General features: G+C 39.6%; 1 long non-coding RNA gene across 1 annotated transcript; it reads left to right on the forward strand.

Moving 5' to 3' along the window:
• Window positions 1–24,360: 24,360 nt before the first annotated feature.
• Window positions 24,361–43,197, forward strand: LOC113613490 (uncharacterized). Its single transcript, XR_003430275.1, has 3 exons — window positions 24,361–24,486; window positions 25,354–25,356; window positions 43,185–43,197. It is a non-coding gene; the product is annotated as an uncharacterized LOC113613490 (long non-coding RNA).
• Window positions 43,198–66,622: the final 23,425 nt, after the last annotated feature.

Below are 66,622 nucleotides of genomic sequence, written 5' to 3' on the forward strand. Positions count from 1 at the left end.
TAACAATGATTGATTTGCCTATACTGAAAATTCCTTGTATTCCTGGGATAAACTCCACTTGATCATGGTGTTTGATCCTTTTAATGTGTTGTTGGATTCTGTTTGCTAGTATTTTGTTGAGGATTTTTGCATCTGTGTTCAGCAGTGATATTGGCCTGTAGTTTTCTTTCTTTGTGACACATTTTCCTGGTTTTGGTATCAGGGTGATTGTGGTCTTGTAGAAAGAGTTTGGGAGTGTTCCTCCCTCTGCTATATTTTGGAAGAATTTGAGAAGGATAGATGTTATCTCTTCTCTAAATGTTTGATAGAATTCACCTGTGAAGCCATCTGGTCCTGGGATTTTGTTTGTTGGAAGATTTTTAATCACAGTTTGAATTTCAGTGCTTGTGATTGGTCTGTTCATATTTTCTATTTCTTTCTGGTTCAGTCTCAGAATGTTGTGCTTTTCTAAGAATTTGTCCATTTCTTCCAGGTTGTCCATTTTTTTGGCATACCGCTGCTTTTAGTAATCTCTTATGATCTTTTGAATTTCTGTAGTGTCAGATGTTAATTCTCGTTTTTCATTTCTAATTCTATTGATTTGAGTCTTCTCCCTTTTTTTTCTTGATGAGTCTGGCTAATGCTTTATCAATTTTGTTTATCTTCTCAAAGAACCAGGTTTAGTTTTATTGATATTTGCTATCGTTTCCTTCATTTCTTTTTCATTTATTTCTGATCTAATCTTTATGATTTCTTTCCTTCTGCTAACTTTGGGGTTTTTTTGTCTTTCTTTCTCTAACGGCTTTAGGTGTAAGATTAGGTTGTTTATTTGAGATGTTTCTTGAAGTAGGATTGTATTGCTATAAACTTCCCTCTTAGAACTGCTTTTGCTGCATCCCATATTTTTTGGGTCTTGGTGTTTTCATTGTCTTATTTTTCTAGTTATTTTTTGATTTCTTCAGTGACCTCTTGGTTATTTAGTAGTGTATTGTTTAGCCTCCATGTGTTTGTAGTTTTTTCGGATTTTTTTCCTGTAACTGATATCTAGTCTCATAGCTTTGTGGTTGGTAAAAAATACTCGATACGATTTCAATTTTCTTAAATTTATCACGGCTTGATTTGTGACCCAGGATATGATCTATCTTGGAGAATGTTCCATGAGCACTTGAGAAGAAAGTGTATTCTTTTGTTTTTTGATGGAATGCCCTATAAATATCAATTAAGTCCAATTTTTAAAATGTATCACTTAAAGCTTGTGTTTCCTGATTTATTTTCATTATGGACGATCTGTCCATTGGTGAAAGTGGGGTGTTAAAGTCTCCTACTATGACTGTGTTACTGTCTTTTTCCCCTTTTATGGCTGTTTGCATTTTCCTTTTGTATTAAAGTGCTCCTATGTTGGGTGCATAAATATTTATAATTGTTATTTCTTGTTCTTTGATTGATCCCTTGATCATTATGTAGTATCCTTCTTTGTCTCTTGTAATGGTCTTTATTTTAAAGACTATTTTGTCTCATATGAGAATTGCTACTCCATTTTGATTTCCATTTGCATGGAATATCTTTTTCCATCCCCTCACTGTCATTCTGTATGTGTCCCTAGGTCTGAAGTGCGTGTCTTGTAGACAGCATATATACGGGTCGTGTTTTTGTATCCATTCAGCCAGTCTATGTCTTTTGGTTGTAGCATTTAATCCATTTACATTTAAGGTAGTTATTGATATGTATGTTCCTATTACCATTTTCTTAATTGTTTGGGTTTGGTATTGTAGGTCTTTCCCTTCTCTTGTGTTTCCTGCCTAGAGAAGTTCCTTTACTATTTGTTGTAAAGCTAGTTTGGTGTTGCTGAATTCTCTTAGCTTTTGCTTGTCTGTAAAGATTTTAATTTCTCCATTGATTCTGAATAAGATCCTTGCCAGGTAGAGTAATCTTGGTTGTAGGTTTTTCCCTTTCATCACTTTTAATACGTCCTGCCACTGCCTTCTGGCTTGCAGAGTTTCTACTGAATGATCAGCTGTTAACCTTATGGGGATTCTCTTGTGTGCTATTTGTTGTTTTTCCCTTGCTGCTTTTAATACTTTTTCTTTGTATTTAACTTTTGATAGTTTGATTAATATGTGTCTTGGTGTGTTTTTCATTGGATTTATCCTGTATGGGTCTCTCTGCGCTACCTGGACTTTATTAACTATTTCCTTTCCCATATTAGGGAAGTTTTCAACTATAATCTCTTCAAATATTTTCCCAGTCTCTTTGTCTTTCTCTTCTTCTTCTGGGAACACTATAATTCAAATGTTGCTACATTTAATGTTGTCCCAGAGGTCTGTGAGACTGTCCTCAATTCTTTTCATTCTTTTTTCTTTATTCTGCTCTGCAGTAGTTATTTCCACATTTTATCTTTCATGTCACTTATCTGTTCTTCTGCCTCAATTATTCTGCTCTTGATTCCTTCTAGAGAATGTTTAATTTCATTTAATGTGTTGTTCATCATTGTTCATTTGCTCTTTAGTTCTTCTAGGTCCTTGTTAAACTTTTATTGTGTTTTCTCCATTCTATTTCCAAGATTTTGGATCATGTTTACTATCATTACCCTGAATTTTTCTTCAGGTAGACTGTCTATTTCTTCTTCATTTGTTTGGTCTGGTGGGTTTTTACCTTTCTCCTTCATCTGTTATGTGTCTCTCTGTCTTCTCATTTTGCCTAAGTTACTGTCTTTGGGGTCTCCTTTTCACAGGCTGTAGGTTGTTTTTTGTGTCTGCCCCCAGTGACTAAGTTTGTTTCAGTGGATTGTGTAGGCTTCCTGGTGGAGGGGACTAGTGCCTGTGTTCTGGTGGATGAGGCTGGATCTTGTCTTTCTGGTGGGCAGGACCATGTGCGGTGGTGTGTTTTGGGATGTCTGTGAGCTTATTATGATTTTAGGCAGCCTCTCTGCTAATGGGTGCAGTTGCATTCCTGTCTGGCTAGTTGTTTGCCATGAGGTGTCCGGTACTAGAGCTTTCTGGTCATTGAGTGGAGCTGTGTCTTAGCACTGAGATGGAGATCTCTGGGAGAGCTTTCACTCTTTGATATTACATTGTGTTGGGAGGTCTCTGGTGTACCAGTGTCCTGAACTTGGCTCTCTCATCTCAGAGGCACAGACCTGACACCTGACTGGAGCACCAAACCCTGTCAGCCACACGGCTCAGAAGAAAAGGGAGAAAAAATGAAAGAAAGAAAGAAAAAAAAAACTAAAATAAAGTTATTAAAATAAAAAGTAATTATTAAAAATAAAAAAAATTTAAAGTAATTAAAAAAGAAAAAAAAAAGAAAGAAGAGAGCAACCAAACCAAAACCAAATCCACCAATGAAAACCAGCACTAAAAAGTATACTAAAAAAAAAAAAAAAAAAAAAAAAATGGACTGACAGAACCCTAGGGCAAATAAAAGCAAAGCTATATAGACAAATTCACACTTAAAAGCATACACATACACACTCACAAAAGGATAAAAGGAAAAGAATATATATATATATTGTTGCTCCCAAAGTACACCACCTCAATTTTGGGATGATTCCTTGTCTCTTCAGGTATTCCACAGATGCAGGGTCCATCAAGTTGATTGTGGAGATTTAACCTGCTGCTCCTGAGGTTGCTGGGAGAGATTTCCCTTTCTCTTTGTTCGCACAGCTCCTGGGGTTCAGCTTTGGATTTGGCCCCGCCTCTGCGTATAGGTCGCCTGAGTGCGTCTGTTCCCGCCCAGACAGGACGGGGTTAATGTAACTTCTGATTAGGGGGCTGTGGCTCACTCAGGCCGGTGGAAGGGAGGGGCACGGATGTGAGGTGAGCCTGCGGTGCCAGAGGCCGGTGTGACGTTGCACCAGCCTGAGGCGCACTGTGTGTTCTCCCGGGGAAGTTGTCCCTGGATCACGGGACCCTGGCAGTGGCGGGCTGCACAGGCTCCCGGGAGGGGAGGTGTGGATAGTGACCTGTGCTTGCACACAGGCTTCTTGGTGGTGGCAGCAGCAGCCTTAGCGTCTCATGCCCGTCTCTGGGGTCCGCGCTGATAGCCGTGTCTCGCGCCCGTCTCTGGAGCTCGTTTAGGCAGTGCTCTGAATCCCCTCTCCTCGCACACCCTGAAACAATGGTCTCCTGACTCTTAGGCGTGTCCAGACTTTTTCCCGGACTCCCTCCCGGCCAGCTGTGGTGCACTAGCCTCCTTCAGGCAGTGTTCACGCAGCCAACCCCAGTCCTCTCCCTGCGATCTAATCTCCGAAGCCCAAGCCTCAGCTCCCAGCCCCCCCGTCCGCCCCGGCGGGTGAGCAGACAAACCTTTCGGGCTGGTGAGTGCTGGTTGGCACCGATCCTCTGTGCGAGAATCTCTCTGCTTTTCCCTCCGCACCCCTGTTGCTGCACTCTTCTCTGTGGCTCTGAAGTTTACCCCTGCCACCCCTCTTCTCCACCAGTGAAGGGGCTTCCTAGTGTGTGGAAACCTTTCCTCCTTCACAGCTCCTCCCCTAAAGTCCTGTCCTTATTCTTTTGTCTCTGTTTTTTCTTTTTTCTTTTGCCCTACCCAGGTATGTGGGGAGTTTCTTGCCTTTTGGGAAGTCTGGGGTCTTCTGCCAGCATTCAGTAGGTGTTCTGTAGGAGTTGTTCCACAGGTAGAAGTATTTCTGATGTATTTGTGGGAAGGAAGGTGATCTCCACATCTTACTCTTCCACCATCTTGAAGGTCTCTCTCTCCCAGTAAATTATTTTTCAATGCACAACCACACTAGTAATCAAAAAATGCAAGTTAAAATGAGTTTTTATTTTTCACTTATTAGATTAGAAAATATTTTAAAATTAGATGATATTATATATTGATGAGGGCATGGGGAAAGGTAACTCTTCCTTTAAAGGAAATCTCTGGTCAAGAGTCAGTGTTGTACTACCTTTTTATAAGGCACTTTGCCAAGCCATTTAAAATTGCACTTATCATTTGAACCAGCTATCCCACTTCTTGGTATTGACCCAAGAGAAACACAGCCACATGTGTGCAAGGGGGCATGTACAAGATTGTTCCTTATAGTATTTTATTAAATAGTTTTCTTTCTTTCTTTCTTTCTTTTTTTTTTTTAAAGAAAAGCAACCTTGAATTTCCACTAATGGGGTTACAATTTCATAATGCACCCTATGGAATACTATGCAACAATTTTTAAAATGCAAGAAATCCATATTTACACTTATAGAAATACTTAAAGATTTCTTGCCAGTTAAAAACATTCAGAGAAGTGAAGACTTATTCTATTTGTGTAAAAAAATACTGACTTTACACAAAAATATTTGTATAATTTCATATGTCAATAGAAAAAGCGTTGAGTGGATACACACTAAATTCATGGCAGACATTATACATAGTAAAAGAACTGGGACTGGAGGTAATGGTTTAGAGTGACTTTACTTGTATCTATATTATTTCAATTTCTTACAATCAGAAATGAATTCATATTTTACTATGTAATTAAAATATTTTTTAAAAAGAGATGACCCTATATTTGACTAGTGGCTGAAAATTTAGTATGATTTTTTAGTATGATTTGATTTTCACTGTTTAGATAGATTGGATCATATCAATAGTTTTTAATGAAATCATGAAATTCTCTAAATTTAAAAGACAGGCCAACACATAGCAAAATCTATTGGTTGATCACTGCATCAAGAAAACTTAAAAAACTTCAGCTTTTAAGGAGAAACTTTATGTCTACAGTGAAATGAACAACTGAGAGCTATGAGCCAATCTCTTTTCTTTGCCATGGGGAACATTGATACCCCTTTTAGTTAAAATCGTGAGGGATTCTCAGTAGACAGTACTGACAGACAGAAGGTGGTTGGAACTGTCTGGAACAGGTCTTGTTCCTCATTTCATTAGGTATATATTACCCTCTCAGCTTGAAGAGATCTCTTGCTTTTGAGTATCCCATGTACCTGTCTAGGTATCGCAAGCCTGGGAGGCATCGAATAAATAGTATGATCCTATAAAATGTGTCAATATCTTCAGGATTATAAAGATGGTGAGGGCCTCAAACCCTACAAACTGTGATGATTGAATCTTGCTTAAAATAATATAAGGCTTTAAAAAATTAATCTCTGAGCTGCCATGGACTGTAGTCTAATCTTTCATGTCACAAAGGGACAAACTGAGGACCAGAAGGGTTAAGTGTCTTATCAAGGTCACTCCGTGACTTTGACAGTGACTCATATTCAGGTGGCTCCAAAGAGTTTGTAAATCACCCATGCAGCCTCTCTCAGGACCCAGGCACTCCTCAGGGGCTGCTCATCGGAGGGACTTGTCTAGAGCTGCCTGCTTATCTCATGATAATTCTGGCCGATGATCAATCCTGAACAGGAGTTTTTAGATTCAGAGTCCCCAGATAAAATTATTTACTTATGGAAAACTCCAGAGGTTATTTATTGTTTCCTTTTCTCAGGCTGTCATGACCTTGTATTGTTTAAATTCTACTTTCAAGTGAGATTTTTAAGCTATCGTCCCTATGAACAAAGAAGAAATTAAGTTATCCAAGTATGGAGATGCCAAGTTTACACATGTGTAAACTGGAAATTTAGAGCAAAAGATATTCTAGTTGAATACTTATTAATAAAAATCAGTTATCATGTTGTGTTAGGTGCCCTTTTCCCACAATTCTGAAGTATCTACTTCACAGCAAAGATGAAATGAGAAGAACATATTAATCTTTCCTTTACGTTTATTGGATTTCCTGGGTTGACACGGCTTGCAGTATTATTTTGCTTTGTTTAAAATACACAACATCTTTTTGTAACTGAAACAGGATCTCCTCTTCCCTTCCCCCATTTCCTTTGTTCTCCTCCTCCCTTGTGTACACACACACACACACACACACACACACACATACACACACACAATGTGATCTTCAAAATACATAACTAAAGCAGGACCTGGAAACTCAAAACACATCGTCATCTTTCTGTTGAAACTGTGTATGACAATACAGAGTATTCTTACATTTTCCCCACCTTTCCCTTTCACTTTTCTCGGCATTGTCCAGGGAGATTGACAAAGGATGGAGACCGAGGCTAGGAGGCCCATTTATGACGCTTTGACTCCATTACAGGCTCAGCTGAGGACACATCTGGAACCCATTTCCTGCCGGGGTGGACGGTGGATGCCGGGCTGCAGTCAGCACTGAGCAGAGTCTCTCTTGTCTGGCTGTCGACTGCCACCCTGGCCAGAGCCTGAGAACGTGGCTGCTAGTGAAAGTGTTTATGTGTGTATGTGACCACAGGTATGTGCCCTCAGTGACAGAGCCCCTACTCCATGTTGTATGTCCTGGCAGGCAAGTGGGACGTGGGATGGAGCCAGAGGGAGTGTCCCCGAGGTTTGGATGTCACTATCAGGAGAAGAAGGAGTGTCCTGGGTGTGAAATAGGATTGTGGCATTTCTTCTGGATTTGGGCTGGATGAAGCCTTTTGGGAATGACACTTCCTCCACAGTTAAGTTCAGTTATGGTTTTGTCCAGTATTAGGGGCAAGGGAAAGTGTGTGTTTGGGGGGTGCTAGCCTGTCTCCCAGTGACAAGTCCTCAGTTCCCTGCACTGTGAAGGCAGTTTCTGGATGAAGCAGACACCCTTTAGCAAAGGCATAACTGTGGTCATGTGGAGATGGTCTCCTCCCTGCTGTCCAGAGAACTCTGAGCTTTGGCACATGCAACGAGATCCACAGATCGGGATGACATCTGTGCTTGGGGAAGCCCACTTGGTAAGAACACTCTTACCTCTTCCTAAATGTTCCAGGGAGAAAAGGTCTGTGGAAAATAATCTGAATGGTATTGTTAGATGTTATAGGGTCCCCTGCCCTGTGTTGGGCAATATGAAGAACACCAAAGTGATATAAGTCACAGGGTTTATGTTTCGTTGTCATTTTTTAAAAGTTTTGCTTTTTGCCTTTTATCTTGAGCAGCTTCAAGCTTAGCGGGGAGGTAAGGCTGAAAATGAAAAGTCTCTTTGTGACCTTCCTCAGACGTGCATGTCTTTTGCGGGTTTGCCCTCGGGATGTTATAGCCTTTCCCCCTCCTTATTCTGTGCATTTTCCATTTCCAAGGTCCCAGCACTCCTGGTGGTACAGTCACACCCAACTCAGGATCTCTCAGTCACTAAACCCATGTATCTGTCACTTGATGTCCCTGGGCATCTCCCTCTTTCCCATATATGCCTTGAGTGGAAATGTCCCACACTGGGGGCAGCATCCTCTTCCTATTTACGCTTTTCGGTTACCCACCTATTAGCCCAAGGTAAAAATTTCAGAGGCCTTTTTGAAGGCCCTTTCTTTCTCAATCTAAAATAAGATACACAGTCATGTCCTTTTAAGTTTTGCTTTCAGTGTATCTCCTGAATTCATTGCCTCTCCTCCACTTCCAAAGCTTTAGTTGAGGTCTTCAGCATCTCTCTGTTAGACTATCAGAGAAGCCTGGTAGTGCCCAGTACCATGAGATCAAATGCTCCTTTGCATCAGAGAGGTTCTTTAGCACCCCCTTTAATACACTGAGAAGAAATTCAGAAATGGCATAATCTACTGGAACATATATTTTGAAAATTTATATAGATCCCAAACTTTAATGAACAGAAAAATTACAATTAAAGAAGTGTGTAATAACATAATACATGCTTCAGCACAAGAAGGCATGGTGTACCCTGAAACTCAGAATTAAGTGTTCAGTTACAGCACCTGTAGGAAGAATCATCAGGGACATGACAACTACAAAGGCATCCACCGTAGATGTATCCAAGGGAAGGCTCAGATATTGAGAGTGATGTTGCTGCTGGAGACATATTTTCCAATAAGGTGAAAACTCATGGTAAAGTTCTGAACCAAACAAAATACAATCTTCCCTTAATTTACAGGTGTGAAGTTTGCATCCCTGGAAAATTTAGTGTATATTAAAATCATGCCAAAAAGTCCTTTCATTTTTATATGTAACTGTCTAGCAGGACATTTAAAATAGTGCAGGACACTGGACCATTCATCATGGGAGATGACATGTAGCCCCCAGTCATTGCAATAGCTGACAAACCCCTCCACAAATTTCCAAAATGTACCTTAGCTATTGGTAGCATTTCCATGGTGAATCACTGTACTACCTTAATTTATTTATATTAATTTTTACTTATACAGGCAATATTCAACTATCTTTCCTTGTGAAAAATGAAGGTATTACAGTTGAAAGTAAATCTCCTTTGATTTCCATACCCACCTTGTCTACCTTACCCTCATCCTAGAGGTAACTTTGTTAATTGCTTAGTATGTATCATTCCAGAAACTTTTACTATATATTAACCTACAATTTATGATCCCCTAGAACATCTATGGTACCTTTTATGAGTTGAATGGTGTCCTCTTAAAATTTACATATTGAAGTCTTAGCCCCCAGTACCTCAGCCTGTGACCTTACTTTGGAATAGGGTAGTTAGAGATATAATTATTTAGGTTAAGATGAGGTCATGCAGGTGTAGGGTGGACCTCTAACTCAATATGACTGGTGTTCTTATATAAAGGGAAATTTGGACACAGAGATAACACAGAGAGAGAATGCCACGTGAAGATGAGGCAGAGATGGAGTGATGATTTACAAGTCGGGGAATGCCAAAGGTTGCCAGCTAACCACCAGAAGCCAGGGGAAAGGCATGGAGCAGACTCTCCCTCCCAGCCTCAGAAGGAACCAACACTGCCGACATCTTGATCTCAGACCTCCAGCCTCCAGAACTGTGAGACAATACATTTCTGTTGTTTAAGCCACTCAATATGTGGTACTTCCTTATGGCAGCCCTTGCAAATTAATACAGTCCCCTTTTGTATGTTAGATAAGAGACGAGAAACTATCAGAATTAACATCGGCTGAGGAGGCTGAGGACTGGAGGCTGCTGCAGGTTGGATGAGCTGGGAGGTCCCCTCTTTGGAGACGTCAGTTGGGCTGGTCCTGGACGGATGAGCATACTGCATAGACCTGCGTACAAAGTGTGCCTTTCCCGTGAGCCCCATCTCCCAACAAAAGACTCATCTGTTAAATTAGATTTGCAATCAACTTGTTTCTGTCAAAAAGGAAAAGTGGTAATTAGCATTGAGACTTTTTCCCAAGCAGTTTGTTTTAGAAATGAAAAACACTGAATAACTCAAGCTGTACCCCAGAGCATGACAGAATTTTAACTGGCTGCATTTTATAGCCTGTGTGACAGGGAGAAATGTGATCTCCATCTCATTCTGGATCGTTCTCTACACCTTGCATATGTATGCATGATGAAATGAGTTCCAAAACACAGCTTGAGATGTAGTGCGTGACATACTACATATATAAATGAAATGAATAGTTCAAAATCACGAGCACTGAAAGAAAAAGCAGACCTTTAAATATCCAGTTTCATAAAGTAATGCATTTAGAAATAATTTGCAAACTGGAAAGGCAATTAAAAGGGTCCTTTTATTCCACTGTGCCATGTGTCACAACCTTTAAGGTTTAATGAGAGTTGCTCATTGAGTCTAGGATTTAGCCAAAGACATTTGGCTTGAGCAAAAACTAAGAAAAGCACTGCTAAAATGATTATATTCAATTTAGTGCCTTTAATACTTTCAGTGATGCCAGATTATTCTGAAAATAGGGCTTGTGAAACCTGAGTATTTTGTAGTATTTCACCTTCAAATGTCTACAGGAATATTTCTGTATACTTTAAAAAATTTATAGTTTAAATGGAAATTTCTGAATATCAAAGAATTCGATACTCCTTTGTTTCTATTTTAACACGTAGAAAACTTGTTAATTTTCTACGTGTTAAAATAGTTTAAGATAACAGGTGCCTATATTATTTTTCTCTTCATTGGAAACAAGTATTTTTGTGTAAAAGCAATACAGAAATATATATTTTACTGTAGAATTGCACAATTTTCTATGCCTGAGATAATTGAGATGGGAAATTGTTTATAATTCTACCAACATAACACTGTGAAATTGACAAATTTTTTTATTGGAGTATAGTTGATTTACAATGTTGTGTTACTTTCAAGTGTACAGCAAAGTGATTCAGTTTTATATATATATATATATATATATATTCTTTTTCAGATTCTTTTCCATTATAGGTTATAACAAGATATTGAGTATAGCTCCCTGTGCTATACAGTAGATCCTTGTTGCTTACCTATTTTATATACAGTAGTATCTATTAATCCCATACTCCTAATTTATCTCTCCACCCCACCCCTTTGGTAACCATAAATCTGTTTTCTATGTCTGTGAGTCGGTCTATTTCTGTTTTGTAACTAAGTTCTGAAATTGACAATTTTTACACTGGCTTTCTAGGCTCATCTAAAATATAAACACTTCTTTTAAAATTTTTGTTTAATAGTTTTCGGTGTCTTTTAACAATGCAGCTAGAATATTATGAAAGTACTTAGTACTTCCCTTATGCGTATTTGTCATTTACGAGATGGTTTGGAATAAGAAAGCAGTCTTGCCAATTCAGCAATCTAATCACCTAGCGCTCTAAAGGAGCATTAAATATTTTACCCACTTTAGCTGTCTGAAGGTAATGCATAGTTCTGTCATCGTGTGACACCACTGAAGTTCTCTGAGAGGCTGATGGGAACAAACAAACCTCACTCCAGCTGTAGCAGTTTTCTGTGTGCAGAGTCTGTTGCTGAGAGCACGTTGTACGCTGCTCTTCATGACCACAGTTAGCTCTGATCAAAGCCCTTGAATGCTTTCTGGGTAACGTGTTTAACAGCTCAAGATGAGCTCATCACTTCGTCTCCTTTGCCCAGACATCCCCAGATTCCCCTGGCTTTCTCTGGCTCCTCTGCCTGCAAAGCTCTTCTGCCTTTTCCATCTCGCCTTCCTTCTCATCCTTTATGCCTTTAACAGCTTCCTCTCTGCCTCAGCAAAAGCTTTCTGGGCCTTCTGAACCCTAGGGCAGAGACCCCGCCCCCACTATTACCTCTCCTTTGCACATCACAGTTGTAATGCTGCGTTGATTTATGTGACCATGTGACTAATGTCTGTCTTTACCTGGGGTCTGTAAGCTCGTAAATGCAGGGGTTTTGTTTGATTTTGCTCCCCTGATATCTGGTGGAGTGCCTGTCACATAGTAGGCAATTACTAAATACTCTTAATAAATATTGATGAAAAAATGGGTGGACCATTACTACAAAGTTACATAGTAACCATTTTCAGTTTTAAAACATTGTATTAAGAGATTACTATGATAAAAAACCAGAATGTTCTGCCAAATACCCACTTGTGCCCCCTCAAAACCAGCCATGTGCTCAGTGGACTGACCACAGACCACAGACCGCTGTCCTCCAGGGCAAAACGCATGGGATTCTTTCAACAATCTTGAGCACTTCCACATTGAAGAAGCCCGTTTTTTCAGTACATGTGAGTAAGACCTTGTAGAAAAGGGAGTTCGGATGTTGATGAGCTTCTGCATGTTCTTCATTCATTCAAACCCACGAATTGGTGCACTTGTTATGAACCAGGACACGGCAGTGACGGAGGCGGGTGTTTTCTCTACCTTTGCGGAGCTGGCAGTCTCCAGGGCTGTTCTCAATGTGCTTCTAAACCGTTTGCCTCAGAATCACCGGAGTGGTTATGAAAACGTAGCTTCTCGGCCTCCACGGCAGACAGACTAAAATCAAATATTTCAGAATAGGACTGGAGAAATCTTAAACTGGAAGAGATTCCCTCCGTCACTCTCACTGACACTCGAGTTCAAGGAGGCCCAGGAGGGGCATGTATGAATGCAATGTCCATCACATTTGCTTCTCCTGGGGTAGGTTGGAACCCTATTGCCCAAAATTCTAAGCTTCATTTAGTTCTAAGATGCCTACTGTTCCCTGAGGCAGAGTGGTGGCTCGTAATTGCTTCGTGTGTCTCGTGGTTTCTTACAATCATTGTCTGCACGAGGATTTCTTTAGGTGGTAGGCCTGGTGACAGCTGAAGCAGGGAGATCTTAGTGAACCAGAGGACGGATAGGCATTCCTTAGCCACTGGCCCAAGCTGTGTGATCCTGGGTATTTCACTCCACTGCTCTTAAAGAGGCTAATAGAATGAGGACTAACATCTTTTTGCCATAGACTGAGAAGACTGTAAAATTCCTAAAACAGGACGATTTATTTAATAAGTACTTAATGTTGATTCCCATTAACATTATTAACTGGGAAAGGGCTAATGTTTCCTGAACTACAAAAGAGAAGATTAGACTAGAAGGCTTCTAAAGTTCCTTTTTCCCAAAAAACGGAGAGCATAGAATAAAGGTAATAAAACAACCTCACCCGAAGGCGCTATGTGAGAGGACGTGCTAGGGACATTTCTACAACCACTGTCACTCCTGCTGACAGCCCCACCATAGCAGGTATGGCAACTAGAACTTCATATCTGCTACGGTCCCAGCAAGAAAGAAAAGTTCACCCTGATGGTTCAAGTAAAGAGACTTAATCTACGCTCTACTTGCAGAGAAGGAAGATGAAGGGCACCAAGAAGAGATGCTGAGAAACCTAGAGACCGCAGGATGCCGTTACCACCTCCCTTAGGACCGGACGGTCCTGGGAGAAGAAAACAGCGCTATTGGAGTATTGGAGCCCACTGAGGGCTGGAGGAAAGACGTGGCTCTTCCACCGAGAACAGTGGTCACGGAGAGATGCAGACGGTTCCAGAGATGTGGCACCACACAGAGAGGAAACGGGGGAGAAATGCTCGGACTCCTCTCTTCTCTCACCCTCCATGCTCGTGACCGTGCCCCCTGCTGGCTGAAACCAGGCAGAAGCCCGCAGGTGTTGGGAGTGGGGCAGCCGCTGGCAGCGCAGCCCAGCTGTTGAGCCTCAGGAGAAAGAGGCTGAGAACAGGTCGGGGGAAGGGGTGGGGAGTGGAGAATAACAGCGTATATCCTCGCTCAGGTGTTTATGTGGAGCATATGTCCTTTTTGAAAGACTTTTCTTAGACTTTCATAGACTAAGCACAGAATAGGATCACGGAGGACTCACTGGAGAGCACTATTTTTTGATCCATTTCACAAGCCTGAAAATAATCCAGAATTAGAAGCGCACAGGGCAAATCAAACGTGTGTAAAGGTCTTTGATAGTGCCTCTATTTTTTTTTCTTTTAAAATCTATCTTGTTTCAAACTGCGCTTGAGGCAGACGTATATTATTGCTGTATCCAATTTTCTCTTGAGAATCTTTATCTCTTGCTAGTTTTCTTCCCACTGACCATGTATTGACTCAAGAACATTTTCCCTATAGTCAGACAGGAAATGGGAGAAAATTAAAAAACAGAAGTAACACATAATCTTTTTTCAGGATATTCTGATAATCTGTGGTATTCACCTCCAATGCTGATTTGAGTACACAGTAAGTTGTTAGGTGTATACTTTCTTAGCATTTTAAAAATAACTCTTAAGAATGAAAGGAGCTATTCTCCTCTCTAAATAGTCTAGGGGGGCTTTTGTCATCTCCTGTCGATAGTACATCTATGAAGCATAGTTGGTCTTTCCTTTGACAGCTTCTAGCTAATCCTAAATTTCTCAGAATGATATGGGAATTTGATGCTAAATCACTCAGGGATGGAGAGGTTGTCACTTTTTTGGTTTTGCTTCTGTACAACATAAGCTGAGAAGCACTAAGGCCTACAGGGAGAGGGAGGGTGCAAAAAGAACATGGTCTGAAGGTAGACCACGAATGATCCAAGGGAGGGGTTGACTGTCAGTGTCCTCTTCGGGTCAGGGGTGAGGTGACTGGTGAGCTCAACGTCCAGACCCCTTGTAGAAAGAGCTTTAAGCAACCCTTTGTAGCCTAATATCTTGGGACGACTCCTTAGGGCCCATTGACTATACCGTCAGAGCGTCTGAGTGCTAACCAAGTCTGTAAACTGACCACCATGTCAAACAGACGCCAAGCTTCTCTGCTGGGTTATGAATTTCAGTGCAGGCTTTTAGCACCATGACATGGTTTTCTGGTCATGTTCTAACGCCTGAATAATCGGGACTGATCTCCGAAAGCAAGAAATCTTTTGCTAACTGCTGAGCTCCTACCAACACAAGTGTGCTTCTATTTAATCAAAGCTACCGACATCTTTTCTTTAGAGATAAGTTAGAATTAAATCTAACTTCATCTCTAAGTTATTAAATTCCATACATTAATAGTTTAGGAAATCATTAAGTTTTAAGGCAGAGAATTGAATCATGGGGACACGGGGAATCCTAAAACCTCATTGCATCTGTTGTGTGCATACGGAACAGGCTGCAAGGGCTTCCCAAGGTATCCCTTTCTCCTGTTTAATGATTTTGAAACATTTTCATAGAATTTTCATAATATTGGTGAGATATAGTAGGAGAAGCACAAAGTTTAGGGGAGGAGACAGATTTCCAGTTGCTGATGTTGACCTGTGGCAAGTCACCTCGTCTCCGTGTGTCTTACTTTCTTCACCCACAGAACAGACTTGCTGTGATGGGCCGGGAGCTCTATCAGACTCAGGCACTGGGAAGTGAGAGGGCAGTTCAAGGTAGTATTGAAGCTTCCTCAGTTCTGGTGACAAGGCCCCGTTGCCTCACAGCAAAAGAGCATGAGGTGGTCAGAATCAAGTGGTCAGTGTCAGATGAACTGTTCCCTGCTCCGGAACCTTCCCAGACGCATCGTCCTTGAAGGCATAAAGTCCAAATGCCTCAGTGTAATACTGATGACCTCCTTCCTCCAGCGACACCTGACTCTCCATTGCAGCTGGACCAGTAGTAGTAACTCCTTCAACCAATTGCCTGCCTCACTGTCTCCCCATCACCCCTCAAAAGAGCTCATGTTTTTTTTTCCTGCTGTCCAGAACACATTTCCCTCTGCCAGTCCAAATGTTACCCATTCCATTTATAGACTTGAACTAGCTCACTTTCCCAGCTGCCAGTTCCTTGAGGGGTAATGCTATAGGAAGGGAGAGACAAGGGAGCTGACATTACCAACCACCAAGGAATGGTATATTTGTCATCATTTTGTCCTCATCCCCACCCTGGTGCCATCCCCTCATTGTACTTATGAGAAGGATGAGGTTCAGAGAGGCTGAGTAACTTGGCCAAGTCACACACTACTAATCGACTGGTTTCAGATTCAAGTCCAGGTCTGTGCGGTACTTCCTGCTGCCTCCCTTGCCTGTAGGAGGGGTGCAGTTCTTCTCTAAGGATGATATACGTAAACCAGCATTTATTTACTGATACAGCTGGAGAGGCCTTCAAATCCTTTTCCACATCAAATGGTTACCAGAGGACATTAGTTCCTTTGTAAACATCTGCCGATAATAGATGCCTGAACATAATATTCAGGCAGTTTTCATTTTTTGGAAATAAGGTAAAGGATTTGTGATTATTTTTCTAAAGCTATATAATGGAGGAATAGTTAATTTTGTTCACATTGAAACCTACTAATGAGTCGTTAGGGTTTATTTCAAATGATCTGGCAGCCACAGTTCAGAGAAATAAATTCCACATAATCTTATTACCAATGTAATTTCTTGGAATGTAACTGGCAATGTCTAATTTTAGAAATATGTCTATTTGAGGGACTCTGTTGGTGCCAGTAGCTAGCACTTCTTCACGTGGAGTGAAACTGGCCCCATGGAAGCAGGTGGGTTGCAGCTGTGTCTCCCGCTGAGGTTTGGAAGGAAGGTGAGACAGCCTTACAGGCTGCATGTTGGAAACGAGGCATTTCAGAACTTCTTGTGGATAAACTAAACTCACACCAGGCCGCACCCACACCAGATAAGAAGTTACCAAATCCTGACACTCTGTGAGAAAAGCTCCCAGAGATCTGTGGCCACGGTGGTTGAGGTTTTTTTCTTTTAAGCCCCCTGAGGTGATGATGACTCATTGCAAGGTTAATGCATTTCACCTTTTACCAAAGCTACAGCCAAAATATTTCTCCACCTTTATGACTCACCTTTTTCCCAGGCCTGTTAAATTTATAGGAGTTTAGAGAAAATACACAGGGAAGGCTGTGGCAGTCCCCATGGCCTGCCTGTTGAGCATGGTTGTCCAGTGGCGACCTGGAACTCCTGTGTTTCCCAAGTTCAGGTTTCACTTGGACCTCAGGCCACCGAAGGGTTCCAATGGAAAATGCACTCCAACTTTTAGAAAGCTGCCTTTCCAGTTTCAAAGTCATAAAATTTCTCTGGTTACTATGAAACAAGGCTCGACCTGATAAAAAAGAGGATCTATTATGAATCAGCCAGGGAATATTTTTAATTGTGGGGGATCAATAAGTCTAAGTCTTGAAAGGGCCTTTCAATGTCCACTCCACTCTCGCTTGGCTGTGACTCCCTAAACTTGACTTCTACCAATATCCTACATTTATTCTTTGTTTTCGCCAACTGTCCTTCTCACATACTGGAAGCCTCACCACTGTACCTTTGGCCTTTTCATCTTTGCTTATGATCTCCTTCTCACACCTGTGATTAGATCCTCCCTTCTTCAAATCCATTTATCGAAACCTTAACCTTCTTTCCAGGCTCCAGTTAAATCCTATTTCTTTTGTGACATCTTTCTTGATAAAAATTGCTTCCTCCCTTTAGCTTCTATAAGTGTTCTCTCTTATTGCTTTTAAGAGCCTTTCTTTGCTAGCAGTTCTGTAACTTCAATATATCTAAGTGTAGGTTTCTTTTTATTTACTTAGCTTGTCACTCATGTCTTTCATCAGGTCTAGAAAATTCTTAGGCTTTGTTTCTTTGAAAACATTTTCTCCTCTCCTCTTTTTCTTTTTTTCTCTACTACTTTTTCTGGAACCCCTGTTAGATATGTATTGGGCCTTCTTATACTTCCTCTCAACTTTCGTTACCTCTTTTTCACATTTTCTATCTCTTTCTGTCCTGTATTCACTATAATTTCTTTGGATTTATATTACAACTTTGATATTGTCAAATCTGCTGTTTAACTTTCCCACTGAGGTTTTTATTTTATTTTTTTTTTTTTGCGGTACGTGGGCCTCTCACTGCTGTGGCCTCTCCCGTTGCGGAACACCGGCTCCGGATGTGCAGGCTTAGTGGCCATGGCTCACGGGCCCAGCAGCTCCACGGCATGTGGGATCTTCCCAGACCGGGGCACGAACCCGTGTCCTCTGCATCGGCAGGTGGACTCTCAACCACTGTGCCACCAGGGGAGCCCTCCCACTGAGCTTTTAAAAAAAATTTATTGAGATAAATTTTATATGAATAATTTACAAAAATGCATACGATTTATGCATATAAGCTCAACCATTTAAAATTTACAGTTCAATGTGACTTTTAGCAAATTTACCAGTTGTGCAGACACAATCATAAGCTAGTTTGAGAATGTTTCTATCTTGCCATAAAATGGCTCATGAGCATTTAGAGTTCATCGTTTTTCCCACCCCCAGCCCTAGGAAACCACTAATCTATTTCTGTCTCTATAAATTTGCTTTTTATGGACATGTCATATAAATGGAGTCAGACAATACGTGGTCTTTTGTGTTTGGTTTCTTTTACTTAGTATACTGCTTTTGAGCTTCATTTATGTTGTAGCTTGCGTCAGTATCTGGATTTTTTCATTGCTGAACAGTAGTCCACTGCATGAATGTATCACGTTTAATTTTTCCTTTCATCTGTTTCCACTGAGTTTTCAATGTCAAAGACTACATTTCTTCCAATAAGTTCTATCTGATTCTATTTCAAGCTGGATTGGACAATTGCATTCGATCTAGTTGTTTTCTCTTACATTTATTTCATTATTTAACTTTATTTTAAACATACTTTCTAGTTAGCTTCTAATATTTCCATAACCTGAAAATCATAAGGATCTGAATCAGGTGCTTTGAGATTATGTGATTCATGTCTATTTTGCCCTGTTTCCTCTTATGTTTGGATTTTGAGCTCATATTTTATGGGACTCTTGTATGTTCTGGATTGAGGTTTCCTGGTTGGCACATAGGACAGCTCTTTCGTAGGTTAATTTTTTGGTTTGGAGTTTCCTGAAACATGCTGTGGTGTAAAAATGAATACCAAACCTGTGAAAATGCAAGTCTGTGGTTAAAAATTCTCACAAAAGACTATTTTTTTCTCTCAAACTAGAGTGTAGGAGGAGACAGATGTTTTCTCATATTCTGCCTGTTTTGATTTTCTCACTGTTTTTTTTTTTTTTTTTCCCCTTCACCTTTTCTCTGAGGGTTTGGTTATTGGATTATATGCCAGTGTCTCAGCTGCAACTTTCTGACTCATGCAGGTCCAAGTCCTTGACTCCTGGTCTTGGAGACATTAAAACTAGGACCTTACACTGTCCTCTGGGACACTTGTGTTTTCATTTTACTCTTCATTTTTGGTGCCTTGTTTTATACAGGCATGTAATCACATATGCATTTAAGAAAGTATGTTTGTTCTATTTTATTTAGAATTTTTGAGTGTTCTATAGCATGAGGATTTGCAGGATATTCAATGTGCTTGGGAACACAGATAGACATAAGCAGCTGATGCTTATCAGACATCAGTATGTCCACATCTGTGAGTTCATATGTGTGCTTTTATATGTGAAATGTCAGTTGCTTTTCTAAAAATGTGAGCTAACTTACCACTAGATCCAGCGTTAGTACCTGAACAGAGTAATGTATTTCTTTATAGGGATAAAGTGTACTTTAAGATAAATTTTAAAGGTCACATTGAATGTTTCTACAGGGTCAATGGCTTTTTTGAGCTTCTTGACTTGTGGTGTACTCTACTACACGGTAAATTTCTAGGAAATAATACCATAGTGATTGATGGATTTTATGGAATGTTTTGCATCTTTCATTTAATAGTTTTAGTAATAAAAAGGTATGCATTAAAATTCACAAACACTTTTGTATCCTAAGGGTTGTATGGCCAGAAGAAATGATCTTTTCTAAAGATCTTAATAATATAGCACACTGGGGGCCATAGTCTTGTCTAAACCAGGGAACAGAGTAGCTATCTCCTGGCAGTTCATTTCATCTTGAAGTTTCTGTTTTACGAAGGACATAAAACTATCTGACCTTGGAGGGAACCAAGGAAATTATATACTTCCCCAGGTTGTCAATGCCAAATAAAAACAATCTTGCATGTTAAGTGAAGGCTTAACAATATCTTCTTGAAGCCTAATTTTAAAGCTTCGGGTATCTGTTTTTGAAAGTGTCTATCTTATTTCTCTGAATTTCTTAAGAACTTCCTCTCCAGTTTTTCCACATATTATTTTCATAGGGCTGCCGTAACGAAGTACTGCAAACCTGGGGGCTTAAAGCAATAGAAATTTGTTCTCTCATGGTTCTGGAGCCTAGAAGTCTAAAATCAAGGTGTTGGCAGGGTTAGTTCTTACTAGAAGCTCTGCAGGAGAATGTTCTATGCCTCTCCCCTAGCTTCTGGTGTTTGCCAGCAATCCTCGTCAATCCTTGGCTAGTAGACACGTCACTTCAGTCTCTGCCTTTGTTTTCACATGATGTTCTCCCTTGTGTGTCTGTGTCTTTACATGGCCTTCTGATAAAGACAATAGTCATTGGATTAAGGTCCACTCTAATCTAGTATGACCTCATCTTAGTTAATTACAACTGCAAAAATCTTATTCCCAAATAAGGTCACATTCTAAGGATCCAGGTGGACATGATTTTTGGAGGGACACTTTATATTTAACCCAGTACAGTTCAGTACTGTGGGCTGTGAGCTGGCAAGAGGAAGCATAGGCCCTGGAAAGAGGTGGTCACCATTCCAGGCACCTTATCAACACTCTATGTATTGCCTTCCAGTGGAGGTATAAAGGGCAACCTCAAAGATCCAGGGATCCCTAAGTGTGGGGTTTCAATATAGAGGCCCTCAGAGAGAAATGTCTTCTTTATTGTGAAAAGCATTGGCAATTCACAGTAGTCAGATCTTGCTGGCTCCATCCACGTGGGCTGTCTGGTAAGGATGGAGCATGCTTACAAAACATGAAAAAGGACAGAGCTTAACTGTAAAAGAAATATAGTTGGGGTTACCAGAAGGCTTTAATAAACAGAGAGACATTATTTTGCAAAGTCATCTTCCCTAAATCTTGAGGATTCCCAACATTCTCCTGGGCGGTTATGAATGTAAATGGAGCAAAACTGCCTTCAGTCACGACCCTCCACATCTTTCCCAGATTCCCCAGATCACACAGCTAAGAGCCCAGGGGTGTCTATAAATGTTTCCTTTAAAACACACACTCCCATCAAAACTAACCAGCATTATTAGAAAGGGAGAGTAAAAATATTCAGATTTTCTTAAAACCCATGAGAACTTAAACAGTTTTAATTTTTTTGGCTGGATTGCTGTGAGCAGTAATGTTTTCACCAAGGGGCATTAAATGCCGGATCTCTATTCTCCCGTCCTACATTTTTGTCCAGGCTACAAACCAGCCTCAGCTCTAGCTGCACAAACCTGTGGATTCCAATGAAGCTTCTTCACAGATCAGTATAACTCAGGTAAAAAAAAGAGTTGCAGTGTGGAAGAGAATGCTTCTTGGAATTTATAACACTTCCTTACTTTGCTAACATTTTTAAAGAAAGTAATGCCTGACTGCCTGGGGGATTTTAGAGGAATTGTTGGCTACATACAAAAACTAAAAAATATGAATTAATTTAAATTCCATAATAGGTCCCTGTGGTTGCTGCCTATCTTAAAGGAAGGATTAGAAGAAGGAAAACATTTCATTCTATTCACCAAACATTATAGTTAATACTATTTTGACATGAAATCTTTGTTGATCTAATGTATTAGATGTAATAGATTTGTCAAAGTAGTTCTTCCTACCAGAGATCTTGATTTAAACCTCCTTTAAATCAACTTCAGTTGACTCAGTATGCTTACCCACAATGATTTTAATTCTGCAGAAATAATGACTTAGCTTTCCACTCAAGCTTTACCTTTATCTGTGCCTTTAAAAAGTTATCAAAGCCACTGGTACTGCTATTACACCAGCTAGGCAGGAAAGCTCATGGAGAAAAATAGCGTGTGTTGATTGCATGGTTTCTTTTTAAGATTTGGGAATTTTCACATCAATGACCTGAAGCTATATTCCTGAGCTTGTTGGGCAGGCTTGCTGTTTCCTTTTTAAGCTCTGCAACTTCTCAATGTTAAAGCATCGGGTAAGAGGTACCACGTTACCTGAACTCATGATAGGAAGAGATGAAGCTAATGGTTACTCTCTTTTTTTTCCTAATAATCACTTCTTATTCTTAATCACTTCCTAAGGTTGAAGTCTAAGCATTTTTTAGTGAACAATATGTTTTGCTACTTTTCTCAAACTGAAAATATGTTTTGTTTATGGTTGTTAAAATAATTACAAAGTGTTAAAGAATTCCAACAATTATAGCAAAGTAATTAAGATATCCCACCCCCCAAAGAAAAAATTTTTTAAATTAAAACATCTCACAATGGGTCACTTTGAGAAAACTAGTGTTAATGTTTTATGGTACATACCCTCAGGTTTTTTTCTATGCAATACATACATTGCATAATCTATAATATGCTTGCAGATTATATTTATAAAAGTTGTATTATACTATTTATAGGATACACATAATCTTCTTTTTTCACTCTGTGCTAATTCATGCACATCTTTCAATATCTGAATACAGATCCTCATCATACTTTGAAACGGTCCCACAGAATGCTTTTATGGGTGAACTTTAACCACTTTCCCCTTGGTAGACCTGCGATTTTTCTGTTACAAGCATGACATGTATTTTGTGCATGTTATCTTCTTATCCACAGGCAGTTTACATTTTGTGCAACTTGAACCAGTTGTTTGTTGTCTTACATGTCTTCCTCCCACTATAAATACATTTAACCATCCCCAACCAGTCATTAGTGATCTACCGTTCTACAAAACTTAGTCTCAACCTTGAAGGGTCAGCAGAAGGGGAGGTGGATCTGGGTACCACTTTCCATCACTCCTTCTTACAGCTTACTGAGTTATTCTCCTTCTTACAGCTTACTGTAATATACATGTACATCAGTGGGTCCACACACATGTGCATGAATATACATATATGCATGCATATGCACACACACACACCATATACAGGCATTCATATTCATGACTGTAAACATTTTAGGAAAATGAAGTTCCCCTTCCCTATAATGCTGACAAAATACATCTGCAAATATGCTGATTTTAACATTTTATAGTTTGTTCCACATTTGAGTATTATCTTTGGAAAGTATGTTTCAAGTACTGATTCCAAATATGAAAAATATTTTGAGTATTCTGAAAAAATGGAAAATGGTAAAAGAATCGTCTTTCAAGTTCTTCATTTTAGGGCTACATGCATTTAGTGCTATTGTTAGGGGAAAGTATGGTACCATGAAATACCATAGCATTTGTGCTGCAGATCATGAAATCCGACTCCTTACACCCTTCTCATTAATAGAATAGTGCAGTGATGACTTAGGTTTGCAGAGCACCGTGTTCACTTGCGTTTTGCCTTTTGTTGTTATAATAGTCCTGTGAAAGGAGCTTGGCTGTGTTATAATCCACATTTCACAGATGAGGACCCTAATCCCCCAGAGGTAAATGACTTGTCCAAGGACACCTCTATCATGGGGCAGAAGAGTCTTGGAGTCAGACGCCAGGGTTCTTTTCATCTCATCTGCGTTTTCAGTGTAGGTGTTACTGGTTAATTTATAACTCCATAAAGTATTTCTGTTATGATGGTTTTCCCTTACTTCAGAGTTTGGGTCCATAAGCACCATTTGGAATGAGATCATGTTCCTGTAAAACTTCTGTTAATAAAACTGTTCCACGACTGATTTGTTAAGGATCCGTCAAGCGTGAGTTTGCCTACCAGGTCCTGGGCATTTAAAAATGTTTCTAGGGGCCTGTTTAGGGAGAAAAGAAAGTTGTCTCTGACATGCTTTAATTTCTAATAACGTCATCACTGGGCTGGTGTGAGTGCTAGCTGTGCATGGCCCTTGTTGCTCCATTTCTGGCTGGACTCTCTGATTATCTCTAAAAAACCATCTCTCCCAGTTCTTTTATTCATCTATGCATTTTATTACAAAAAATATAACAAATTATGCTTTAGAGGTAATCCTAAATCCTATATATGTTTAGCCATAATCACCGTTAGCATTTAGATATATTTCTTCCATTTTTTTCCCCTGTCATGTCCAATTTTTTTTTTAATGCCTGCATTTGCTTTTGGTTAGTTTGTTTTTAATCTTTTTACTTTTTTTTTTTTAAAAAGTTGAAGTATAGTTGATTTACAGTGTTATATTAGTTTCAGGTGTACAACATAGTGATACAATATTTCTTATAGATTATATTCCATTTAAAATGATAAAATATTGGCTATATTCCCTGTGCTGTACATGGCATCATTGTATTTTATTTAATTTATACCTAGTAGTTTGTACTCCTTAGTCCTCTTTCCCTATCTTGCCCCTAACTCTTTCCCTCTTCCCATGGGTAACCACTAGTTTGTTCTCTGTATGTGTGAGTCTGTCTCAGTTTTGTAATATTCATTTCTTTGTTTTAGTTTTTAGATTCCAAGTATAAGTCATAACAGAGTATTTGTCTTTCTCCGTCTGAGTTCACTAAGCATAATACCTTCCAGTTCCATCCATGTTTTTGCAAATGGCAAAATTTCATTCTTTTTTATGGCTTAGTAATATTCCATTGTATGTATACATACCACATCTTCTTTATCTGTTCATCAGTTGATGGACACTTAAGTTGCTTCCATATCTTGGCTGTTATAAATAATACTGCTATGAATATTGGGGTGCATATATCTTTTTGAATTAATGTTTTTATTTTCTTTGGATATATACCCAGGAGGGGAATTACTGGAACATATGGTAGTTACTAATTTTTGAGAAACTACCATACTGTGGAACTAGTGGCTGCTTCAATTTACATTCCCACCAACAGTGTACCATGGTTTCCTTTTCTCCACATCTTTGCCAACATTTATTATTTGTTGTCTTTTTGATGACAGCCATTTGTGTGAGCTAATATATCATTGTGGTTTTGATCTGTATTTCCCTGATGATTAGTGATGTTGAACATCATTTCATGTGCCTGTTGACCATCTGTATGTCTTTGGGAAAATGTCTATTCAGGTATTCTGCCCACTCTTACTTAGGTTTTTAAAAAAAATATTGAGTTGTGTGAGTTCTTTATATATTTGGATATTGACTGTAAGGAGTCAATATATTGACTGTATTATATTATACTACATATATATATAGTATTTATACTATATATAGTATAAATATTTATATATTTATACTATATATAGTATATATGCTACATATATATATAATATATATAGTATATATATTATATACTGTAAGGAGTCAGATATATTATTTGTAGATATCTTCTCCCATTCAGTATGTTGCCTTTTCATTTCATCGATGGTTTCCTTCACTGTGCAAAAGCTTTTCAAGTTTAATTAGGCCTCATTTGTTATTTTACCATTTCCCTTGTCTGAGGAGACTGCTCCAAAAAAAGTATTGCTAAGACATAAGTTAAAGAGTGCACTGGCTATATTTTCTTCTAGGAGTTTTATGGTTTCCATTCTTTCCATTTAGGTCTTTAATCCATTTTATTTTTGTGTATGGTGTGAGAAAATGTTCTAGTTTCAATCTTTTACATGTAGCTGTCCAGTTTTCCCAACACCACTTATTGAAGAAGTTATCTTTTCCACATTGCATATTCTTGCCTTCTTTGTTGTAGATTAATTGACTGTATGTGACTGGGTTTATTTCTGGGCTCTCTATACTGTTCCATTGATCTATGTGTCTGTTTTTGTACCAGTACCATACTATTTTGATCACTGTAGCTTTGTAGTATAGTTTGAAGTCAGAGAGCATGATACCTCCAGCTTTGCTCTTCTTTCTCAAGATTGCTTTGGCTATTTGGGGGTCTTCCTATGTACATTTTAGGATTATTTGTTTGAGTTCTGTGAAAAATATCATGGGTATTTTGATAGGGATTGCATTATATCTGTAGATTGCTTTGGATAGTATGGACATTTTAACAATATTAATGCTTCCAATCCATGAACATGGAATATGTGTCCATTATTTGCATCCTCTTCAATTTTCGTCATCAGTGTCTTATAGTTTTCAGCATATAGGTCTTTCATCTCCTTGGTTAAATGTATTCCTAGGCATTTTATTCTTTTTGATGCAATTGTAAATGGGACTGTTTTCTTACTTCTTCTGATTGTTCATTATCAATGTACAGAAAAGCAACAGATTTCTGTATATTAATTCTGTGTCCTGCAACTTTACTGAATTCATTTATTAGTTCTAATAGTTGTTTTGGTGAAGACTTTAGGGTTTTCTCATCTGCAAATAGTTGCAGTTTTACTTCTTCCCTTACAATTGATGTCTTTTATTTCTTTTCCTTGCCTGTTTGCTGTAGCTAGGACTTCCAGTATATGTCACATAGAAATGGTGAGAGTGGGCATCCTTGTCCTGTTCCTGATTTTAGAGGAAAAGCTTTCAGTTTTTCACCACTGAGTATGATGTTACCTGTGGGTTTGTCATAAATGGCCTTTATTATATTGAGATATGTTTCCTGTATACGAAATTTTTTGAGAGTTTTTTAATCATGAATGGGTGTTAAATTCTGTCAAATGCTTTTTCTGCACCTATTGAAATGATCATGTGATTTTTATCATTTGTTTTGTTAATATGGTGTATCACATTGATTAACTTGTGGATATTGCACCATCCTTGCATACCTAGAATAAATCCAACTTGATCATGACATATGATCCTTTTTACATATTGTTGAATTCAGTTTGTTAATATGTTGTCAAGGATTTTTACATCTATGTACATCAGAGGTAATGGTTTGTATTTTCTTTTATCGTAGAGTCTCTGTCTGATTTTGGTATCAGGGTAATGGTGGCCTCAGAATGAATTTGGGAGTGTTCACTTCTCTTCAATTTTTTTGGAATTGTTTGAGAAAGATAGGTATTAACTCCTCTTTTTTTTTTTTAACATCTTTATTGGAGTATAATTGCTTTACAATGGTATGTTAGTTTCAGCTTCACAACAAAATGAATCAGTTATATATATACATATATTCCCATATCTCTTCCCGCTTGCGTCTCCCTCCCTCCCACCCTCCCTATCCCACCCCTCCAGGCGGTCACAAAGCACCGAGTTGATCTCCCTGTGCTATGCAGCTGCTTCCCACTAGCTATCTACCCTTATGCTTGGTAGAATTCCCCTGTGAAGCTGTCTGGTACTGAACTTCTGTTTGTTGGTAGTTTTTTGATTACTGATTCAATTTCAATACTAATAATTGGTCTTTTCAGATTATCTATTTCTCCTCATTCAGTCTTGGAAGATTATATATTTCTAGGAATTTATCCATTTCTTCTAGGTTGTCTAATTTGTTGGCATATAACTGTGTGTATGTTTGTATTCTGTGATATTTGTTGTAATTTCTTTTTCATTTCTTATTTTATTTGGGTCCCTTCTCTTTTTTCCTTAATGAGCCTAGCTAAAGGCTTACCAATTTTTTTTATCTTAAAAAAAACCCAGCTCTTGGTTTCACTGATCTTTTCAATTTTTTTTGTCTCTATTTTATTTATTTCCACTGTAATCTTTGTTATTTCCTTTCTTCTGGTGACTTTGGGCTTTGTTTGTTCTTCTTTTTCTAATTCTTTTAGGTGGTACATTAGATTGTTTGAGATTTTTCTTGTTTCTTGAGGTAGGCCTATATTACTATAAACTTGCCTCTTAGAACTGCTTTTGCTGTGTCTCATAGATTTTGGAAAGTTGTGGGGTTTTTTTTGTTGTTTTTTTCATTTGTCTCAAGGTATTTTCTGATTTCCTTTTTTATTTCTTCATTGCCCCATTGGTTTTTTTTAGTAGCATGCTGTTTAGTGTCCACATGGTTGTGTTTTTTCCATATTTCTTCTTATAATTGACTTCTAGGTTCATACTGTTTTGGTCTGAAAAGATGCTTGATATAACTTCTAACCACTTAAATTTGTTGGAACTTGTTTTGTGACCTAGTATGTGAACTATCCTGGAGAACATTTCATGTGCACTTGAAAAGAATGTATTTTGGGGTGAAATGTTCTGTAGATACCTATTAATTTCAACTAGTCTAATGTGCCATTTAAGGCCACTGTTTCCTTATTGACTTTCTGTCTGGATGATCTGTCCATTCATGTAAGTGGGGTGTTAAAGTCCCCTGTTATTATTGTATTATTGTCAATTTCTCCTTTTGTGTCTGTTCATATTTGCTTTACATATATATGTACTCCTATATTAGTTGCATATATGTTTACAAAGTTTTTATCCCCTTCTTTTATTGATCCATTTATCATAATACAATGTCCTTCTTTGCCCTTTATTATAGACTTTGTTTTAAAATCTACTTGTCTGATATGAGTATTACTACCCCAACTTTATTTTTGTTTTCATTTGCATGGAATACCTTTTTCATCCCTTCACTTTCAGTATGTGAGTGTCTTTAACTCTGAAATGAGTATTTTGTAGGCAGCATATAGATGGGTCTTGTTTTTCATCTAATCAGGAATCCTTGCCTTTTGATTGGAGCATTTAGTCCATTGACATTTTATTTTATTTTATTTTTTTTATATATATTTTTTTGTGGTACGCGGGCCTCTCACTGTTGTGGCCTCTCCTGTTGTGGAGCACAGCCTCTGGACGCGCAGGCTCAGCGGCCACGGCTTATGTGCCCAGCCGCTCCACAGCATGTGGGATCTTCCCAGACTGGGGCATGAACCCGTGTCCCCTGCATTGACAGGTGGACTCTCAACCACTGCGCCACCAGGGAAGCCCGTCCATTGACATTTTAAGTGATTATTGATAGATATGTACTTCTTGACATTTTGTTGCTTGTTTTTGTTGTTCTTCTCTGTTCTCTTCTTTTTTCTTTTTTAGTTTCATCCCTTGTGGTTTGATGATTTTGTTTAGTGTTTTTTGTGTTCATTTCTCTCTAGTTTTTATGTATCTATTATAGGTTTTTTGTTTGTGGTTACTATGGAGTTCATATATATTGACTTGTAACTATATTTATTTTAAATTGAGATTCACTTAAGTTCAAACACATTCTAAACATCTCTACATTTTTTACTCCACCCCCATTTTGTGTTTTTGATGTCATAGTTTACATCTTCATGTCTATCCCTCAACTGTTTATTATAGTAATAGTTAATTTTAAATTTTTTATCTTTTAATCCTTGTACTAGCTTATTTAACTGGTTGATTCACAGCCTTTACCAGTGGGATTTTTTTCTTCCTCTAATTTCTTATTTCTTGTAAACTTTTCTTTTTCATTGAAAGAAGACCCTCTAACACTTCTTGTAAAGTCAGTTTAGTAGTGATGAACTCTTAGTTTTTCCTTGTCTGAGAAGCTCTTTCTCCTCCTTTAATTCTGAATAATAGCCTTTCTGTGTAGAATATTCTAGGTTGTACGTTTTTTCCCTTTAGCACTTTAAATATATCCTGCCACTCTCTTCTGGTCTATAAAATTTCTGCTGAAAAATCAGTTGATAGCCTCTTGGGGGTTCCCTTGTATGTGACTCTTTGTTTTTCTATTTTGCTGCCTTTAAAATTATCTATATATTTTTAACTTTTGACATTTTGATTATGCTGTGTCTTGGTGTATGTCTCTTTGGGTTCATCTTGTTTGGGACTCTCTGTGCTTCCTGTACCTGGATATCTGTTTCCTTCTTCAAGTTCAGGAAGTTTTCAGCCATAATTTCATCAAATACATTTTCTATCACTCTCTCTTCTCTTTCTGGGACCCCTATAATGTGACTGTTAGTATGCCTGATGTCTCAGAGGTCCCTTAAACCATTCTCAATTTTAGTAAAAAAGTTGTTCTTTTTGCTGTTTTGATTGGGTGATTTCCATTATTCTATCTTCCAGATTGCTTATGCATTCTTCTACATCATGTAATCTGTTGTTAATTCCCTCTAGTGTATTTTTCATTTCAGTTAGTGTAATCTTCAGTTCTGGCTGGTTCTTTTTTATATTTTATAGTTCCTTGTTAAAATTCTCACTGTGTTTATCTATTTTTTCCTTTTTCCTCAAGGTCACTTAGCATTCTTATTGCTATTGCTTTGAATTCTTTATCAGGTAATTATTTATCTCTGTTTCATTAGGGTTTTTTTCAGGGTTTTTTTTTTTTACTTGTTCTTTCATTTGAAACATTTTATTTTGTCTCCTCATTTTAGTTAACTTTCTCTGTTTCTATGAAATTAGGTGAGACAGCTACCTATCCCACTCTTGGAGGCATTCCTTGTGTGTCAGTGTCCCATGCAGTCTGTGTGTGCCCTGTGGCTTTGGTGGGGGATCTAGATCTGAAGTGAGCATGGGCCATGTCTCCCCCTTTGGTGTGCTGGTAGCCACTACCTAGGTGAGAGATAAGGCTGGATGGAGTTGAAGGGGCTAGAGCCAGAGTCATGTGCAAACAGGGGCTTCTCCTAGGCTTAGTGGCTGTCACCACCCTATTGGGTGTGGCGTTTGGCCTGAGGGGCTGGAGCAGTAACCTTAACAGAGTTCCCAGGTGTGATGGCAGTTTCTGTCTTTGGTTTGGGGCATAGTTAGGGCCTGAGGGCTTAGGGCTGCACTTCTGTGTTGGTTTCACTCCCTCCTCCCCAGTTTGTGTGCCTTAGTTAGAGGCTGGGTCAGGGCCAGAGCGGTTGGTGCCACACTATTGGGCTGGTTTTGCTCCTTTCCACCATGTACCCTGTCAAGTGCACTGGCAATAGCAGTGACTGTCCTGGTCAGAGGCAGAGCCAGGATCCAAATAGGCTGTATTCCCTCCTAGTGTGTGTACTCCTATTGGCAATGGCAACCTCTGCCTTAGTAGGGAGAAGTGCTGGAGAAGAAGGCCTGGTGCTGGCTGGGGGGTGATGCACTGGGGTGGTCCTGGAAAATCAGCCAGAGCCCCAGGCAGTTTTCAGTCTTCTGCTTCCAGGTGTGACTAGGAGTAAGCAAGTCTGAGTCCTTCAGGAGTGGAGTCTTGGTTTCTTACAGCCCTCCAGTAAGCCCCACTGGTTTTCAAACCAGCTAAGAGGCTTCATCTTCCTGGTGTTGGACCCCAGAGCTAGGGTGCTTAATAGATGGCTTAAACCTTCACTGGGGATGATCTCTGAGCCTGTGACATACTCCTCTCCTCTTCTGTGTCCACCACTAGGGATGCGGGTCCCAACCAGATCACTTCTCCTCTCTTCCCACCAGACTCTGTGTGGATCTTTTACAGCCTTGGTTGTAGATGAGCTGTCCTGCTAGTCTCCAAGTCGATATCAGTGAGGGTCGTTCTATATGTAGTTGTAGTTTTGATGTGTTAGTGAGGGGAAGTGAACCCTGTGTCCTCTTACTCTGCCATCTTGATCTTTTATGCTTTTGATGTGGTTTTAAAAATTTGGGTCATATCGTATTTTAAAACTTTGTGTCTTGTGTTTTTTTTTTTAAATTTTAAGTTATATCAGAAGCATTTCCCCAAGTCATTATGTAACTCAAAGTACATTCTTATGGTGGACTATTATATATAAAAAATATTTAACCTCTCTTCTATTTTAGGCTGTTATGGTTGTTTAGGCAAAACTGCAATGATGAAAGTAGGTAAACCTAGATCATTTCTTGAAAGTTACTGGCAATTTACATTTCTATTGGTGGTGTATGTGAATGTCTTTTTCATGGTCTCTTCTAAAAACCTCATTACCTTTAAATGTTTCATTAAAACTCATTGCCAATTTTATAAGCAAAAATGGTATTCTATTCATTTATTGGACATAGACCTGTTAGCTCTTCCAAAGTGTTTTAGGAGAAATTTCCAGCTTTCTTGCTTTGTGGCATTTTGCTTCTCTCTGTTTGGCTCATTTCCCTACCTCAGGGTGAAGGGAACGCTGTCTGGGTCCAGGGACTGTTGGTGGAGGTGCTGACTTGCACAGTCTCTGTTCCTTATCCCCTTGTAGGTTAGGAGAATGTCTCCTGTCTACAGCTCCTGGCCCAGCCCAGGCTCTATCCAGTAAGTCCTGCTGGACCGAGGAGGGGTCTTCTTTCCCTCTCTCTGCCTGCTCTTCTGACAAGCGGAAACACCCAGGTACACAATGAAACAATGCCTCTTCAGCATGTCCAGCTACTAGCCCATTCCTATAGCATTTTACTTAGTAGGTCTACAGCTGCCTGGATGCACTGTACCACAGCTGCCTTTCTGATAGCTTGTTTTGGGGGTAGGTATTGCATTTTTATTGATGACAAAGGCAGAACTAATTGGATGAGAAGGAGAGAAACTGTCTCATAAAAAAATGATACTCCTACAATAGAAAGAGAGTTTTCAAGTTGCTTGACACTCTCGTCTTTCAGGGCTGACAGAAAGGGGACAAGCTCAGTCTCAGGCTCTCCTTTCAGGTGACAGGGTAGTCAGTTTCAGGTGGTCAAGAGTCACATGCTAGTCCACAGTGTGGGCTTAAGGTAATGGAAATCTTCTCTAATTCTGAGAGTAGGTTGGCCTCCAGTATCAGTTTTAATGTGAGATGTTTCTTCTTTCATTGGATATATCTTTACAGATGTTTTGATTGGAATGTCAGAAGGTTCTATCAGTGAATTATAACCATGCTCCTTAATTTTTTTAAATTAGAAGTTTCCACTTGTTTATTTTATTTTAATGGCAATATGTGCCATCTGGCACTACTATTTGTGCAGACTGCATACCTTTATATGTTTCTCTTGCTTTTAAAGCGAAGAGGGCTTTTTGCCACCCAGAAAACATGTCATTCATTCTCTTCCTATGTTCTGTAGCAACATTTTGTACAGCAGATGGTTTTTCACACTCACTTCCTCAGAAGAACCTGCAAAGTAAGAGAGAGAATTGATATTTTTTTCCTCCTTTGGAGCACCCATCATGTTCATTCACCTCCATGAAGGCCATTAAACTCTCTGGACAGTGGTCCTTTTACTCTGTAAGGCTTGTCTGGCCCTCATATACACCAGAAGGTAAATAATAATGCAACATTAAGCATCTTTGTTTCTTTTAAAAAAAAAAAAGATTCTGAGCTTGATGAGTGAAAATGGTACCTCTAATTCTAACTTTTCTCTCTCTCTTTGTTTTTCTAGCCACGCCACGCAGTTTGCAGAATTCTAGTTCACCGATCAGGGATCTAACCTGAGCTCCTGGCAGTGAAAGCCTGAATCCTAACCACTGGACCACCAGGGAATTCCATAACTTTTCTCTTTTTAATTACTATAATTTTGTCATTTTCATGTATTGTCTTGGAATAGAGTTCCAGTTTCCTTGTTTATGAAGAATGATTTTGTTTTGTCTTTTTTATTTGTCCCAGGGAGGATTCTACCTTAAGTTCCTTATAACCTTCTCAGTTCCCAAATTATTTTTCTCATACTCCATCTGGACAAACTGCATGACTTTTTCTAATCTTCTTGCAACATCTTACCTCTCCTCAAAAGCTTTCCTTGATCCACCATACTTAAAAATACTCATAGTCTGATTTCTGTTCCCATTGCTCTTCTGATACTGCTTTCTAAAAGGCCATTCCTGACAACCCAAATCAGTGGAGTGCCCTAGTCTCCATCCTCCTTTACCCCTCTGAGGCATTTGGTACTTGTCATCACCTCTGCTTCACATGGAAACCTTCTCTCTCTTTGATATTTGTGACCTGGATTCTGCTCCTGAGGGAGATCTATAACATAGTGAGAAGAGTCAGGGTTAAAAAAGAGTCAGGAGTCAACATGGTGGTGTGGGAAGATGCTGAGTTAGCATCTCCCCACAACTAGGGCGTCTGCCAGCCGCTGGTGGGGAACCCTGATGTCCAAGGAGATGGGAGGAACCCCCAAGTGAACCGGTAAGACATAGGTAGACTGAGGGGGGAGGAGAAGTGGAGGCCAGACAGGATTGGCACCTCTGAGACCAGAGAGATCAGGACAGGCAGATGTGAGGGACCCTCCGGGAGGAGTGGGAGAGGAGCAGAGGGCATTTACCCTGCCCACTGGGGCACAGGGAACCTGCTGAGCTCCCAGGCCGGTACCCCTCTCCAAAGCCCCCTCTAGGTTGTATGGGTCCTTGGGAGCATAGGAGGGAGGCCGGGGAGATCAGGAGAGGCTGGTGGGAGGGGCCCTCTGGGAGGAGTGGAGGATGTTTGTCCCACCCACTTGGGCACAGGGAGGCTGCTGAGTCCCAGGCACATCCTCTGCCTTCCAAGGGCCCCTCCAGGCTGCATGGGTGCTTCGGGGCATAGGAGGGAGGCTGGGGAGATCAGGAGAGGCAGGTGGGAGAGGTCCTCCAGGACCAGAGCAGCTGGAGAGGAGAGGAGGGTGTTTGCTCTGCCCACTCAAGCCCAGGAAGCCTTCTGGGCTCCCAGGTAATATCCCCTGCCCTCTGAGACCAGGGGTGGGGGGCATGCCTGGGCCCCATCTGTTCCTTGAGTCTAAGCCCTACCCCCCACAGCACCCAGGGCCTTTTCCAGCACTGTGGGTCCTAAGCATAAGATCCACCCACCACTAAAACATCCTTTGCTTAGGCCCCGCCCTCCACAGCCAAGGCCATTCTCACCCTTTTTTTTTTTTTCTTTTTTTTCTTTTCCCTCCTCCTCTTTTGTACTATTGTGGTGCTGAGGTACCTCCCAGTTGTTGATTCACCTATATTTTTATTTTTATATTCTTTCTAACATATCTGTTAGTTTCCTAGTTTAATTTTATTTTTTACTTTGTTAGTGTTCTCTTTTTCTTTTCTTTTCTTTTTTTTTTTTTTTGCCATCTCAGGTGGCTTGGGGGATCTTGGTTCATAAGCCAAGGGTCAAGGTGAAGCTCCTGTGGTGGGAGCTCTGAGTCTGAACTGGACTAACAGAGAAACTCAGACCCCAGGGAGTAGTCATTGGAGTGAGTTCTCACAGAGGTCCTCATCTCAGCACCAAGACCCAGCTCTATCCAACAGCCTACAAACTCCCATGCTGGAAGCCTCGGGCCAAAGAACCAGTAAGACAGGAATACAATCCCACTCATAAAAAAAATTAAAAAATGAGATGCAAAAAATTATGTCACAGATGAAGGAGCAAGGTAAGAACCTACAAGACCAAATAAATGAAGAGGAAATACATAATCTACCTGAAAAAGAATTCAGAGTAATGATAGTAGAGATGATCCAGAATCTCAGAAATAGAATGGAGGCATAGACTGAGAAAATACAAGAAATGTTTAACAAAGATCTAGAAGAACTAAAGAACAAACAAACAGAGATGAACAACACAATAACTGAAATGAAAAATGTACTAGAAGGACTCAATAACAGAATAACTGAGGCAGAAGGGTGGATAAATGACCTGGAAGACAGAATGGTGGAATTCACTGCTGCTGAACAGAAAAAAGAAAAAAGAACAAAAAGAATTGAAGACAATCTCAGAGACTCTGAGACAACACTAAATGCACCAACATTCACATCATACGTATCCCAGAGGAAGAAGAGAAAAAGAAAGGGTCTGAGAAAATATTTGAAGAGATTATAGTCGAAAAGCTCCCTAACATGGGAAAGTAAATAGTCACCCAAGTCCAGGAAGCACAAAGTGTGCCATACGGGATAAACCCTAGGAAAAACACACCATGACACATATTAATCAAACTAACAAAAATTAAGTTCAAAGAAAAAATATTACAAGCAGCAAGGGAAAAACAAAAAATAACATACAAAGGAATCCCCATAAGGGTATCAGTTGATTTTTCAGCAGAAACTCTGCAGGCCAGAAGGGAGAGGCAGGATATAGTTAAAGTGATGAACAGGAAAAACCTGCAACCAAGATTACTCTACCCAGCAAGGATCTCATTCAGATTTGATGGAGAAATCAAAAGCTCTTTAGACAAGCAAAAGCTAAGAAAATTCAGCACCGCCAAACGAACTTTACAACAAATGCTAAAGAAACTTCCCTAGGTGGGAAACGCAAGAGAAGAAAAAGACCCAACAAACCCAAAACAATTAAGAAAGTGGTAATAGGAACATACATATCAATAATAACATTGAAGGTAAATGGATTAAATGTCCCAACTAAAAGACACAGACTGTCTGAATGGATACAAAAACAAGACCCATCTATATGCTGTCTACAAGAGACCTTGGGACACATACAGACTGAAAGTGAGGGGATGGAAAAAGATATTCCATGCAAATGGAAATCAAAAGAAAGCTGGAGTAGCAATACTCATATCAGATAAAATAGACTTTAAAATAAAGACTGTTACAAGAGATAGGGAGGGATGCTACATAATGATCAAAGGATCCATCCAAGAAAAAGATATAACAGTTGTAAATATTTATGCACCCGATATAGGAGCACCTCAGTACATAAGGCAAATGCTACAAACCATGAAAGAAGAAATCGACAGTAACACAATAATAGTAGGAGACTTTAACACCCCACTTACACCAATGGACACATCATCCAAACAGAAAATAAATAAGGAAACACAAGCTTTAAATGACACAATAGACCAGATAGATTTAATTGATATTGATAGGACATTCCATCCAAAAACAGCAGATTACACTTTCTTCTCAAGTGCACATGGGACATTCTCCAGGATAGATCACATCTTGGGTCACAAATCAAGCCTTGGAAAATTTAAGAAAATTGAAATTGTATCAAGCATCTTTTCTGACCACAACACTATGAAATTGGAAATCAATTACAGGAAAAAAAAACTGTAAAAAACACAAATACTTGGAGGCTAGACAGTGCGCTACTAAATAACCAAGAGATCACTGAAGAAATCAAAGAGGAAATAAAAAAATACATAGAAACAGATGACAATGAAGACCCAATGACCCAAAACCTATGGGATGCAGCAAAAGCAGTTCTAAGAGGGAGGTTTATAGCAATTCAAACTCACCTCAAGAAACAAAAAAATCTCAAATAAACAATCTAACCCTACACTTAAAACAACCAGAGAAAAAAGACAAAGAAAACCCAAAGTCAGTAGAAGGAAAAAAATCATAAATGTCAGAGCAGAAATAAAGGAAATTGAAACTAAGAAAACAATAGCAAAGATCAATACAACCAAAATCTGTTCTTTGAGAAGATAAACAAAATTGATAAACCCTTAGCCGGACTCATCAAGAATAAAAGGGAGAGGACGCAAATCAATAAAGTTAGAAATGAAAAAGGAGAAATCACAACTGACACTGCAGAAATACAAAGATTATAAGCGACTACTACAAACAACTATATGCCAATAAAATGGAGAACCATGAAGAAATGGACAAATTCTTGGAAAGGTACAATTTTCCAAGACTGAACCAGGAAGAATTAGAAAATATAAACAGACCTATCACAAGCAATGAAATTGAAACTGTAATTAAAAATCTTCCAACAAACAAAAGCCCAGGACCAGATGGCTTCACAGGCGAATTCTAGAAAACATTTAGAGAAGAGCTAACACTGATCCTTCTCAAACTATTCTAAAATATTGCAGAGGGAGAAACACTCCCAAATTCATTCTACGAAGCCACCACCACCTTGATACCAAAACCAGAAAAAGATATCACAAAAAAAGAAAATTATAGACCAATATCACTGATGAACGTAGATGCAAAAATCCTCAACAAAATACAAGCAAACAGAATCCAACAGCACATTAAAAGGATCATATACTATGATCAAGTGGGGTTTATCCCAGGGATGCAAGGATTCTTCAATATATGCAAATCAATCAATGTGATACACCACATTAACAAATTAAGGAATAAAAACCATACGATCATCTCAATAGATGCAGAAAAAGCTTTTGACAAAATTCAACACCGATTTATGAGAAAAACTCTCCAGAAAGTAGGCATAGAGGGAACCTAACTCAACATAATAAAGGCCATATATGACAAATCCACAGCAAGCATCATACTCAATGGTGAAACACTGAAAGCATTTCCACTATCATCAGGAACAAGACAAGGATGTCCCCTCTTGCCACTCCTATTCAACATAATTTCGGAAGTCCTAGCCATGACAATCAGAGAAGAAAAAGATATAAAAGGAATCTGAATTGGAAAAGAAGAAGTAAAACTCTCACTGTTTGCAGATGACATGATACTCTACATAGAAAATCCTAAAGCTGCCACCAGAAAACTACTAGAGCTAATCAATGAATTTGGTAAACTAGCAGGATACAAAATTAATGTACAGAAATCTCTGGTATTCCTATACACTAATGATGAAAAATCTGAAAGTGAAATTAAGAAAACACTCCCATTTACCATTGTAACAAAAAGAATAAAATATCTAGGGATAAACCTACCTAAGGAGACAAAAGACGTGTATGCAGAAAATTATAAGACATTGATGAAAGAAATTAAAGATGATACAAATAGATGGAGAGATATACCATGTTCTTGGATTGGAAGAATCAATATTGTGAAAATGACCCTACTACCCAAAGCAATCTATAGATTCAATGCAATCCCTGTCAAACTACCAGTGGCATTCTTCACAGAATTAGCACAAAAATATTTACAATTCATATGGAAACACAAAGTACCCCGAATAAACAAAGCAATCTTGAGAAAGAAAAACAGAGTTGGAGGAATCAGGCTCCCTGACTTCAAACTGTAGCACAGAGCTACAGTAATGAAGACAGTATGGTACTGGCACAAAAACAGAAATACAGATAAATGGTACAGGATAGAATGTCCAGAGGTAAACCCAAGCACATATGGGCACCTAATTTATGACAAAGAGGCAATAACAAATAACATACAATGGAGAAAAGACAGCCTCTTCAATAAGTGGTGCTGGGAAAACTGGACAGCTACATGCAAAAGAATGAAATTAGAGCACTACCTAACACCATACACAAAAATAAACCCCAAATGGATTAAAGACTTAAATGTAAGTCCAGACACTATAAACTCTTAGAGGAAAACACACTCTTTGACATAAACCACAGCAAGATCTTTTTTGACCAACCTCCTAGAGTAACAGGAATAGAAACAAAAATAAACAAATGGGACTTAATTAAACTTATAAAGTTTTGCACAGAAAGGGAAACCATAAACAAGACAAAAAGACAGCCCTCAGAATGGGAGAAAATATTTGCAAATGAAACAACAGACATAGGATTAATCTCCAAAATACACAAACAGCTCATGGAGCTGAATATCAAAAAAACAAACAATCCAGTTAAAATATGGGCGGAAGACCTAAATAGACATTTCACCAAAAAAAGACATACAGATGGCCCAGAGGCACATGAAAATATGCTCAACATCACTAATTATTAGAGAAATGCAAATCAAAACTACAATGAGGTATCACCTCATGCCGGTCAGAATGGTCATTATCAAAAAATCTAGAGGCAATAAATGCTAGAAAGGGTGTGGTGAGAAGGGAACCCTCCTGCACTGTTGGTGAGAATGTAAATTGATACAGCCACTATGGAGAACAATATGGAAGTTCCTTAAAAAACTAAAAATAGAACTATCATATGACCCAGCAATCCCACTACTGGGCATATACCCTGAGAAAACCATAATCGAAAAAGAGACATGTACCACAATGTTCATTGCAGCACTATTTACAATAGCCAGGACATGGAAGCAACCTAAATGTCAATCGACAGATGAATGGATAAAGAAGATGTGGCACATATATACAATGGAATATTACTCAGCCATAAGAAGAAATGAAATTGAGTTATTTGTAGTGAGGTGGATGGACTTAGAGTCTGTCATACAGAGTGAAGTAAGTCAGAAAGAGAAAAATACTGTATGCTAACGCATATATGTGGAATCTAAAAAGAAGAAATAGTACTAATGAACCTAGTTGCAGGGCAGGATTAAAGATATAGACATAGAGAATGGACTTGAGGACAAAGTGTGGGAGGGGGAAGCTGGGACAAAGTGAGAGTAGCATCTACATATATACACTACCGAATATAAAATAGCTAGTGGGAAGCAGCAGCATAGCACAGGGAGATCAGCTCAGTGCTTTGCAATGACATAGAGGGGTGGGATAGGGAGGGTGGGAGGGAGGCTCAAGAGGGATGGGATATGGGGACATATGTATGCATATGGCTGATTCACTTTGTTGTACAACAGAAACTAACATGGTATTGTGAAGTAATTATACCCCAATGAAGATCTATTAAAAAAAAATAATCAGTCAGTTAACACTGCCATTAACTTCTATCTGGTGCTGAGCAAGATGTGCATTTTAAAGCTTATCTGTTTGTAAAACTTGGCTTATAATATCTACCTCATAGATCAAATGAGATAATGCAGGTCAGAGCATTTTTATATCCTACTTTAACATCTATTCACTCAACAACTATGCTTTTAGAGCCTTCTATGGACCAGAAACTCTGCTGAGAATAAAGATGCAGTTGTGACTCTGTTCTTAGGAACTTACAGCTTCTTTTTTTTTTTGCAGTACATGGGCCTCTCACTGTTGTGGCCTCTCCCGTTGCGGAGCACAGGCTCCGGATGCACAGGCTCGGTGGCCATGGCTCACGGGGCTAGCTGCTCCACAGCATGTGGGATCTTCCCGGACCGGGGCACGAACCCGTGTCCCCTGCATTGGCAGGCGGACTCTCAACCACTGCGCCACCAGGGAAGCCCAGGAACTTACAGCTTCTTGGCGGAGTCAGTATGAGCCAAATAATTTTGCAGAAAGATGTATAGTTGCAACTATGATAAGTTCTGGAAAGGGAAAACATAAGGTGCTAGGAGGGGATTTAGTGGGAGGATTTGATCCACCCAATCAGAGAAGTATAAAGGGCTTCCCTGAGGAGTGACCACTGAATTGTGAATGATGTGTAGAGGGCAACTAGGTGAAAAGAGGAAAGAAAATGTTCTCAGGCAGGGCAAAGGCCCTGAGGAGGGAAGGAAACTAGCAGGCCCGGGGATGGAAAGATGGCCACTGGGGCTGAAGTGCAGAGGGAGGAAGAGGGTGGTGAGGTAGGTGAGGATCAGAACTTGTGGGGGTTTGTAGGCCATTGAATTTGGTATTATCCTAAGAGTGATGAGAAGCCATTGGGATGCCTTTAGCAGTTGAATGCTGGGCATTGCCAGTGTCAGATATGTGTAGCTCAGATCTGACTTGCGGTGTGGAGGGGATTGGATGAAGGTCACAGTGGACCCAAGGTCAATGCTTCTTATTCTTTCCTTGTAATGACTGCTCTTCCTTATCTTGACCCCTAAATGTACTCCATCCCTTCATGGTTTTTGGCCTTTATATCCTAATTTAAAAAATTTTTAAATTGAAATATAGTTGATTTACAATGTTGTGTTAATTTCTACTGTACAGCAAAGTGATTCAGGTATACAAATACATATTCTTTTTTTATTGTTTTCCATTATGGTTTATCACAGGATATTGAATAAAGTTCCCTGTGTTATACAGTAGGGCCTTGTTGTTTATCCATTCTCTATATACTAGTTTGCCTTTGCTAATCCCAAACTCCCACTCCATCCCTCCCCCACCCCATCTCCCCCTCAGCAACCACAAGTCTGTTCTCTGTATCTGTGAGTCTGTTTCTGTTTTGTAGATAAATTTGTGTCATATTTTAGATTCCACATATAAGTGACATCATATAGTATTTGTTTTTCTTCTTCTGACTTACTTCACTTAGTATGATAATCTCTAGGTCCATCCATGTTGCTGCAAATGACATTACTTCATTCTTTTTTATGGCTGTGTAGTATTCCATTTTATATTTATATCTATATCTATCTATCTATCTACCTATCTATATCACACCTTCTTTATCCATTCATCTGTTGATGGACATTTAGGTTGTTTCCATGTCTTGGCTATGGTGAATAGTGCTGCTATGAACATAAGGGTGCATGTATCTTTCTGAATTACAGTTTTGTCTGGATTCTGTATCCTAATATTAACCACCGGCTGGATATGTCTATCTGGCAGCTCAGAAATTTGAGCACATTCCTTTAGTCTCTGTAGATGGAGCCTAGGAGAATACCTTCAACTGTCTAACTACCTTGGCCCTCATATCCCATCAGTCACATACATACCTAGTGGGTGATGGTCAACCATAGCACCTGTGTAAAGACTTCCTGGTTCATCAGGAGACTATCTTCCTGAGCCCCATCTTGGTCCTCAGATTTGCTCGGTTCCAGTCTGTCATACACAGCGCTGCTGTCAGATCAGTATTCCAATGGGCACCTCCAATTTTGACTTTTCTCTGCTTAACCTCCCCAAACTCTTTACATCTCTTTTACACTCTAGTCAAATGGATTTATTCACCATCCCCTACTTTTCTACTTCCATCTGTAGATGCTATGTGTGTGCTGATGCTTTCCATCCCAATGCCATTCTGCCTTTATTTCCATCTGTCGGATCCTCGTCATCTTTTATGCCTCAGCTGAAATACCACTGTTGACAGGAAACCTTCACAAACTCGTCCAATCTTACATGAAGTGTCCTTCCTCTGAACCTCTTATAGTATTGAAATAAAGTACTCTCTCTTCAATGACACATGTCACACTGAGATATGTACTATGCACATATTGTATATATGTACATACTAAGTCTCTCTACTTACCTCTTTTCCCCTTGAGACCTGGGACCACATATTACTCACCTGTGTATTAGTTATAACACTCATATCCATGCTTCGTGCAAGGAAGATGCTCAATAAATATTTATCAAATCAGCATATCTATTATGATAAGTAATTATGCATATGATTCAAACTCACTTTTCTTTCTTCACTGCTGTGGTGTGTTTGCTGTATCCTTTTGGAAGTTTGGAGAAAATATTTTTTTTTATTATTCTCCCTCGACTACTCCCTAACTCTTTTCCATTTCCAAGTGTACAAATATGAGAAAGATATTCTTGAACTCTATGTTGTAAAGAGGAGAAAGCAAGAGGCAAACCAAACAATTCCTTTTACGTTTCATTCTGGTTAGAAGCCAACGTAAATTCTTGTGCTTCAGAACAAGCGTATTTCCTGCTGTGAAGGTTTGACTGTTTATCCTGGGACCCCTATTCACCACTGGCCGCCCTCGAACGACTATTAACCCCTACTTTGAGCCAGCAAACCAGATGTGGGTTTTTTAAGCAAATTATTGGTTACTTCACCACATGTAGTTTTTGCAGTTAAGTGTTTCCAGCTTCTCAGAGCATTCCACAGGAATAACATCATATTTTTCCTCCAACCTGTTAATTAACATAATTATTTATCATCCTGAAACCACAGCTCAAGTTTGTTAAGTGGCCGGCAGAACATATATTCACTGGATGGGACCCAGTGCTGCTGGAGAGTGAAGAATTCAGCAATTAAAAAAAAGGGAAGTCGTATGGGTGATGGAGACACACTCCATTCCTCCTGTTTCTTAGGAGGCCCATCATTCTGTGTTTGGGCTACACCCCAGCTATTGGCTAGACTTCACCAATAACTAGTCATCGAGTCAACATTTTTTTTTAGAATGAAGTTCTTTTCATGTGATCTTTAAGTTCCCACCAAGCTCCAGTATTTGAAATCTGTCTTTGTAGACCCAAAGGGTTCAATGGTGAAATGGGGTTAAACCCGATTTTTTCTGCCGCTTCCCCAATCTCACGGGCACTTTCTTGGGATTAGCAGTGAGTTCCTCTTGACATTCTGCCCACCATACTCCTTCCTCAAGTTGCTGCTTTCCCATCAACTGGGAAAGAAGAATAGCACCTTTCCCTTTCAACAGCAGCTCTCAAAGTGTCTTCCAGGAACTCAGAGTGTCCCAGAGATCCTTTCAAAACTAGGTCAAAGCTATTTTTATCTAAATGATCAAGTATTATTTGTCTTCTTCCCTCTTGTTCTCTCACAAGTGTACAGAGGAGCTTTCCAGCAGTTCTACATGGGATATGACAGCAGATTGAAAACAGAAACAGAAGGAGAACCCAGCTATCTTCTATGAAGCCAGATATGACATTAAAGAGACTCATAAAACTGCAAAACATGCCACCCTTATCACTATTTTTTTTTTTAATTTTGGAAAATATATCTATTGCACATAAAAATGTGATTTTTATATGAACATGTAATGTTTTATTGTTACTTTTTAAGTAAATTAAGACAATTCTTAGTTTTAATTTCTGACATAGTAATCATCAATAAATATTATTTCCCACATAAACAAAAGTACTTTGGGAGTCTTAATAATTTTAAGACCGTGAAGTAGTGAGACCAAATAGTCTGAGAACCACTGTCTTTCACATATCATTTATTTGAAAAGTCCTAATGCTACCAAGCTTCCATTATTGTATTAGGTAAATAGCATGTTCCTTAGAAGTCAAGCACACCAGGCATACATAAATGTTTTAACACTTTGGCAAGGGTCACAACAAATGGTTCCATCCATAAGTTATCACAGTCAACTGAGATACCTCTCACAGGCCTGAAACCTGCTTGCTCTAGAAACCAACTTCTGGCATAGTTACAGTCAAAGTGCTATTAGAGGAAGCAGCTAAAGGGCTTGGACGAGAGTAGCTGGTAGCTATGGGCTAAAGAGAAAGAAAAGAGAGTCTTGGAATCTAGTTGATGTTTGGGGGAACACTCATCAGTAGGAATACTAGCTATCTACAAATTTTCTCCCTTCGGTGTTATTCCTTGAGAGCAGAAAACCCATTTTTGGAATTCAGCTACTGCCTGCACTGTGGTTTTTGTGAAGACAATAATTAGTAGTTTGCAGTGGATTTCATGTGAAAGTCACAGTGGCTCCAGGCAGGACCAGAGGTGAATACATGTCCAAAGGTTTAAGTAGAAGTTTAAATGACTGAACCACAGAATGTTTGCATTTGATTCCAATTTCCGTAAAATAGACCCCATCTTGACACTTCCTGTAACTATATTCTGCTTCTCTCAGAGCTCATTGACAAAAAACCTTTCCAGCAAACAGTGGTTGATTAGCATATTAGTACTCACCCTCACCATCCCATTCTAAGACAAACCTCACACACCCACGGCCCAAAGTCATTTCCATTCTGTTTGCAGAAAGCAAATAATAGCTTATTCACACCATTTTGACCAGGGTCACAATCTCCCTAAGGGTAGAAAGAACTGTAGCAACTATTCAGTTAATAAGCTTTTCTTGAACTACTAGAAACATCTCATGATGAGGGTGTGTAATCAGCATTTGGGGGCTGGATTATAAATCCCTTTAAAATTAATATCCAGATTTCAATGACACATTGTTCCTTCCTGCTCATGCATTACTACAGCCTCCTTCAAAATTACCCTCAATAATGTTAGGAGTCATCAAGGGGTTGTCTTAGTTATGCTAAGGAAGATGCCCAATTAGCCTAGACAGTAACTCCTGAGTGTATTTGCTAGCCATCTAACCCAAAATAGTACTCCTCCATCTTCAGTTCTTTAAAAATGCTATTTATCATTCTTTGAACTTGTCTTTTTTACGTGTGTGTGTGTGTGCGTGTGCGTGTGTGTGTGTGTGTGTGTGTGTGTGTGTGTGTGTGTGTGTACTTACTCCCTCCTTCCATTAGAATAAAACTCCACGAGGCAGGAACTTGTCTTGCCTGTACTGTATTCCTAGCACCTAGAACAATGCCTGGTGGCTCTCAGTATTTGTTGATCATGAGACTGAAGTCACAATACCTTCTCTGAAAATTCTTTTTCTCCAGGCACAGTCCCTCTTCTTTGATGGGGTCCACTTTGAACCTCAGAGTTTTAAGCTCTACTAACATTTTTGTTTGCATCTTAGCAGGGATGGACTCAGAGAGAAGCGAAAGGCAGGATTTCTGTCACGTAGGTGTCCATAGTCATCTGGGGTGCTGTATCAGTCAGGGTCCTGTGGGAAACAAGATAATTGGGTAACTTAAGTAAAGGCTAATAAAGGGACTATCTGTAAAGGTGTGGACAAGGTTTAAAGAATCAAATGGAGGATGCTGCCATCCACTTTGGTTAGTAAAGCCAGAGAGCTGTTATTACCCCAGAACCCCAAGAATGTGATCATAAAGAGAGGGCTACCTGAGAGGTAGGACCTGGGATGTTCAGGAGAGGAAATACAGCCACCTTTGCAAAGTGCTGCCGGAATAGAGTCAGAATCAAGAAGTGGAGACAGAGAGGTAGAAGACTGAGGTGGGGGAGAGGGGAGGGAAGAGGAAGGGAGAATAAAGGACTCATGGACCTGCATGGTCGGAAAAGAAACGACATGCAGCACAACATCTTCTGGATTCAATGTGTGTTTGTGATTGCTTGATGGTAACATTGCAATGTTCTCAAAATCATGGCAACCATAATTTCTGGCTCTATCCTGAAAAAGTACCTTGTAGATCCTTAGGTCTTTGGAGTATTTGGAGCAGAGCATTTTCTAATAGTAATTGTCTTTGTAGAAGAACTTGCAGGAGTCATTATGCTAACTAGCCTGTGTACATGAGGGTAACAAAGATCTGCCCCACCCTCTACCAAGGATGAGAAGGACAGAATAGGTTGTGGGGCAAGAGACAGAAAACCCTGTCCTGCCCCATATAGAAAGCACGTTTTGCAAAGTCTGGCACGCAGTGAGTGACAAACACATGGTTGGTAATAGCTATATTAGATTCCCAACAGACAGCTTGAGTTTTTTAGATTTTCAAGGCCCCTCTTTGGAATCTTGAAGCAAGTGAAACTGGAATAAATAGTCAGAGCCCTTTCAGTGGTACCTCCCAGAGTTATTCTCAAAAGCGGCACATTCAGCCTAATTCACACGTAGGCAGTCCAGCTCTAATCCTTGGCTCTCAAAGCACTGTGGGTGCCCCAGTGTATCTCCTCAGTACTTGCTGACCTCAGGCACACCAAAGTCTGTTTCCTGCCAGCCATATGCTCTCTCTCTCTCTCTCTCTCTCTCTCTCTCTCCTGATGGCTGTCTCTGACTGTAGGCACAGGTAGACCAGAAGTACTGAGGAGTTAAACCTCAGAAGCATCCCTCCACCAATAGCCTAGACTCAGTGGATAGGTACTCCAGCCACTCAACCCTCAAGTGGGATAACCCCAAACCTGTTCTTCATAACCCCTTACCGTTTCCTAGCAACCCTGGGAATGCTAGTTGCCCCCAGCATGGTCCTGCTCACTAATGCACCCTGCCCTGGCTTTCTTCCTTTCCCTGACCCACTGTCCACTCCTCTCCTGGTTCTTTCTAGAATTAAGCCTGTTTGTACTCAAATTCTTGTCTGAGGGCTGCCTTGGGAGCAATCCAAGGCTAAGGTACTTCTTACTCTGATCTCCTTACCTTAAATCCCCCCCTTGCTTTAATATGGGAATCACTCTCATATTGATTATTTATACCACAAAGTGAATTTAAGCCAATGTATCACCATTCCCAAAGTTTCTTACATTTTTAATGGGGAGGTCAACCAAATGCAGTCAGTCGTCCTTCTTCATGAGCTGTAGGGGAGTGTTCAACAGATCTGACCTCCTTTTACCTAAGTCACTCCTCTGCCTTGCATTCCAAAGTGTTGCAAAACTGTCCCTCCTCTCCCACCAATAACCCATTGATTCTATCCTTTGGAAAACAGTTGCCTTTTGGAAAAAAGCAGGAACAGAGAACACCCATATGATTCTTGTACTTCTGCTCTTTTTTCCGGTGCTAAGGTAGGTAGTCCATTGATTTTGTGATAGCGAAAGCATCGACGGGTTTTGCTGTCACATTTGTGTGGATAACCTCTAAATCTGCACCTCTGCCATTGATTTCTCATCCAAACCCTGGTCTCCCACTGTCTACTTGAACATTTTTACTTATATGTCCTTTATTCTCAAATACAGCCTACTGTATTCGCATCTACTGATGCAAAAGGCAATTCTTCAACTTCACTTCAGAATGTCCCCTCTTCCTAAGTTGCTTATTTATACCAAAGGTAACACTATTCCTACAATCTTTCAGTTTTAAAATCTGTTCACATGTGATTCTTCCTTCTGCTTTGGCTCCTCAACCCTTTACTGCTTCCTAAGTCTTCTCGAACCATACAACCATCCTTTTCAGGTTGCTCTATAAGGGGCTGGGCTAATTTCCCCCCCGCGCCCCACCCCCTCCGCCCATATTCTTCATTCACTATGTCATTCTGCAGCTCAAAAAGAATGCCAGTAGCTCTCAGCTAACTTCAGGATAAAATCCAAACTGTGCATGCTTCTTTCTTCTTAAAAAATTTTTTTTTTAAATCTCCTCTAGTCTGACCAAAAACTCTTTACTCAGTTTATCTTTCTCTATTTCCCAAAGTAAATTGTCCTCTCCAACCGGCCTTCAGTTCTCCCTAAACATGATCATTCTTGTTTTGGGTTTTGCTCAAGACCCTTCCCTATGTTGGTAGGTGACATATCTTGAGTATACCAGGGGTTATGCAAACACTTACATTGTATGTTATCTCATTTGATCTTTACCACAACTCTAAGTGCTAAAAATTATTATTGCCTACGTGTTATAAGTAAAGAAACGGAGGAACCAAGAAAGCTAAGGTACATGGCTACATTATGCAGCTGGCAAAGGTAAAACAAGATGAGAACTCCCTTCTGCCTGAATACTGTTAAGAAAAAACCCAACACTTGGAGATCCTTTCAGTATGGAATCCTTTCAATGTCACATTTGAGCACTAACAGCCTTCAACAGGAAGTACTTCAGTCTTCAGGGAAATGTTCCCTTGTTTGACTTACAACTGAATATTTATTAGAACCCAGGTGCTGAAGTTACTTTAAATTAGTGAAGATTGTCAAGTTGCAAGTGATTTTTACGCAGATTTTTGTCCATTGGAAAAGGGAAGCCCCAAAGTTACAGCTTTGTTGTACTGTAGAACATTAACCAGTTTTGTTTTTAACTTAGCAAATTTATTTCAGTATTCTGACCCTCATTAGCAATATATATTTTGATTTCTCCTTTATTCAGTTGAGTCAGCTTTATTATACTACTGATTCCCTCATTAATAGGCTAAGTGGATCTTTGAAAAGTGTATACTATAAATTTTTATGAGTCATGCTTTTAACTTTTAGAAAATGATACTTTGACAACACAGAGCCTACACACTTAATTATTGTGCTTAATAATTTAGTGCTTCCCAGTTTCAGAATACCTGCCCCTTATACATATATCCAAACTTTCAAAATTAAACAAAGACTCATCAGTCCTCTTGAAATATTCTCTGAATATTCTAGCTCATGCCCATCATTGTCTTCTTAGAACTTCTAGAAAACTCATTGGTCTTAATGACACGCTACTTTAATTTTTACATTGTTGCCTATTTATCTCTTTGTATCTATATACAACTATCCATTTATCTATTATCTCCTTTCCAGGTGGATGGAGAACCTTATGAAGCATTCCTTCAAGAAGCTTTTGAAAGTATTAATATATCCTCCCATCCCTATGCTGCCCCCAAGGTGCTTAGAATAGTTTTGGGCACATAGTATATGTTCAATAAATAGACACAGAATAAAATTTAATTGAGCTTTGCAGAGTAGCCTTTGCCACAGCTCAGAATTCTCCTGATTTATATTTAAGCAACTCCAGACAAAACAGAGAGGTATTGTATCCAAGAACGAGTAGCCTTTAGGAAAAAATAGTAGTGACTAGGAAATTCTGTTATCACGCAAGGAGGGGAAAAATGTCTTGAGCAAGCCTAAGGTTAACTTTAGAATTTATCCACATAGTTAAACCTCATTCCACATGCCACTTTTCCAAAAAGCCAGCCTAGTGGCAGTCTGTGCCTTCTCTTTTCATCCACAACTCTGTTTAATTTCAAAACAAGGGCAGATAAAATATGCTAATACACAGCAAGTCTCCCCATTGCTATTCATTAGGAAGCCCTTTTCCAGTGTGCAAGTCCAGTCTTCCGTGAATTCACAAACAAATGATTGCCCTTGTTACTGGCATTCCACACCGGTGATAAAACATTTGAGTGAATCAGCCTTGGCCCAATTGTGTGAGTTTTCTTCTGGAAGGTGCTGCGTTCTTTGTCTTGAATATATGGGAGTGGATCTATGTGCACTTGTAGGTTGTTTTAAAATAAATGCCCTTCAACATACAGGGACATTTAATGGGAAATCCTCTGAGACTTCCTTTGGGAGGTGGTGGTGGTGATGGTGATGGTGGTGGTGGTGGTGTGTTTTATGAGTTCAGAGTCTTTGCACTTAAGCTGGAGGAGCCTGCTGTAAGCAGTGAACTGTTTAACATGTCATGTGTTCCACAGCCCCTGACATCTTTTAACTAGAATAGCAGAGGGCTGGGAAAAGGAGCACGATGGAGTGCTAGCCGCCAAGAGAGAGCAGGATTGGAATGCTGGCTCTGACCGCAAATTGGTACGTGGAACTTGTGTTTTTCATTAGGGTTGCTGTAGTAATGCTGGTTTCTAGCATTCCAAAGGATATTCAGACTTATATCAAATTAAGTTCTCCTTTAAAAACATCACTCTGTATTGGAACAACATGAAGGATTAGACGGCAATCAAGAAAACTCAGGAATAAAAAACTAAGGCACACTCTGGCCTTTGCTTATGCCATCGGTGTGAATGTACAGTGTCCATTGTCCATGACTCAGTAGATAATCTGCAATGTATCTGAAAGATGCAGTATCACCTTGGGCTTTTAATTGACTACTTAGCTCAAGTTTTTTTTTTGTTTTTTTTGATATCCTTAGTGGATTGTAGAAGACAATTCTGAGTGACCATAAGCAATTTATATACCAGAGCACAAATAAAGACATGAGAATATATTTTATACTGTGTATAAATAAACACTTACGTAAACCATGTATTTATTTAAATGTGCTTATACATTCATTTGTGCAACCTACAGCTAAAATCCCAGCTGGCAAAAATCAAGTAAAGAAACTTGTCTCTAATTCTATAATCAAACTCTCTTAATAAATCACTTCTCTCTCTCTCTTTCTATTTCTCAAACACACACACACCACACCACACACATACACATTTATAACTGCATAATAATATTTCTGAGCTCCCAAATAAGCTTATATACTAGTCAAGAGAGGCTTGCCATTGCTGCAGTAACAGACAACCCCCTGACCTCAGTAGGTTAACACAATCAGATTTTATTTCTCCCTCATGTAAAATCCTCCGTGAGTGTGGACAGATCTTCAGGACGGTTGTCTTCTGTGAGTTGGCTGAGCAATCCAGGCTTTTTCAATCTTATTTCACTTCCATATCAGCGCATGCATCCAGGACTGTAGCAGCAGGGAAAGAACAGTCTGGAGAGTCAAGCACAGTGATGATCACATGTTGTTTCCATGAGCATTTCATTGATAAAGGTAAGTCACAGTCCCATGCATAACTTCAAAGAGGTGGAGAAAAGAGATCCTCCCATGGGTCTGAAAGTAGATACTGGTGAGCAACAAAAAAATCTTATAACATGATCAATGTAATCTAATGAGTACAACTGATTTTGAAATCAATCAGCTAATCTCTCTTACACACACACACACACACACACACACACACACACACATACACCTGTGTATGTGGAGATTTCAGGGGCACAAATGAAGGTCTTCCCTACTTTCCTCAAAACAGACTAACCCAGATTGATTGCTGAGGCCACTGCATTATTTCCCTGCAGGTGGGATATTTCTTTAACTGAAAGTTTACCATTCTTTAGGTGTTTCACATCCCATCAATATCCAGTCTTTAATGAGGAAGATTTTCTATTCCTTTCTTGAAATTAAGCTTTAAAAAAAAGGAATAACACAGGATTCTCTTTCTGAGTAAGAGTGAAGGGTGAAAAGAAGGAAAGAAAAAACTATGGGCAAGAGTGTGGGTGTTCGCCAAGCAGGACTCAGGGAACATATTTTGCTTCAGGCCAACATCCCTGGTGTAGACTTCCAAGTCCTTAAAAGGAACAAAGTGCATTTTTCAGCTCTGATGGGATCAGTAGATGTGGGGAATGCAGTGGGCTTTCCAGGATCTAGAAAGGAGCAGTGAGGGATTCCATTTACAAAAGGCTTTCTTGGCAATGCCTCTCCCCCATGAAGGTTAAGAGAGAGGATTGTCGGGTAAGAAGAGAGGTGCTCTGTGTTTGGAAGGACTCATTCATGATGTCCAGATGCATTGCCAACAATGGCAAGCAGTTTTGTGTATGTCCACGACCCTGTATGATCCAGCCCCTGCCTCCCTCTCTCCAGCATTGTCTCAGGCCACTCTCCATCCCCTCATCACCTGCCTCCTAAGACTATGTTCCCACCATCCTGGACCTTATTTTCTTCCTTGAGTGAGTAAGTCTCCCTCCTGCATAAGCAGTTCCTATAAGCGCTTCTTCATCTCTCCTCCCCTGAGGAAAGCCTGTTCATTCTTCAGACCTCAGCTCAAATGCCACTTCTCAGGGAAGCCTTCTTTGATGATCAGGACCACCATTACCTTCATTCACAGCACTGTATGGCCTTCTTCCTAACAGCTTCTACAGTTTGTGATTATACTGTTGTGATGGACGGTTACAGTGGTTGGAAGAATATGTCTTTCCTACTAATTTATAAGCTCCTCGGGGACCACATCAGTTTTTCTCACCATTGTATTTTTTTTTTTTTTTTTTTTTTCGGTACGCGGGCCTCTGGTACGCGGAGCACAGGCTCCGCACGTGCAGGCCCAGCGGCCATGGCTCACGGGCCCAGCCGCTCCGCGGCATGTGGGATCTTCCCGGACCGGGGCACGAACCCGCGTCCCCTGCATCGGCAGGTGGACTCTCAACCACTGCGCCACCAGGGAAGCCCTCACCATTGTATTTTTATTCCCTATCCTAGTGCCCTGAACATATTAGTATGTCAATAAATATTGGCTAAATAAATGCAGTATTATACACATGAATGATCACAATCTCTCATAATTATATATCCTTATTTAGGTACCACGTACCTTTACCTCCATTTTCTAATTGTATATCATAATAGACAAGTTGAATGGTGAGAGATGCCCTCTGGTTGCGACTTGGGGCTGAGGTGGATGGTACCCCATAGCTATGACTGTCCATCCAGTGCTCTGACCCTGTGAAAGTTACCACACTCCCTTGGTTCCTAACCCTGTGTATGTGAAATAAGTGGTAGATTCAACATATATAAAGAGGTCCTCCAAATAAAGAAGAAAAAATTTAACACTCAATAAGCAAATGGACAAATATATCAACAGGAAATTGGTAGGAAAGGAAATATAAGTAACTAAAAATACATTAGAGGACATTATTCAATGGTGAAATGCAAACAAAAGTGGGTCACAAAAGTATTCATAATTCTAATGTCCAGAGTAAATTTTTAACTCTAAAATGTGATCTGGCCTTCCTCTAACTCACTCACTGTACGGCAGGAAAAAATTACATTAAAAAATACTTATCCCCATCTAGTACCTATATTCTATGCTGAAGAAATAATTTAAACAGTCCATCACAGTTATGCTCAATGGCTCTAGGTAGAAATGTTAGTGTCTTAGAGTTCTACCCACTTCCCTTATTTCTCTGCAAGAACTTTGGGTGTATAAAGAACATTATTGGGTCTTCATGGTGTGAGGTTAGCAAGGAGGAAGCCATAAATCTGAATGCTATGTCCATGTAAAGTCTTCTTCCCAGTCTCTCTGTCTACCTGTTTGGTGGGCACCCTGCTGCTGAAGTCTGTAGACCATGAACTTGTTTGCTTGCTCTGCTGACTTGGTCGTAGCCAGGTAAATTCAGGTTCTAGCTGTACCACATCTAGGCTCTCACTGACCCTCTCTGTGTCTCCCCACCACACCTCCCACCTGGACTTCTGGCCTGCTTCTTGCTGCTGCTGAGGGGCCACTTTGCCAGGCCAGAGTTGACCCCACAGCAAAACTGCTGGCTGCCGACTCAGCATCTGTGCTATGCTGGAACGCTGGGAGGCTCAGAATGCCAACCCCAAAGACGACACCCTCCAGGCTCTTATGTGAAAGTCTAGACTCAACAAGGGGAATTTTGCTGGATTGACCCAATAGGGGTGGGACTAGAGGAAAGTATTTCAAGATCAAGAAGAAAAAAACGCTGAAACCTGAGAAAAAAGAGGTGATATTTGGCCAGTCTAAAAGAAAGAAGGGGCTCCTTAGGGATGTCTGTGTAGGGATGACATCTGGATTCTGCTTCTATGCAATACCTGGATGGGAGCTGAACTGGGATGCTTGGGGGTTGGGTGGGGAGTGTGACTTAAGAGTGGTGACATTGAGAGCTGTTGTGAAGGACGCTTATGCCCACCTTTGTCCCAGAAATTTCAGCGTGTTCCCTGTGTTCAAGGGAGATACAGACTGGGGGGTGGGCAATGAACGTGTCAACATGATAGATCAGCAAGAAATAACAATAGAGAGCCCTGCTAGAATGCTCTGGAAGACACAAAACTTCAAAAATTAGTCCTGATGGTGTAAGCGTATCAGATACCAATATATTAATAATTAATTAAAGGTATAATATCTCAATATCTCCTGGAATGGAATTTCCTACCAGCCCAGTGGGATGGAATTCAGAACAGAGTACACTGTTCAGAAAGAGAAAACAAATGTGTTATTTCTTTCACTCTAGTATGTGGACGAAAGTTCTTGCCCACACATAGGAATGTAAATATATAAAGAGAGGTCAGGAAAAGAGAAGAATGAAATGGTTTTCAATAGTAACTTTTGTGGGTTGGGGGGTGTGGGTGGAATGGGGAGTGACGAGAAGGGCTTTTCTGGGTCGTATTCTGTATTTATCTTTATTGTTTGGATCATTGACCTCAAGACTTCATTCTTGCCTTACTTGTATAATAAGAACGTACATTCAAAAGAGAAAGATTGAGCCAGACGATATTTACACGTTTCTGGCAGCTCTGTGAGGCTATGGTGCTATGTGATGACTTCTTCCGAGCCCAGCTACAAATGAGAGTTGTCCAGCCAAGGCACACCCAACTCCTCACGTCCCCGTTCATCACCCTCTACAACAGGACCTCGTTGTTTTTCCAGATTTTACCTGTTAACCTCCCTATCTGTCCCTTAAAATCACCTGGGGGAGTTTTCAAAACACACCAGATACTTAGATCCCACCCCAGAGATTCTGAGTCAGTTGGTCTAGGGAAGGGGCCAGGCCTCTGTATCCTTCAAAGCTCCCAGCCAAACACAAAACCTTGCTGGACACTTCCTGGGGATCAGCATGGACACAGCGACTGTTACCCGCCTCTGCCTTTGTCCTGCTAGACCCTCTGCCCCCAACACAGTCCCTTCTATCTCCTTCTATCAACATCTTATTTATCCTGGAAGGCTCTTCCCAAATCCCACCTCCTCTGAGAAGGCTTTGTCTCTCAGCTGTGATCTTTCCTTCCTAAGAACCCTCATTGGACTTTTTTAGTCATTCTTATGTGATCTTTATTTTGGCATATTTTATACTGTAGGTAGTTGGGTGTTTGCTTATACACCAGACTGAAAGTGGTTTGAGACCAGTGGCCGGGGTGTCCTCATCTTATCCCAGTACCTCAGGGGATAGAGAGGGCTCTGTACACAAACAGTGGGGAATTGAATTGCACTGAACTTTCACAATTATTTTATCCAAACTACATACACGTGGACTATATTACCTAAAGGTTTGTGGGAAATGAAAGGATCAATAGATCATATTAGCTTTCAGAAAAAGCACAGCTAAACACGTCTTTGAAAATGTTTTCTGAAGAGCCACAATCTTGATGCACTTACTGTTGTCACTGAGAGTTAGATGGAGAAACTGCCTGCTGCTGGGACAGTCAAATATCTATTTGAATGGAGGGTCTTGGATTTAGGAATTCTGATTTCACTGAAATGAGCTCATAAATCTAATCTTCTTAATGTCCTCTAGGAGGAAAAAATAACCAAAATTTTCATCCAGAAAGTACAGACGAAGTGAGTCCCAAAGAATTTATGAATGTCAGTTAAGTGGAAAAGAAGAAGAAGAAACAAACAAACAATATATATATATATTCTTTCCAAAATATGTACACACCTCACACTCTGATTCCTGGAAATGAAAGTGCTAATGGGAGTGTACCCATAAAGAGGTATTGTCACCTGGTCCATATTAGGATGTGAACTTAAATTGTACAAGCCTCTGGATTTAACTACTAATTTATAGGGAGCGCAGGGACAGATAAATATGTTAAACAACAGAACAGGGGTGCAATTGATGAAATCCAGACTGAGAAACTCTACAGTATCCTGACCTGGTTGTGTCAACAGATAAATTGCAAAAGGGCATAAAAAAGGTAGAGGGGTAAATTATAGATTAAAAGAGAACTTAAGAGACATTATCAACTCATTGCAATGTATTGCCTTTATTACGATCCTGATTCAAGCACTAAACTGTAAAACAAAAAGCATTTAAGAAACAATTAGGGAAATTTGAACACTGAAGACGTATTTGATAAAAGTAAAAATATTACTAGTTTTGTGATAATGGTATTATAAATATTATAATATATTATTGTGTATTATAATACCATGTAAAATGTATTATGAAGTTTAAATAAAGAGACAAATCTTTATATTTTGGAGCAAAAATGTAGACTTAAAATTATATAGTGTCTGAGATTTGCTTCAAAATAACCCTGGGTTCTGTGAGTGAGGGTACAGATGAAATAAAATAGGCCATGAGTTAATTCTTGAAGGAATACATGGAGTTTATGATATGATTCTCTGCTTGTGTCATATTTTGTAAAACTAAAGTATTAACAAAAATATATAAGTATATATTATTCTAATTTCAGTAAAAGCAAATGACTAATAAATTCATACAATCATTACACTTTTAAAAATATCTGGGAATGGGTTTAATCATGAGAACTGACTGGTTTGCCCAACTTCTGTTTCCTTGCAGAGTAAAAAAATAGTACATATACAAGATAATAACAGAGGGCAGGGTGGAGGGAGAAGTGGTTTTGATTTAGGAAAGTGTTAGATTTGTGATCTTGTTAGATTTTTGGCCTAAAAGCTGATTAAAAGAGAAACTAGGGTTTCAAAAATTTAAGCCAATTTGCCTCATGGTAAAAAAAACACTGCCTGGTAGTGATAAGCAAACATCTGGAGGTTACAGACTGAAAAACTGAGCAGAGAACAACTGGCTTATATAGACTTTTAAGCTTCCTGGGAACTCTAAAGGAGTTTGACAGAAATATAAGATCAGATGGAAATGCCAAATCAGAAGGTGAGAGGCTGGACTGCATGCAGCTGGGACCCTTCACATATGGGTGAGACATTGGTTGCTGTTCCATGATGACCATGGCAAAGATGCCCACAAGCTCTATTTCTTCAGTTTAGTCATGCATATAAGATGAGAAGGAATCCTTAATCCACCTTTGAACATGAACTTCTGGAAAGTGAGAAACAATGAAGGAAATAATGATTAAAATGAATGCTGAGCTGGGATGGAGCAGGTAGACAGGGAAGAAGTCAGCATGACTCCATGCAAGAGAATGTATAATTCCTTCCACTACTCCCTGGATTTTCCATTGCTCCTGCCTATTCTCACAGCAGGGCATCAGCTATAGTGATCAATGATGACTATCCCAGGAAAGGATTATTACCAAAAAAATGAATTGAGAAAAGAGAACTGACTGAGTGATTCAGGACAAAGAAAAAACTCGTGGGGTAGCACTGCATCTGCATCATCGGACACAGACACTGTGAGAATGGGTGTCTGGGGCTTCAGGGAGTAGGGAAGGCAGCCAGAGAGGGTGAGTAAAGGGGGAGAGGCAGAGCCCAGCAAAAGTCACAGAAATGTGGTCGAGATGACAACAGAGACTGCCCAGATTCCCTTCAAGCATCTATCCCAAAAAGCACACCTGGGGTCCCTTGAAGTCATAGCTGCACCATGTATCTTCTACATCAAGGAGTTCTCATGAGGTTGTCCCTTCTATAGCTGTGGAACCTCAGAAAAGTCTCAAGAATTAGAGCACTAGGAATGTCTTAAAGGTAGGGGATAGTGGAGGGTTGAGAGGCTTGGTCGAAAATTTGTAAAGAAGCAGTCAGACATCTAGATTCAACTGATAAATTGCCTGATGTGTACAGACTGGAGACGGGTTCTTAGAAATCTAAAAAAACTAAAAAGTTAATTCCAGGTAAAGCAAAATTTCGTACAAGAATGTCCTTTCATTACATTACATGGCTCAGTGTGAATAATATTTACATAGTCGTAATAATGTAAGTAATGAAAGTCCATTTATTTTTTTTTAAAAAGTAACATAGCTCTATTGGGAGGAAGGGTGGAATGTATATAGGAGAAATGCATGGAGCTAAATCTGCAACTTCTACAGCATGAAGACAATGACTATTCAAAGGTGACTGGAATCAGGAAACAGTAGTATTTCAGCCAGTTATTTTGAAATATGGACATAAATATCACAACAAACATTAAAAATAGTTGGAAGTAACAATTATTTCCCCCTACAAAATGAGGGGAAAGTTAGTTCTAGCCACGTTCTTCTTCCATGAATGCTGACACAATGAGAGACTCACTTATTAACTGGTGTTTTCTTCAGGAACAAAGAATCTGAGATGGGGATTTGGTAGAAGAGTAGAAGACCACAAATAAGGGAAATTATGGCATAAAAAGTAAAAGAGAAAGACAGGATTTTCAGTGACTTCCTCATTTTTGCTTCTTTACTTTTTTCCTACACAATAGAAAAGACAACCAAGAAGCAATAAAGAAAAAGTACAGGAAACTTTTTTTTTAACTAAAGATAACTGCTGGGTCAAATATAAAATCAATTTATCTAGCTATTCTACTTATCCATTTAAAAAATTAAAAACAGGACAAGTCATAAAAATGTTTCATAAATATAAAAATTAAAAATGTAATAATTTGAGGACATAGCCAGTTAAGGAAAGAAAGAGAAAAATAAGATGAGGGGTAGGGAGTGAGAGATTATTGAAGGATGTAAGAGAGGGCCAGTGACAGAGAGAGCCAGAGCCAGAGCCAGAGGGAGATAGAGACAGTCAGGGAGTCAGAGACTATTGCTACCTAGAGGGTAATGCCCCAATTTTGAAACATTTAGGATACTGCTGTGAAAAACTAAACTTCAATCTCACAACTGTTGAGGTACTTGGGTGCTATGGTCTGAATGAATGTCTGTGTCCCCCCACAGATTCTTATGTCAAAATCTTTTTTTTTTTAATTGTATTTTATTTTATATTTTTTGGCTGCATTGGGTCTTCGTTGCTGCACGTGGGCTTCCTCTAGTTACAGCGAGCACGGGGACTACTCTTCGTTGCAGTGTGAGGACTTCTCATTGTGATGGTTTCTCTTGTTGTGGAGAATAGGCTTAGAGTAAATTATACTTAGAGTAAATTATGAGTTGAGCAATCATAAGTTGGGGACTGTCTGAATTTTGTTATAGCAGCAGGAACAGACTAAGACACTGTGCATTGTGTTAAGATGCTCTAAAAGGAAATGTCCTCATGAGTTAGAGGAGTCAGAAATTATATTAAAACTATTTAATAACTGATACATTGAGGGCATTGCCACTGGTCAAATGAAATGAAGCTGCAGGTGTAGGAAAGGATTGGGTCTAAGCATCCTAAGGCCATCTGGTGCTGGGTGCAGGGATGAACACTCCAGCTTTGGAATTAAGGGAACCTGGATTAGTGATTAGGAACTGAGAAGAAAAGATGATACTAGAGAGAGGAGATGGAGGCGCTGGCAGAATCAGAGTTGATATTTTTACCACGCAGACTGTGGTAGCCAGCCTCCAAGATGCCCCCATGATCACCACCTCCTGGTACTCATACTCTTGTGTAGTTCCCTCCCATGATCATTTAGTGTTGGTCTGTGTAAGCAACAGTATATGGCAGAAATTATGGTATGTCACTTTTAGTATTCGGTTATAAAAGACTGCAGCTTCCATCTTGGGTTCTCCCTTGCTCTCTCTCATAAAAGGAAAAAAGAAATGTTGGAAGTGGTTGCCTCTGGAAAACTGAAATTGAGGTTAGAAAGCATGAGGCAGGGTTTGTTAGATTTCTTTCTTCTTTCGGGAGAGGGGGTAGTTATATCTGACCCTTAAGACATACACATATAATACTTACAGTAAATAAATTAAATTTTAAAAAGTATACTTGTGTGTCAGTTAGACGATGGAAATAGTAGTTAATCAAGAAGAATTTACCTATGAGAGGTATTTTCAACCTAGATATACCACCAAGCTCAAGATAGATATTGGGAAATAATAGACGTATGTAAGCTAAAATAGTACAATTGTTTTGTAAAACACATGGTATACCATTCCATATTTTCCCTATTTTAAAACATAAATGTAACCACTGACTTTTTAAAATTTGGTATTACTAAAATCTGTATATTATTTGACATTAGAGACTACTTTGAGGGCTTTTAAAAAATTCATACAAATGTGTATTAGTAACTTTCTTCTATTTTTCTTTACATTGTCCCACACAAAGATAGCTGGTGAATAAGACATCAATTCAGCATTATTTCTGCAAGAATAAAGTATAGCAAAGCATCTGTTTATATCACCCATTTGAAGTCATAACTGTAAGTAATTAATGTAAATGTTTTAAAAAGCATGCTGGTTTTAATGTTATAAATAAGTGCTTATATATTCCAGTAGGCATCCATAATCACTTTATTTTTCTGAAGCAATAAGCTACTTTATTGGCATTTCCTACTATTTATTTCCTTGTCTTCCTTTTTAGATTTTAATAGATTGTAGGTAGCTATAACATATAGACATCTACCTTTTACAGGTCTTAGGTAGTTGTAATACACGCACTTTGTTTCCTAAACACTTTTGCTAAAAAGACATGGAAACTGACTAACAAAATATTGGTTAACTCAGGGAAGAATGTGTGTGGCTACCAGTGTGAGTTTAATATCATGCTGCAGGTTAGAAGTATGGTCTCTGAACATGACTCACAAATAATTATTGTGCTATGAAAAGAATATAGGCAAGTGGAAGATAATGGGTCACTTACATGTATTTGTAAATGTGACTAGTATGAACTGCTGTTCTCTGTTGGCCACTGAAATCACAGGCTTGGCAAGTGGCTGGCTGTGCATGGATTAGCAAGTTGAATATTTTATTATGTGGGATGAATACTGTTTTCTCCTTGGACTTTTATGCCTTTATAAAAAAAGTCAGTGAAGTGAATGCTGGATTTTTTAAAAAGAAATTAACTGTTGCCTTCTTTAGTAAACTTGATACGAAAATCAACTGCAATGTTATCAGGAGATGGCTCCTTTTTTGATATGTCTTTCTGTGTTCTACTGTATGAAATAAATGAGTGGCATGAAATTAAAAAAGGAACTTACCTATGAGAGAACGTGTAATTTGCTACCAGAATACGTACAAAGCCCCTAGCACAGTACTTGGGGCAGAGTGTGCTTAGCCATTGTTTTAGTTCCCTAAATCTGGAGGATTCAAATATATTCTGCCTCTACTGGGAGTCTCTTTGTTGAGGATGTGTTTTCACATTTGACATGAAAATGTGCCTTCGTTTCCCACTTTGCCTTTGTGTTTGTATGCATGTGTGTATTGGTGTGTTACACCACTGCCAACCAAAAAAGACTATTAAAAATCATTTTGCTATTGAAGCATAACATACGTATGGTAAAGTACACAGATCTTAAGGGCACAGCTTGATGAAATTTTGCAAAGTGAACATACCCGCATAATCAGTACTGTGATCAAGAAACAACATTACCAGCGGCCCTACCAAATAACTGTTCTCTCCATCCTCTCCAAGGTAGACTTCTAACTTCCAAACCAAATACAGTATGTATTCTTTTGTGTCTAGACTTCCCCTTCCCTCAATTGTTTGCTTATGTGATTCATCAATTGCCAGTTACCACAATTTATTTATCTGTTCTACTGTTGACAGATGAATAACGCTGCAGTGAATATTCTTGTCCGTACCTTTTGGTGCATTTTTGTTGAGCAATTACCTATAGGGGGAGCCACTATGTCAAAGGTTGTATACTTTACGGTCAGCCTTGTAACATTCACCAAGTAGTCTTCCAAAGTGATTTTTCCCAATTTGCAGTCCCAAGAGCTGTATATATGGCCATGAACTTCAATTTTGCCCACAATTATATCATCAGCTTAAAAAATAGTGGGCACCTTGGTGAGTTGTATCTTATTATGGTTTTAATTTGCATTTCCTTTTTGACTAATAAGTAGAGAAATTTTTCATAAATCTCATGGTATTATTTTTTGACTTGGCAATCATGGTGCTTCTTGAATCCATGATTTGGTATCTTTACTCAGGTTTGGAAAATTCTCAACTGCTCCCATTTAAAATAATACTTTGGGGAAGGCTTCAAGATGGCAGAAGAGTAAGACATGGAGATCACCTTCCCCCCGCCACAGATACACCAGAAATACAACTACATGTGGAACAACTCCTACAGAGTACCTACTGAACTCTGGCAGAAGACCTCAGACCTCCCAAAAGGCAAGAAACTCCCCACGTACCTGGGTAGGGCAAAAGAAAAAAGAATAAACAGAGACAAAAGAATAGGGACAGGACCTGCACCAGTGGGAGGGAGCTGTGAAGGAGGAAAGGTTTCCACACACTAGGAAGCCCCTTCGCGGGCGGAGACTGTGGGTGGCAGAGGGGGAAGCTTCAGAGCCACGGAGGAGAGCAGAGCAACAGGGGTGCGGAGGGCAAAGCAGAGAGATTCCCTCACAGAAGATCAGTGCGGACCAGTGCTCACCAGCCCGAGAGGGTTGTCTGCTCACCCACCGGGGCGGGGCGGGGCTGGGAGCTGAGACTTGGGCTTCGGTCGGATCCCAGGGAGAGGACTGGGGTTGGCGGCGTGAACACAGCCTGAAGGGGGCTAGTGTGCCACGGCTAGCCGGGAGGGAGTCCGGGAAAAGGTCTGGAACTGTTGAAGAGGCAAGAGACTTTTTATTTTCTCTTTGTTTCCTGGTGTGTGAGGAGAGGGGATTAAGAGTGCCGCTTAAAGGAGCTCTAGAGACGGGCGTGAGACGCGGCTATCAGCGTGGATCCCAGAGACAGGCATGAGATGCTAAGGCTGCTGCTGCTGCCACCAAGAAGCCTGTGTGCAAGCATAGGTCACTATCCACACCTCCCTTCCAGGGAGCCTGTGCAGCCAGCCACTGCCAGGGTCCCGTGATCCAGGGACAACTTCCCCAGGAGAACGCACGGCGTTCCTCAGGCTGGTGCAACGTCACGCTGGCCTCTGCAGCTGCAGGCTTGCCTTGCATCCATAACCCTCCCTCCCCGCCGGCCTGAACGAGCCAGAGCCCCCGAATCAGCTGCTGTTTTAACCTCATCCTGTCTGAGCGAAGAACAGATGCCCTCAGGTGACCTACACGCAGAGGCGGGTCCAAATCCAAAGCTGAACCCCAGGAGCTGTGCGAACAAAGAAGAGAAACGGAAATCTCTCCCAGCAGCCTCAGAAGCAGCGGATTAAATCTCCACAATCAACTTGATGTACCCTGTATCTGTGGAATACCTGAACAGACAGCAATCATCCCAAATTGAGGAGGTGGACTTTGGAAGCAACAATATATATATATTTTTTCCCTTTTTCTCTTTTTGTGAGTGTGTATGTGTATACTTCTGTGTGTGATTTTGTCTGTATAGCTTTGATTTTTACCATTTGGCCTAGGGTTCTGTCTGTCCGTTTTTTTTTAATTACTTAAAAAATTTTTTTCCTTAATATTATTTTTTATTTTAATAACTTTATTTTATTTTATTTTATCTTCTTCTTTCCTTCTTTCTTTTTTTCCTCCCTTGTATTCCAAGCCATGTGGAGACAGGCTTTTGGTGCTCCAGCCAGGCATCAGTGCTGTGCCACTGAGGTGGGAGAGCCAAGTTCAGGACACTGGTCCACAAGAGACCTCCCATCTCCACATAATATCAAACAGCAAAAATCTCCCAGAGATCTCTATCTCAACACCAAGACCCAGCTCCACTCAATGACCAGCAAGCTGCAGTGCTGGACACCCTATGCCAAACAATTAGCAAGACAGGAACACAACCCCATCCATTAGCACAGAGGCTGCGTAAACCAATAATAAGGCCACAGATACACAAAACGCACCACCAGATGTGGACCTGCCCACCCGAAAAACAAGAGCAAGCCTCATCCACCAGAACACAGGCACCAGTCCCCTCGACCAGAAAACCTACACAACCCACTGAACCAACCTTAGCCATAGACACCAAAAGCAACGGGAACTACAAACCTGCAGCCTGCCAAAAGGAGACCCCAAACACAGTAACTTAAGCAAAATGAGAAGATAGAGAAACACACAGCAGATGAAGGAGCAAGATAAAAACCCACCAGACATAACAAATGAAGAGGAAACAGGCAGTCTACCTGAAAAAGAATTCAGAATAATGATAGTAAAGATGATCCAAAATCTTGGAGATAGAATGGAGAAAATATAAGAAACGTTTAACAAAGACTAGGAGAACTAAAGAGCAAACAAACAGTGATGAACAACACAGTAAATGAAATTAAAAATTCTCTAGAAGGAATCAATAGCAGAATAACTGAGGTAGAAGAACAGATAAGTGACCTGGAAGATAAAATAGTGGAAATAACTACTGCAGAGCAGAATAAAGAAAAAAGAATGAAAAGAATTGAAGACAATCTCAGAGACCTCTGGGAAAACATTAAACACACCAACATTCGATTTATAGGGGTCCCAGAAAAAAAGAGAAAAAGAAAGGGACTGAGAAAATATTTGAAGAGATTATAGTTGAAACATTCCCTAATATGGGAAAGGAAATAGTTAATGAAGTCCAGGAAGCACAGAGAATCCCATACAGGATAAATCCTAGGAAAAACACGCCAAGACACATATTAATCAAACTATCAAAAATTAAATACAAAAAACAAATATTAAAAACATCAAGGGAAAAACAACAAATAACACATAAGGGAATCCCCATAAGGTTACAGCTGATCTTTCAGCAGAAACTCTGCAAGCCAGAAGGAGGGGCAGGACATATTTAATGTGATGAAGGAGAAAAAACTACAACAAAGATCACTCTACCCAGCAAGGATCTCAATCAGGTTTGACAGAGAAATTAAAACCTTTACAGACAAGCAAAAGCTAAGAGAATTCAGCACCACCAAACCAGCTTTACAACAAATGCTAAAGGAACTTCTCTAGGCAGGGAACACAAGAGAAGGAAAAGACCTACAATAATAAACCCAAAACAATTAAGAAAATGGTAATAGGAACATACATATCAATAATTACCTTCAATGTAAATGGATTAAATGCTCCAATCAAAAGACATAGATTGGCTGAACGGATACAAAAACAAGACCCCTATATATGCTGTCTACAAGAGATGCACTTCAGACCTAGGGACACATACAGACTGAAAGTGAGAGAATGGAAAAAGGTATTCCATGCAAATGGAAACCAAAAGAAAGCTGGAGTAACAATTGTCATATCACACAAAATAGACTTTAAAATAAAGAGTATTATAAGACACAAAGAAGGATACTACATAATGATCAAGGGATCAATCAAAGAACAAGAAATAAGAATTGTAACTATTTATGCACCCAACATAGGAGCCCCTCAATACATAAGGCAAATGCTAACAGCCATAAAAGCAGAAATAGACAGTAACAGAATTATAGTAGGAGACTTTAACACCCCACTTTCACCAATGGACAGATCGTCCAAAATGAAAATAAATAAGGAAACACAAGCTTTAAATGATACATTAAACAAGATGGACTTAATTGATATTTATAGGACATTCCATCCAAAAACAACAGAATACACATTCTTCTCAAGTGCTCATGTAACATTCTTCAGGATAGGTCATATCTTGGGTCACAAAACAAGCCTTGGTGAATTTAAGAAAATTGAAATCATATCAAGTATCTTTCCCGACTCCAACACTATGAGAGTACATATCAATTACAGGAAAAAATTTGTAAGAAATGCAAACACATGGAGGCTATACAACACACTACTTAATAACCAAAAGATCACTGAAGAAATAAAAAAAAAACCTAGAAACAAATGACAATAAGAAAAATATGACCCAAACCCTATGGGATACAACAAAAGCAGTTCTAAGAGGGAAGTTTATAGCAACACAATCCTACCTTAAGACACAAGAAACATCTCATATAAACAGCCTAACTTTACACTTAAAGCAATTAGAGAAAGAAGAACAAAAACCCCCCAAAGTTAGCAGAAGGAAAGAAATCATAAAGATCAGATCAGAAATAAATGAAAAAGAAATGAAGGAAATTATACCAAAGATCAATAAAACTAAAAGCTGGTTCTTTGACAAAATAAAGAAAATTGATAAATCATTCACCAGACTCATCAAGAAAAAAAGAGAGAAGACTCAAATCAATAGAATTAGAAATGAAAAAGGAGAAGTAACAACTGACACTGCAGAAATACAAAAGATCATGAGAGATTACTAAAAGCAACTCTATGCCAATAAAATGGACAACTGTAAGAAATGGACAAATTCTTAGAAAGGCACAACCTTCCGAGACTGAACCAGGAAGAAATAGAAAATATGAGCAGACCAATCACAAGCACTGAAATTCAAACTGTGATTAAAAATCTTCCAACAAACAAAAGCCCAGGACCAGATGGATTCACAGGAGAATTCTATCAAACATTTAGAGAAGAGCTAAAACCTATCCTTCTCAAACTCTTCCAAAATATAGCAGAGGGAGGAACACTCCCAAACGCATTCTACGAGGCCAACCATCACCCTGAT

This window comes from Aethalodelphis obliquidens, unplaced genomic scaffold (genome assembly GCF_003676395.1).
Source record: "Aethalodelphis obliquidens isolate GAN/ISIS:26980383/991018 unplaced genomic scaffold, ASM367639v1 scaffold88, whole genome shotgun sequence".
Lineage (NCBI taxonomy): Eukaryota > Metazoa > Chordata > Mammalia > Artiodactyla > Delphinidae > Aethalodelphis > Aethalodelphis obliquidens.